This window comes from Pseudopipra pipra, chromosome 8 (assembly GCF_036250125.1).
Source record: "Pseudopipra pipra isolate bDixPip1 chromosome 8, bDixPip1.hap1, whole genome shotgun sequence".
Classification (NCBI taxonomy): domain Eukaryota; kingdom Metazoa; phylum Chordata; class Aves; order Passeriformes; family Pipridae; genus Pseudopipra; species Pseudopipra pipra.
In genome coordinates this window covers 34,566,759-34,637,174 of record NC_087556.1, presented here as the reverse complement: position 1 = coordinate 34,637,174, position 70,416 = coordinate 34,566,759, and the positions used below count along the sequence as shown (strand labels likewise).

At 44.6% G+C, this 70,416-nt stretch overlaps 3 protein-coding genes across 5 annotated transcripts; all 3 read left to right on the top strand.

Moving 5' to 3' along the window:
- Positions 1 to 11,079: 11,079 nt before the first annotated feature.
- On the top strand, positions 11,080 to 12,430 carry HMX3 (H6 family homeobox 3). The gene is made up of 2 exons (XM_064663591.1): positions 11,080 to 11,491; positions 11,700 to 12,430. Exons 1-2 carry the CDS (start codon positions 11,176 to 11,178, stop codon positions 12,305 to 12,307), a joined length of 924 nt encoding a protein of 307 aa, XP_064519661.1. The 5' UTR covers positions 11,080 to 11,175; the 3' UTR covers positions 12,308 to 12,430.
- Positions 12,431 to 15,771: 3,341 nt separating this feature from the next.
- Positions 15,772 to 22,664, top strand: HMX2 (H6 family homeobox 2). Of its 2 annotated transcripts, XM_064663590.1 has the most exons (3): positions 15,772 to 15,994; positions 20,845 to 21,122; positions 21,832 to 22,664. In XM_064663590.1, the coding sequence occupies exons 2-3, from the start codon at positions 20,846 to 20,848 to the stop codon at positions 22,377 to 22,379; spliced, it is 825 nt and encodes a 274-aa protein (XP_064519660.1). In that variant the 5' UTR covers positions 15,772 to 15,994; position 20,845; the 3' UTR covers positions 22,380 to 22,664. The 2 variants fall into 2 exon arrangements, with proteins under 2 accessions (XP_064519660.1, XP_064519659.1); XM_064663589.1 differs by lacking the exon at positions 15,772 to 15,994 and having other exon boundaries at positions 20,020 to 21,122.
- A 1,045-nt stretch (positions 22,665 to 23,709) lies between these two features.
- Positions 23,710 to 36,177, top strand: BUB3 (BUB3 mitotic checkpoint protein). Of its 2 annotated transcripts, XM_064663586.1 has the most exons (8): positions 23,719 to 24,007; positions 26,082 to 26,276; positions 27,314 to 27,383; positions 28,289 to 28,440; positions 31,103 to 31,261; positions 32,542 to 32,719; positions 33,174 to 33,390; positions 35,394 to 36,177. In XM_064663586.1, the coding sequence occupies exons 1-8, from the start codon at positions 23,999 to 24,001 to the stop codon at positions 35,401 to 35,403; spliced, it is 990 nt and encodes a 329-aa protein (XP_064519656.1). In that variant the 5' UTR covers positions 23,719 to 23,998; the 3' UTR covers positions 35,404 to 36,177. The 2 variants fall into 2 exon arrangements, with proteins under 2 accessions (XP_064519657.1, XP_064519656.1); XM_064663587.1 differs by lacking the exon at positions 35,394 to 36,177 and having other exon boundaries at positions 23,710 to 24,007; positions 33,174 to 33,394.
- The last annotated feature ends 34,239 nt before the right edge of the window (positions 36,178 to 70,416 follow it).

Below are 70,416 nucleotides of genomic sequence, written 5' to 3'. Positions count from 1 at the left end.
AGAAAGTGCTTCACCTTTGTTGCCAACCAGGAAGGCAGGTCTCTAGTATTCTCAGACTTAAATGCTGCCAGTATTTCACGTTAGGATAGTCATAAAGTTAAAGGTTAATAGGCTGTACAAATGACAGAGTTTGAAGGGAAAAAATGAAGATGGGAAGATTTCTAGCACTTAGGGAACATTTTAAAATTGAAGCTCCTCTGCCTAATTTAATTTTTCCTATATTCTTTCTCATGCTGTTGATCATTATTGAAAACATTTCTATTTGCATAAGTGATTTCTCCTTCACTGCCCACCTCCGTTTGCTTTTTGGATCATCATTACTTCCCACAGTATTTGATGACTCACAACCCTGTTGCCTGCCCTCAGAGTCTGCTGCTGTGGGAAGGGTGAAATTAAAGCCACAGCCTTGGAGGGAGGATGGGCAGGGAGACCTGGAGCATGAGAAAGGCTCTTATTTAATTACAGGTCATTAGAATTGGCAGGTTAAGGGGAAAGGCAAACACGTGGATTGCTGGAAGTGGGATTTGGTTGTGGTGTTTCAGATGAGCTCAACAGCTGTTGTGAGTGGCAGAAGTGTATTGCTGTGTCAGCCTTGCTGCCATGGGTGGTGTGCACTGTGTTCCTAGTGCTGGAGCTGGAGATTAGAGCTTGGTGGTGAGATTAACATGACTAAGATAAATGTTTTACACAGAGACTGCCAGTTATCACATCTGCTTTTTCACTGGTGAAGAAAAATTCTCCCTTGGTTTCTGTGCTGGCCTTCCAGAGCAACTGGGAAAGGCTGTGCTTTGAACATCACTTCTTGTGGCACTTCTGGGGCTGAAACTGCAGCAGAGCAAGGCTCTTTGAAATGTACTCTTTATTGGGTGGCCCAAATGCTCTTCCCTCCACCTGATCAACTCCTGCTGATCACAGGAAGATTTAGGGTGGAGGAATCTACTCAGAGTGGTCCTTTTTCATCTTGTCCCAAGTACAACTACTGCAGGCATCACTGGGATAAAATGCAATAAGTGAAAGTGTCTTGCAGTCATCGTTTACTCTTACTGCTTTCTTCACTCATGTAGGCACCTGACAGTCCATTCCAGGTACCTCTGAAGTCTGGGTGTGCAGAGGCTCTCCCTGGGTGCACTGCCTGGGAGGAAAATAAAAAATCAGGGCACTGCCTGGCTTTGACACCTGGTGCCACACAGACCTCCACCAGTGCCCCTGGCTTTTCTTCCTCTGTGTTCTTCACCTGGCTTCTACTTTTCTGAAGACTGTCCTTAAAAACTGTCTGGGCCTGAGAGATGCTAAAGAAGTCAGATACTCTTGATTTACTGTAGGCTGAGCAACAAATAGGTCTGGAATAAATATGGCTGCTGAGCAAAGCCTCCTCCACTGTGGAGCTGAAATGAAATAGAGAAAGGGCCATGCCTCAGTGTTCCCTCTGGTAATGAATTCTGTGCCTTTGCCAGACCTTTGTATCTGCATAGAAAGTTCCTGAAGTTGTAGGAGATGATCCATGCAGAGCTGCTTTTAAAACCAGGACATCAAGCTTCACATTCCTCGTGCACACAGATCAAGGGAAAATCCTGGGAGTCCCTATGGCAAATGCCTTAAGGATTATTTTTGCCCTCGGTGTCCTGCAGAAGTGACCCAAGGCTGCAGTGGAGCTGTTTCATTCTATGAAAAAAAAAAAAAGCATAGCACATTTTCACAAATTTTTAGGAGATTTCCAGAAATACTGAATGGTGAGATTGCACTTTCTTCCTTCTTTTTTCTCTCAATTTTCCACATTCCATTCCTCACTTTCTGCTATGCTAATATATCTTCCTAACATTATAAACTAATTTAGCAGAACACAATAGCATTCAAACTCCTGCTTAAAAGATGCACAAGGGCTGTATTTCTTTTGCATGTGACACTGCAGAGAGCACTTTTAAAATAGTTTTAAAAATGAAAGCAGAGGTAAACCCACCATAATCTACCAGGTAACTGGAGGTTACCCATCACGACCTACCTGCTTCTTCCTTCCTGCAGGGAGTAAAATGCTGGGTAAAAGAAATTAAATGACTGCAAGGAGTAAAATGACTGCAGTGCAAACAGTTTCCCCAAGAGTCTCTTTTAGAATCGCTCGACTGAAAAACTTTTTCAAGATCTCCAGTAATTAATTTGCAGAGTGTTTTCCTTGTCTGAAACTATCAGCCATGTGCTGCCTTTGGGATTGGTTGCAGCTCCTCTTTCCATGCTCAGGACCTCCTGCTCTGTGACTAACTTTTTGTATCCAAATAAGACCACTGAATACAAGAGGTATTTTTTATTCTGAGCCTTTGCCTCTGAGGCAGCTTTGCCTCAGAGTTGGCTCATGGAGCCCTTCATCCCTCTGTCTCAGCAGGTACTTACATAAGCAGGTCTGTGGAGTCTGTGGAATTGCTTGTGTGCAGAAGTGCTCACCTAAAAGCAAAGGGTCCTTTCTGTTTGGTCCTTTGTAATTTCTGGTTCTTCATACATTTTTACAGACAGGCAGAATGGTTATAATGGTCCAAAATAAAAGACAGTTCTCTTTTGAAAAAGTGGCCATGCCTGAAAGTTGAGTGTGGAAAATGCTGCCTGGAGCCTTTTATTAGCTTCATTCACTCTAATATATCTGCCTTGTATGCCAAGAAAAGTATAAACAAATGGCAGAGTATTGGTTTTTCAATAACAGGTTTTAAGCCAAGGGTATAAAAAGCATATCCTATTGGCCACTATTTATGAAACAATTAATATTGTCAATGTCTTTTCCATCTCCTCCGAGTTACACATACTGCATAAACTTTGATATATCCCTGAGAAGTACAAAAAATACCAACTGGAGAATAAACAGGGCAATGTGCCAACACTGTTGGAAAAGGGAAACGATTTCCACGTCTCCTTATAAAATGCTTTGATATTAAAATAGCCCGAGATGTGATTCTCTTGAATTTGCCTGTGAAGGTTCGGGACACTGCAGACAAAGGGTTCGGTTTAGCTTGTAATCTCAGGGTTTAGATGCAATTAATTATTTGGTTGTTCAGGAGCTGTTAGAACAGCTGTAAACCTCTAATTCTTCTTTTTTTTTCCGTGAGGTTACAGAGGTTGAGTCCACTCTTTCCCACGCACCCCCGCGAGCACAGAGGGGCTCCGGCTCTTCCACCTGCTCAGAGCAGCGTCATCCCGGGATGTGCGGAGCAGAGGGGAGGCAGGATGGGACCCACCGCCCCTAAACCTGCGGGAAGACGCCCCGCACACCGCCCGCCCCGCGGCTCCCGGCGCTGGCCGTGGTGCTGAAGTGAGGTCGGAGGAGCGGGGAAGCGAACAGTGGTACCCCTATTCATTGCTGGATTAGTATTTGTTAGCGTTGTTATAACAATGTTAGAAATTATTCTCCACGAATTCAGATCAAAATCTGTTCCCAGACAAAAGCGAGAACCTTTCGGTGGGCAATATCACACATAGCCCGAGTTTCCCAGCTGAATATCATCATCCCTGTTTTAATCGCCTCCCCCCGCCCTTGTTTGTCACCTGAAAATATCAGAGCTGCTTATCAATAACTCTCAGTGTGTCAAGCTGCTGCGGAGCATTCCAATCAATATATTATCATTTCAAAGCTTGATTATGAAGGTGAAGGGCATTTTCAAGGACGTCTGGAAATTCTGATCAGTGTTCTGCGATCTCTGATCAGCCTCAGTGCTTTACAAGAATAAAATCAGAAACTCTAACTAGAGAGACAGCGCCTTGTCCTCTCACTCAGAGCAGCCCTTGCTGCCAATAAACAAGCTAAAGAAAAGCAGAGGTGTCATTCACAGGTTTGCCCTCGAGTCTTTTAGCATTTCCTCTATTCTTCACTCCACTGCAGCTCTCAAGCACAGCAATACATAACAAACTTCTCATGGCAGCATGACGTGTGCTGTATATGATTTTCCTGACTGGAATATCGAAGTAACAGTGATCTGAAGAGATGGAAATATATTAGAAGGGTGGGGGGGGGTTGTCTGTTTTTGGTTTGGTTTGGTTTTGGTTTGGTGTGGGTTTTTTTTTTAATGACAGCATTACACAAGCAACTTAGATTTCATACTCTGGGAATGACAACACATGGCAAGAATACACATCAAGCTGCTGAGGAAAAACACCTAATGCTTGTTTACTATGCTAAAAGTGTTATTTTCTCAGTTCAATTGCTCTGTAGACACCAAACAGTATTTAAATGTGTTGCATTTCATGCATATGCCAAGTTGAAATTGTTCCACTTTCTGTCAAACATAGTAGTTTATTATTATTTGCCCTATCTGCCACCTTGAACCAGGTGTTCAATTGTACACAGTCCCTTATAATTTTTTTTCTGCTATTATTCATGGATCCTTAGTGACAAGACAAAAATCTGTTAATGTAAAATAAAGTGAAAAAGTCATCCTTGGTGGTGCCTTGTTAGTGCTTCATGATTGCTTCTCGTATCTCTATATGAGGAAGGAGTTTCATGCCAAAATTCTGGACTGCAAGAATGAACTGCTCAGATCCTTGTGGTCTAATGCCAAAGGGAATCTCCTGTTGTGCAGAAAACTGGTGTAGCTACAATGGTTGTGATGGTGAGGAAGGTGAGTATCAGAAGTTTTGCACAACAGTGCATTTAATCCTTCTACTGCTCTCCACAAGCATTGCTTTCATTGAGTTTATTACTGATGAATGCCTGGTATATGTTGCTAGCGTTTAACTAAAATATATTAAAAATATTTTCTTGCCCTTCTAACAGATCTCCAGTTTTTCAACCATGTAAAAAAAAAAGAGCAGCAATGTAAAAAAAACACCACCAAACCAAACAAACAAAAAACAACAAACAAACAAAAATATAAATGTAAAGCTGTGACTCAAAGAAGGATGATTTTGGAATTTCTCTTTGGAGGAAAGAATTTTTACCCAGTTGCAGTCATTTCTTGGCCTCTGATGCTTTGTTTTTATAACGTGGATTTGAGCACTTATATCGATATAGAGAGAGAAATAAGCAACTTTGTTGTCTAGGATAAGGTTTTCCCTGGAGTGTACAGAGATGTTATGTGGAAAAACAGCCAGAAATCTTCTTTTCTCTGTTCTGTTTCACAGAACTGGCAGAACAGGGTCTGTGCACCACATGAGTGATGTGAGGACCTGAGCTGTCTGCTTATCTGAAGACAAGCTGTCCTGAGGATGCCCCAGCCCAAAAAGATAGAATGAGATTCCCGAGGTGTGTGCATCACTTTGGCTTCTCAGGATTCCTGAAACACTGAGCTTCCCTGAGGAGCAGCCTTCCCTGGGGAGTGGCAGGCAAGACAGAGTCATTAATAAGTGCAAAGCACACTGAGGTTTTGACAAAGAAGCTCTTGTGGAAGCATCAAATGACTCAATCGTTCATTTATTTTGCAAAACCACAAGCTATTTTGGGGATCTGCTGGCTCAGAACAAGCTGGTTCAGACTGTCATGCCATTTACAGTAAACATTCTCAGGGAAATTTAGGTGATCTCAGGATCTTTCAATAAAATTCAAAGCACAGCTCCTGTTCAGTATGTATCTTCATCATAACTGTTGTGCAATTGCCGAGGATCTGTGATATGAACATAAGAGTCTTTATAAGCAGCTGATTTTTGAGTCAATGGGCTGTAACACTTTTGAAATCAATGATTATTTAAGAACTCTTAAAACTGCACATTATCTAGCTCCCCTGCACACAAACATTGGATCTACTCTGCTCTCTGTTGGCTCTCTGTAAATGGACAGTTTGGATCTGAGACGTGAAGGCTGAGTGTGGGTTGTAACACCTCTTTTCTAGCCAGGCCAGTAAAACATTCACCATACAGCTCTGCAGAAATTTTCTATTTCAGTAGGAGCTGGAAATACTCAGCACTTCTCAGGTGTGGTGCTAGGATTTTTTGTGGATTTTAATAAATGAGTTATTCATGGACACAAACAGATCTGCTTATTTCAAATTTCACCGGTCTCGATGTCTACATAGTTTTGGTTTTGATTTTGGGATGGTTTGTTTGGGTTTTTTTTACATGGTGCCTCAGAGTTTACAGCTTGGTATGTAAGCACCAGCCTTCAGATGTAGAAGCTGCAAAGCCACCACCTATCCATTGTTCTGTGGGTATTTCTGTCCTGACATATTTTCAAACAGGCAGGATGAGCTACAGTAAAGCTTACATTTGGATGAGATGCTGAAGAGCAGCACATGCTCTGCCTTCAAATCCTCCAATGGCACTTTCCATAAAGGATTTCCTCCAGTGTATTATCTGACCTCTATTCTGTGAGTTCACTTGTGGAAGTGATAAGTTGTACACACATGACTAATATCAAGATGATTAAACCGTCCAGAAATTAGACCAGTGGGCAAATCAAAATGACAAAAGCAAAGGATGTGTTGTATGAGTTTGTGATGGCATCAGAGCATCATATCACACTATATAGAGCACATGTGTAGTGCTGCATGAGATAAAGATTGTACTTAGATTACATTATCTGCCCGTCAGTTCTGCTCCCACGGATTTATTCCAAATTACACAGACTTTGCAGCAGCATTTGTTTCACAAAAATATCACAACCTAGGAATTTTTCCCCTTTCCGGTAAAAATAATATTTCTGTGAGTCAGACACAGGACTGTGATGAACCTCAGAAATAAAAGTTTCCTAAACTGAACAACCTGCTCTCTCGAAGTGCTATAAGATTCTAATATTTGTCAGAGAGGACTCTCAGCTTGCCAGGCAGCCACTGGAAAACAGAGACTAACAAAGCCTTCCATTTAAAGGTACAAAAATGCCATTGTAAGGCATAATAAGGGAACAACTTTAACTGTTCCAAAATACCTCTCAACCCACACACATCACATACACCCTGATACACTCAGCCTGGTGAAACCTGAGGCAGGCTGCAAAGCATAACTCCCTTGTAGTTTTTCCAGTCTTGAATAAAACATCCTTAGCAAATACATCCTGCAAGAGACATTCCTTACAATGGGAAAGTAGCATCCCTCTTCTGGGTAACCTCTGTTTCCAATCACGCATCTCAGAAGAAGCAATTGAAAGAATGACAGAGTAATGCCTTGTTTCTGAATAACTCAGGTTTTAGGAAGGCCCTGATAATCTGGAAAGATTTACAGTAGGAAGGGGAGAGCCATTGACTACGGCTCAAACTCTACAGCAGTTAATCTCTGGCATTCCCAAAATTGTGCTTGTCTGCCTTTAGAGCATAACTGCAGCTCTAAAATCCAGTGGGGGAAGAGTTTCATTCTGATTGCCTGGGAAAGGAGTGTTTCTGTGTGGGGCAAACTGCTAACTGTGTTCTCATCCCTTTTTTCCTCTCCTCCTCAACATCTAAAGCCTGATGCAAGGAAGTGTCTCAGCACTTCCCTGTGGAAGAATGTTTAAAGTCAGCCATGAAATCAAGCAGTGTCTTGGTGAATTACTGCTTCCCTACAACTGCTGTAAGGCCAAATGCTGCGAATATCCTTGGGAGAGCACAGGGCTGGTTTAGGGAGACTGGCTGGCCAGTGCCTTCTGCAAAAACACATCAGGCTCTGTGGGAGGAGGTCCTGCCACCACCAAAATCCTTCTGTGAGAGCAGAAGTGAGTAGAAACCTCACTGCTGCTTCCCTGCAAGTCCTGCCTGCAGTCCCCCACCACTGGGCTCCCACCTGGACAAACAAAGGAGCAAGGAAACTAAGCACTGCCCTTCCCTCAGGCTGGAAAAAAGGAAACTGAACCCAAAGTGACAGATGTTTGTCACCTGTGGTTGCAGCAGGGACACTCAGGGATGGCAGCTATAAAGGTGGCACAAGAATCTGGGTAAATACAGCCCGCAGTGGGTAATTCCTGCCAGGCAAACAGGGCTGTGAGCACAGTGCTCTGTGGGCAGGTAGCATCAGCAGGCTGCAAGGCAGGGCTTTTTGGAGATTTTTGGAGCTTTTTGGAGCTCATGTAAGTGTGGGAACCACAGAATCACATCACACAGTTTCGTGCTTCAGCCTAGCAAAAGTGTAGCTCTTTAGAAAAATAATGAAAAAGAAGAGGCAGTGCTGAGACAGGATAAATAAGGAGATAAATCACTTTGCAATACAATACAGCCAAAACCTGAAAATAAACAATTACTTTAAATCATATCAAGGACCTATCACAAACATCACATTTATACAATTGATCCGTGTGTAAATTAGCCAATTAATTCCGAATTGAAACTCTAATGAAATAATAATTATCTGTTTACAATGGAATGGTACGAGTGCAGGTCTAGAAACAGAAATAAAGAAAGACTGCAGCAAAATCCACTCAGCTCCATCACCAGTGGGCATGGGGGGGAATGGTCAATACCAGTCTTTAACATCCAGATATCACTGGGGAGGGGGAATAAATAAAATACGTAAGTATGTGAGAAATCTATGGACCTTAAATGACAGAGATATAGAAAGGCTCTTTTAAAGCACTGTGGGGTTTTTGAGGTTGGTTGGTTTGGTTTTTTGTAATAAAGAATTGCAAAGTGGGAATTTCTTTTAACATTTCCAGAGGCTGGTTTGATTTTTCATCCTTGCTTGGTTTTCTACCATGAGTTGTTTGCCCTGAGGGACTCCAAAGGGATTAAGACCTCATAATTACCAAAGCAGTGAAAGATGGATGGAAAAGGATGGGAGTTTCAGTACAGAATTATTTTGGTGACTTATATCTAAATAAAATCTTCACTGAGATGGAGAAATACACTGGGGTCTTCTATAAAAACTTTGCATCCTTAGTTTTTCATGTAGGAGCTGCAAACAGATAACACTTTAGCCCAGGAGCCCAAGTTAGGTATCTATGGACTGTTTTCTATATAAAAACTATTTTGTGTCTCTTTTTTTTTTTTTCTATACAAGTTACCCCAGAGTTGAGGAGTGTTCCCACAGAAATAGCATTTATTTAAAAAAATTCTGTTGATATTTACTTTGCCTGGTGCCTTTAAGTTGTTAACAAGAGCAGAAACAAGAAATAGTTCTTAATAAAACCAGAATATTTCTGTAAACTAATAATTGCTGAGACCCCATCCTCAGGATGTGTCAAAGGTACATGAAATACCAGGTCTATTGCAGCCAAAAATGTTACATTAGTCTGTATAAATTTTCCCTCTATTTGCAACCCCAAGTGTTCAGGGGAAGAACTACTCCTGGGGATACCTTACAAGCATTAACACTGAGAAGTTTGACTCAGAAAAAAAGATGTCTTGCTTCAAATTGCCAAGTGGGTGTATTAAAAAGGAATTGGCAAGAGAAATCACATTTGATTAGAGTATTAAAATGTTTAAATGTAGAGATTTTTGTGTGTATGTACATGCAAAAATAACTCAGTCCACAGCTCTGTATTTTTCCTTTCCTTTCCTTTCCTTTCCTTTCCTTTCCTTTCCTTTCCTTTCCTTTCCTTTCCTTTCCTTTCCTTTCCTTTCCTTTCCTTTCCTTTCCTTTCCTTTCCTTTCCTTTCCTTTCCTTTCCTTTCCTTTCCTTTCCTTTCCTTTCCTTTCCTTTCCTTTCCTTTCCTTTCCTTTCCTTTCCTTTCCTTTCCTTTCCTTTCCCCTTCTCCTTTCCCTTTCTCCTTTTCCTTTCTCCTTTTTTCCTTTCTCCTTTTTTCCTTTCTCCTTTCCTTTCTGCTTTCTCCTTTCCTATGCCCTGCCTTCCTTTTTCCCTTCCTTTTTCCTTTCCTTTTTCCCTTCCTTTTCCCTTACCTTTTCCCTTCCCTTCCCAACGGGGACCCCTTCCCTCCCTTCCCAGAGGGCCCGGGGGCAGAGCGGTACCCGCGGGCAGTTCGCGGCATCACCGCCGTACCGGGGGTCCCGTCGCGGCTCCCGGGGCCCAGAGCCGCCGCTTCCCGGTGTCCCGGGATGTGCCGTGCGGTGCGGGGAATGCTCCGGGACTGCCCGGCCCGGGACGCGGGGCGCTCCCAGGGCCGGTAGGGGGCGCCCTGTGCCCGGACCCCGGGAACGGGGATGGATCCCGGGAATGGACCCAGGAACGGCCGGGATGGATACTGGGAACGGCCGGGATGGATCCCGGGAATGGCCGGGATGGATCCCAGGAACGGCGGGGTGGATCTCGGGAATGGCCGGGATGGATCCCTGAAATGGGGATGGATCCCAGGAGCGGCGGGGATGGGCCCCCAGAGCACCCTATAACAGGACCCCGGGATTGCCCGGTGCCCGGACCCCGGGAGGGTCGGACCCGGCCCCCGGGAGCGGCGGGGCCGGGCCGTGTTCGCCGCCGCCGCGAGCTCGACGTGTCCCGCTGTCCGCTCTCGCTGCCGAGGACCGAGGGGCGCGGCGGGGATGCCCGCGGAGGGGAGGGCACCGTCGGGGGAGAGCCCTGCCGCCGCCCCGCAGCCACCGCCCCGCAGCCGTCCCTTAAGTCGTTCGTGCCCAGCGCAGGGGTGCCCCGGTATCCCGGTGCCCGGCATCCCGGTGCCCGGCATCCCGGCGGGGCCCGGCCGGTCCCGCCGCCCCCCCCTGCGGCGCGGGCGGCTTTTGTTGCCGTCGGTGCGGGGCGGGGGCGCGGGGGGCGGCGCGGCGGGGCGGGCGCGGTTTTGAGGCAGGAGCAGCTCGTCCCGAGCCATTCGCCTCCCGCCGCTCCCGCCGCGCTCCCTGCGCCGAGCCGGTCCCTTTGTGCCGCCGGCCCGGCCCCGCTCGCCGCCTCATTGGACTCTGTATCGCCGGGGACGGGCGGGCGGTCGCCGCCTCCGGGCACGGCGGCGCGTCGGGGCGGGGGGGGGGCCGGGGCCGCGGCGGCTGCGGGGCAGGGGCTGCGCGGAGCCCTCTCCTCCCGCCGCCTCCCGCCTGATCCCATTCGCCTTTGTGCGCGCCCAATCGCCGCGTGCTCCCCGCGCGGAGCGGGGATGACATTTTGATTTCATCATTAGCATCCGGCGCCAGGTTGACGCAGCAGCGGCGGCGGCGGGAGGCGGCGGCGGCGGCAGCGACGACCCCGGCTCTCCGCCTGCCCGCAGCAGCCCCCCGGTGCCGCGGGCTGCGCGGGTCCCCCCGGCCCCCCGTCCTGCCGCCCCCCCATGCGAGGGGCCCCCGGCCGGCCCCTCCGCCGCGCTCCCACGCCGCCCCTCCGCTCCTGTCCCCCGCGCCGCCGGGAGCCGCCACCTGCGCGCCGGGCTGCGGGGCCAGCGGCGGGCAGGAGCCGGGCGGGCACCGGAGGATGCCGGAGACCGGGCAGGAGCCACCCAGCGCCCCGCCGCCTCCCCCCAAGGAGTCCTTCTACATCAAGAACCTGCTCAACGGCGGCCCCCCCAAGGCGCCCCCCAAGCAGCCGCGGGCGCTGTTCGCCCCCTCGGGCAAGGCGGCGGTGGACGGCGCCGGCTTCGCCCTCTCGCAGGTGGGAGACCTCGCCTTCCCCCGCTTCGAGATCCCGGCGCCGCGCTTCGCCCTGAGCGCGCACTGCCTGGAGCGCGCCCAGACCTGGTGGTACCCGTACGCCCTGACGCCGGCCGGAGCTCACCTGCCCCGCACCGAAGGTACCGCTCCCCGCAACTCCCTTCCCTCCCTCCCCGGCGGGGCGGCCGCGGTGGGCACCGGGGGGGAAGCCGTCGGCGGGGCGACGCGGGGGTCCGGCCGGCTAGTCCCGTTTTTCCCCCGACGGGACGCGGGGGCCGGGTGGCGAAGGTGTCTCTTTGTGTCCCTTATCCCTCCCTCTTCATCCCCCGCTTCGTCCTTCCCCTCCAGCCGCAGAGAAATCCCTGCTGAGGGACTCGTCCCCCGCCTCGGGCACCGACCGGGACTCCCCGGAGCCGCTGCTGAAGGCGGAGGGGGAGCAGAAGGAGCTGGACTCCAAGAGCCCCGACGAGATCGTCCTAGAGGAGAGCGACTCCGAGGAGGCGAAGAAGGAGGGAGGCGCGGAGGACTGGAAGAAGCGGGAGGAGAGCCCGGAGAAGAAGCCGTGCCGCAAGAAGAAGACGCGCACGGTGTTCAGCCGCAGCCAGGTCTTCCAGCTGGAGTCCACCTTCGACATGAAGCGCTACCTGAGCAGCTCGGAGCGGGCCGGCCTGGCCGCCTCCCTCCACCTGACAGAGACCCAGGTGAAGATCTGGTTCCAGAACCGCCGCAACAAGTGGAAGCGGCAGCTGGCGGCCGAGCTGGAGGCGGCCAACCTCAGCCACGCGGCCGCGCAGCGCATCGTCCGCGTCCCCATCCTGTACCACGAGAACTCGGGCGCGGAGGGGGGCGCGGGGGGCGGCGGAGCCCCCGGCACCCAGCCCCTGCTCACCTTCCCTCACCCCGTCTACTATTCCCACCCCGTGGTCACCTCCGTGCCGCTCCTGCGGCCCGTCTGAGCCCGCCCGCCGCTGCGCGGAGGGGCGCGGAGAGGCGCGCAAGGCACCCGCCCGCTTGTAAGTACTCCAGCCCCTCGTGCGACCCACCCGGGCGGCGTCTGCGGAGCACGGGTTTTGGGTGGAGAGAGGTGCGGGGGTGGGGGGTACCCCTCGGCGTGTGGTGTTAGGAGGAAAGTCGCAAAAATCTAGGAAAAAAAAAAAAAAGAAAAAGGGGGGGGAGGGAAAGGAAAACGAGGAAAATGAAAGCGGGAACTTGTGGAGAACCCTGGAGCTGTCACACCTTTTGTAAACGTGGATGAAAACTGCGATGGTCTCTGTGGCTTTAGTTTTATTTTTGTAAAAAAAAAAAAAAGAAAAAAAAGGGAAAAAAAGAGAAAAAAAGTGGGAGAAAAAAAAAAAGAAAAAAATGGGGGAAAAGAAAGGATGATGTTAATAATAAAAAAAGAGGAATGATCCCAGGCCACTCCTCGAGATTTGCCAAACGCTAACGGGAAGCTGAATTTCTGTTCCTTTCGGACCTCTCCTTCTGCCTCCAAATAATTGTTCAGGCTCCTGATCCTGTCGAGACTCAAACTTCATCGACCACGGCTTTTCATTTAAGCAGACCTTTGCCTCTTTGCTTGCCCACCTTTTGTACCTTTCTTTTTTTGTCATGGGACTTTTACGAGCGAGAAATACAGCCTCAAAGTGAACAGTTAAATACACCCGCGCGCTTTGAGTGACCCCTATTTATTATCGTTTACTTAGACATTTTTAATTCTTGTTTATAATTCTTGTTTTCCTAGTTGTCGGGTTGTTTTGGGGTTTTTCTTCCTTGTAAAGTTATTTCGGTATTTTGGGGAGAAAAAAAATCTGTACCCTTTTGCTTTCTTTTGTAATACTAATTATTATTATTATTATTATTAATATTATTGTACTTTTGAACTGTGCAATATTGTACGATGATTCTTAAAGCACTGCTTTTATTTGAATGGTGAGGAAAGGGTTTTTAGCATTGTAAAGCTGCATTCGTTCATGTTGTACAAAATAAAATAAAAAAGAATTAAAAGCGAAGGGAAGTGAGAAGAGAGGAGCAAGGCATGGGAATTAACATCAGCCCGGCTTCATGTGAATAAATAAGGGAGATTCGGTGAGCTGGGCGCTTTAAGTGAAGGACAATCAACTTTAGGGTAATTTTAATTTATTTGGTATGATGTACAGTTTTCTTCTAAAGTCCATTGAGTATGTGGATTTTAATAGGCAGAAATCAAGTGAGGAGTGGACACCTCTAGTCTCTCTCTGTCTTAGTGTCTACTCACCTGTTGTCTGACAATTGTTTGCTGTCTTCCCAAGGGTTTGGGTTGGTTGGTTCCTTTTCTTTATTTTATTTTAAATTTTGTTTTCCCCTTTTCGGTTGTACTCTCTGCCCTCTCGCTTTCTGTTAGGGATCGGTCCTATTTTTAAAACAGCCTATATTGTTATAAACTTAATGTTGTGGTGGAAAAAAAAAAATCAATAAAACCCGTTCCTTATCATTTTTTAAGTGTGGTTTTGGATGAGAAAAAAAAAAGAGAGAGAGAGAGAGAAGATATAAGCAACGACAACAAATATAATAAAAAGAAATAAACAAAAAATAACTCAACGGTTTTCTGGGAGCGCTGCCGGCCCCACTCGGGGTGCGGGGGCCAGGGCGCGGAGCCGCCCCTGCCGGGAATCCTTCGAGCGGGTGTCCGGAGGCCTCTCCGATGGGAAACGGATCGGGGACGGGAGGGGGGGACCTTTCCCACCTCCGGCGACTCGGTAACCCCGAGCGAAGGGTCGCAGACTCCCAGGGAACCCCCCGGGACGGGGGTGGGCGAGGGGGGTCCCTTCCCACGGGAGGGCCTCCTCCCCTTCCCGGGGGCTTCCCCTGAACTTCTGGCCGCCCCTTCCTCTGCGCCCCCCCCCGGTACTGCCCTTCCCTTCTCCCCCCTCCTCCGGGGGCTGCCGCAGGGTGTCCAACCCCCCTGGGCTGCGCCCTCTGCCCACGGCCGGAGCCGTCACGCGTGTTAATACTCCCGGCAGGGTTATTTGGAGATAGGATCGCTCTCCGCTTCCCGCAGATTGGCCCGAATCGACGTGTTGATAGCGCCGAGGGCAGGATTTCGGGCCAAAGAAATCAAAATAAAACTCAGCGTTGCGAAAAGATAATCCTGCGTTTTCTTTTCGTTTGGGATAAAAACCCTGTCAATGGGTCATAAACGAAAAATAAACAGAGTTTCGGAGTCAAAATACGGTGCTGGCTGTGTCGCCTACAAACAGAGCGATGCCTTTGCTGTTTGCAGTACCAACTTTGGGACAAGTCGCTTGCAGCCCATTAAAAATATTGTTGTCATAGTAAATAGGTCTTTCCATTTTACAGCGCGGCAGCACGATGTTATCAAACGGCAAGGAAAAAAAGCTCATTTATTTCTGGTCAGTGCCCGGAAAACGATTCCGGACCCTCCCGGCCCTTCCCCAGCCGAGGAAGGAGCCGCTGGACACCAGCGCGGCCCCTGCCCCGCAGCGCGGCCTTTGCGCGGGTGTGGGCAGCAGCGGGCACCGGCCCGTCCTGCCCGTCCCGGGCCTGCCAGGGCCACTTCCCATGGGAATGATGATCTTGATGGGGTTGATGGAGTTCAGTAGAATTTTTTTTTTTTTTTTTAATTAAGAAAAAAAAAAAAGGAAGAAGAAAAAAAAATCTAACCAGATTCCTGCTTTCCTGCACTGCCCTCTCACACCGCGGCATCGACAGCTGACAGATGCTCTGAAACTGCTCGGTGAAGTTGGGCAGGGGGTCGAGGGCCTGTGAGCCCGGTTCTCTGCCCCCCGAGCCGCCCCTCTCCCGCAGCCGGGATTTCTCCCCACCCGGCCGGGAGGGATCCCTCGGAGGGGGATGCTCCTTTCTGTTCGCATCCGCACCAAGCCGAGCTTGGCGCTCAGGCTTTTCTCAAGCCTTCAGAAAGTCTCCCCAGACTCCATCCTATCCCTGAACACTTCAGCTAAACGGGAAGCGAGCTGTTTAATGTCTCTTTCCGAGGGAGATGCCCACCGAGCGAGGGCTCCGCCAGCCCCGGCTCTTTCCGCTGCGCCGCGCCGCTCCCGGCAGGGGAGTGCCGGCCTGGAGCCGGACAGGAGCAGGACAGGCTAACAAGGGACCCCCCCCTCCTCCCGCACCTTTGGCCCTGCCTGAAGTTTCTGGAGATCCCACATCGCTCTGGGACGGAGTGAAAGCAATCGCTTTGAGTGGTGGAAAAAGAAATCATCTCTACAGAAACAAAAATTGTTTGGCGGGGAGGTGGGTGCGATTCAAAGTTGCTTCGTTCCTCTCGGCTGTTGGCAACTCCGCGGCCACTTCTGTTTACTGCTGCAACCCCGCTCGGCAAATCTCTGCCTTTGTTTGCAATTCGAGAGATAACACGGTTCTTCTCGGCCACTGTTTTGAGCTTGGCTGAACAGAACTAGCTCGTCTGTTTGTGGTCGAAACACACATGTATTTCTTTTATTTGGTAGTAAATAGAGGTTCGCTGTGTATAGCAAACAGCGGGGGGGAAGATATAAACTTCCCAACCACCAGATTTGGGGATTCAGAAGAGTTTTGCCTCCCGGAGGGCTGAAGTAGGGACCGAGGGGCGCGGAGCCGTTCGGCCCCTCCAGCAGCCGCACGCTCCCGGCGAGCCACGTTGGGAGGTTGGTATTTTTTTATCCTAATTATTATTGATATTTTTAAATTTTTTTTTATCCGAATATTTGCAAATTTTATTTTATAGGTCGGTGGGAAATGTTTGATTCTGTTGTCAGTGCCTGCAACGCCCAGGACGGGCAGCAAAGGGTGGGGACACACGAAGCCGCTCTGTGGGAATGATCCCACTTTAAAACAGTGCTGGAAAACTGTGTGGTTTAGGGGTTCTTTTTTTTTCCTCCCCCAAATATGCTGCAAGTGTCTCTGTAATAATCACTTTACTCTATCGACTTGGCATAGTGTGCTAACGGAATGAGAAGACCATTAAGAGCATTAACAGATTGGTACAGCATAATGCTTCAGTTCATATTGATCGTAAAACGTCTGTAAAATATTGTTTCAAATGAATCTATTGTTCCTGCGCTCTTTCGGCGGTGTTGATGACCTTGGTTTGTTCTCGCACATCCAAATTATCTTCTCCGCCGCTCCCATATGATTGGGAACCGGGCGGTGGGACCTGTCGCCGCCGTCCCCGCGGACCTTCACCTGCCCTAAAGCGTGGTTTTAGGGTTCGGAACCACTTCAAAAACAAGAAATAAATAAAAAAGGGTGTGTGGGGAGGAATGGGCCCGTTGTGAGTGTGCCCTGCGTGCGCGGAGCGGCTCTTTCAAGCCTCTCTCCGCTCCGCACCTTGCGCGGCTGCCGAGAATAACCTCTCCCGTGATCACATCCCCGGGAAGCCGGCAGAGTTGCCCAACGAAGAGATCTAAACCTGTTTAGATCAATATCAAGTCGAAGGGGGTGCAGATCGTGCAGCCTTTTCCCAGGCAGCCCCCGCCCCACACCCCGTGGGGTTGGCCCGGGCCGGGGTGCGTGGGGACCCCGGGGAGAGGAGTCCGCGCCCGGGGCCCTTCGTGACTCTCCCGAGCTGGTCGTGCATATTTTACAGCCCAAATCAGCCAATCCCTCTCGATCAGCGCGATGTCAGGGATTTAAAACTCCCTCGCCCCACTCCCTGCCGCGCCAGAAGGTGCCGTGGGACGCCCGTCCCCCCGTGGGGACACGCGTGTCGCCCGGGCAGAGAGAGGAGCGGCCCCGCCGGTCGCTCCCGCGGGCGTGGGAAGCGGCAGCTCGACGGGAATGAAACCTCCATTTCTCTCAGGTTTGGTCACCTGGTCTAGGCTCTCCTGAGCTCCGATATTTTAAATAAATATAAAGAATCTCTTGCTCTCCTCAGCTCTATTCGCCTTCATGATGGAGTGGAACCATCAGATTTTCATCAAAGTTCTATTAAGTGAAACATAGGTTGCAGGGCACCCTCTGATTGAAACAGTTTAAATTTTAATTGTGTTTTTAATTTGACATATAGTTGCAGAAAGGAATGACACTACAACGCCAAGGGGCGGTCGATTTTCTTAATTTCTCCCAGAGGAATTGATGAGTCTATCAGGCCACTAGATTGGAAACACATTAAAGCTCTCTGGTTAGGTTGTTAATTGGAACTTGATGGATAGGGGGCCTTGGATAGGCTATGCTGATCCAATCTTCATGACTTTCTGTTTTCCAATAAATTACACGATTCATTTTCCAGCCACAGATTACATAAATTGTACACCTCTAGGGCTCTCTTTTTCAAATAGGGAGCCCTTTTCCCCAAAAGCCTATTGCGAGATGTCATTTGCACCAAAAAACGAGCAGCAGAGGCTCTTGAATGAAAATCGAAACATAATCAACGTTTATACTTAGAAAATTTATTGAGATCATTTTCTCTGGTATTTCCTTATTTTAAAGTTTGGACGCGCCATATATCATAATCCACACGTGTAAAGGGGACTGTGTTTAATATTTATCGAAGCTTGATTCCAAGATCAAACTTGTTTATGACTTCATCTGTCATTTCAGAGGGAACCTTCTCCCGATATTACGGCCGCTCAACAAGCCTATTTTCCGAGTGCTGCAAAAGCAGCGGAGATCAATTTTTATTAGGCTCCCTTTGAAAGCTTGCTCAGGGCCACTTTAATATCGAGCATTGTAATAATCTGGAGATCTAAACTTTAAGCGTTCGCTCTGTCTTTCAAAGTTTATCTTCGCCGCGGCGTTTGATCATCTGTGCCCCGACGGGACGGGCTATGGGGCGGGGGTGGAAGGAGCCAGCCGCGGGTTGTCCCCACGCAAAACCCTTCCCGTGGCCGGCAGCCCCTGCTCTGATGAATATTTGATCAGATGGTAATGAGTGCGTGGCTGGGCCGCTCCGACCCGCCGTTCCTCCCCTCCCGACAGCGGCGGCGAGCATCCCGCACAATCCGCCTTGGCTTCCCTCCCTCCCGAACGGAGAGGCCGTTTCCCAAGTTTCACCTGAAATACTCATTTCAGGGAAATCTGTTCGTTTTCTCGCTCTGGCCGAGTAGAGCTCACGCCGGGCAGCAGCGCTTGTGCATCCCGGTCCGCCCAGCGTCCATGTCCCAGAGCCCTGGAGTATTCCCTTGGCCCGACCGCAGGCACCCGGGCGGCTCCCACGGGCAGGACCTTCTCCTTGGGGAAGGAAGCTGGTGGGCTTCGACGGAAAGGAGCTGCTGTGGGCGGCAGCTGGAGGCCGGTGGTGCTGCGGTGTCACGTCGAGGGGCTGTTGGGGGAGCGGGGCTTCCTCTCGGTCGCCTTCCCTCCCTGCTCCGGGCCTGTCCCCACGAAGTATCCGAAGGTTGGCAGCCCTCGGGGGCTCTCCCCAGGCCGGGCAGGTCCCCTCGACGGCTTTTGCCCGGAGCCCCCTCGCCCCGCTCCCCGCCCGCGGGAGGGGCGCTGGGTCTGGGTGCGGGGCCAGCCGGGGCGGCAGAGCGGGATGAAGGACGATTTCTTAAATTGTATTTCAGTGCGGGGTCTTTCCGGGTTAATGAGCTGACATCATGATTAAAGCTGACCATTTGTAATGTGTCGCGACCCTGTTGAAAAGCACTGAAAAGGTTAATGTGGTAAAACAGGACAGCACCTGCCCCTCAGAGGGAGAGGAGGAGCTGGAACACTTTTCCTAATCAATTAGTCCATTAATGAGTCTATCAAGTAGTTAAGTAGTTAAAGATTATGCCGCTGGTCTGGGTAACAGTCGTCATCTCGCTATACCTAATTATATTATAAGTACTTTATTCAATATACCAGACATAATATGGTGACTCGGAGTTAATGAAAATGTCATTTTAAAACGTCTTGACATTTGTCTCTATTGATTTGTATATTTCCATCTCATTCTTTGCTTTTCCCGATTTGATTTTTTTTTTGGCGGGGGGAGGGTTTGCTTCTGGAGAGAGAGAACGACCGCACCGGGGAGGGGGAGGAATCAACAGCTGGGGCCGGCAGAGACCCCCGCCCCACACCGCTCGGGCAACCCGGGGTTAAAAACTCCGTGCCACGGCCCCTGCCAAGGCCAAGGATATTGCACCTGGACACAGATGCGATAAAAACCAGCCGGATTTCCGAGCCGGAGCAGCGCTTCCCACTCGCTCCCCTCCGTGGGGTTCCTCCCCGGCCGTACCGGCGGCTGCAACAGCCCGGACGGGGACGGCTGCGGGCTCGGGGACAGCCCCCACCCACGGACACGGGTGTCCACAGGGAAAGGAGGGCCCAGAGAGGGGGGTTATCTCTTTGGAGTCGCGGCAGCGGGGAAATGGAGGCGAGCGGGCGGGAGGCTCTGCCCGGGGGCAGGGGGAGTGTGGAGTCGGCATCGCGGGGCACCTGGTGGGTGACCGGGCTGGTGCCTTCCACACTGGCTCCATTACCGGGGCTCCTTTCTGCGGCTTCCCGGGGCGGGAAGCAGGCACCGATCTCATGCCGGGGACAGGGAGGCCCCAGCTCCCGCTTCCAGGCAGCCGTCGGGGCTCGGCCTCCACCTGACATCACTGGGGAAAGGGGCTTCCAGGTCCCCAAAACCGCGGGCCTGAGGAATCCCTCGGGCTTCCAGCCGCGGCTCCGTGCGTTCCAGGGAAGGTGGGGGACCCTGGAGGGGTCCCTGTCCTCGGCACCTTGCGGCTGCCACCCGCAGGTTTCCCCTTCCAAGGGCGGGAGTGGCGGGCGAAGAGCAGCGGTTGCTGTAATTTATCGCCCCTGAGGGGAAGAGCCCCTGACTCCTAGCAAAGTTTATTTGGAAATGCAGCGGGACTCCCCCTCCCTCCCTGCTCCCCACGGCTCCCAGACCGCGGGATGAAGACGCGGGAGGCATTTCGTGGGACACTTGTTCCCGGCTGCAGCGCAGCGCAAACCCCAGGCTCTGGAAGGTCTCCCAGCGCTGCCGAGCAGGAAACACACCGTGCCAGGTTTTTTTCCCTCCTCTAATGAGAAGAAGGGTAAAGATCCCCGGATATGCACAAGGTGTTTATCCCAACAACCCCCGCCCCCAGGGAGGCATAAGCCATTCAGCCCACGTCCCTCTCGCCCACTCGGGGTGGAGGGCAGAAGGGATGGCGGGCGCCCAGCAGCCCTCCCCCGGGGGCGCGGGGTCAGTGTAGCCCCCGGGGACCGCGGTGAGGGCCCCGCGGGGGTTCCCCTGGGCTTCGGTGCCTCCCCCAGGCCCCATCATTCCCGTACCCCGCGGGTTTCCAAACTTTCCGTGTCCGCCGCCGCCGTGATTGGCGCGGCGGAGGCCACCTCCATGCAAATGAAGCCCCGCCGCCCGGCGCCCGCAGATCAATAGGGACGCGGGGGAAGGAGCATGCATTCCGCCTGGGCCGGCGCGGGGACAGCCGCCCGCCGCACGCCCCGAGCGTCCCCCGAAACCAGCCCCCCGACGGCTCCCCGCGGGCTGCCGGGGCACCCCCACCCCGCGCCCCCACTAAAGCGAGAGCTTCCCTCCTCTGCTTTCTTATGAACCCAGGATGAGCAGCAAAGAAGACCCGAGCAAGTGCTGTCCGGCGGCTGCTCCCATCTCCAGTTTCACCATCCAGTCCATCCTGGGCAGCGGCAGCGCCGAGCCCCCCCGGGAAGGCGGCGGAAGGGCGCCCACCTGGCCCGCCCGCGCCAGGACCCTCTCCCTCTCCTCGGAGGACGAAGAGCCGGAGGAGAGCTGGAAGCACCGCGGCTGCTTCTGCCCCGAGGCTCAGGGCCCCGCCGAGGCGTGCCACAAGCACCAGCCCCTCAGCTTCACCTGTCTCGGTGAGTACCGGGACGGGACGGGATGGGACGGGGCGGACGGGACTCGCCGGGAAGGGCCGCGGAGTGCTCGGCCCTGGCCCGGCCCCCGCGGGAAGTGGGAGGGGGGCACATGTCTCATCCTCTCTGCTTTCGGGGCACAGAGGATTTGCGTCGTCCGTGGGTGATGCGGGGAGGAAGGAGCTCCAGGAAAAATAGGGTGGCCTTTTTTTTTTTCTTTCCCACCACACCCGGGGTTGATTTCCCCGAGGGTTTCAGTGCGATGGATAGCGCTCGTTTTCTTAGATTCTGGTTATTTACAGCACTCTGGCAAAGGGAAGAAGGATGTTTAATTTTTTTAGCATTAATTCTGAATAAACGGTGTGTGAAATGCGATGCTGTAAAGTAAAATCTGCCGGCTCGTGTCGGGTAGGAAGGCTGGTACTCAGCTGCTTTCACTGAGGCACGCACACCCACCTCTCCATCCACCCATTCATCCATCCACCCATCCATCCATCCATCCATCCATCCATGTATGTGATGGAGGGATAGAGATAGCCCAGAAGGGGATGGCTTCTCGCGGTGCCGGTGTTGTCTTCCACGAGGAACAGAGGCGGCGAGTGCCTGCCCACGGTCTCGCGTCGCTGCTCCCCCGCTCCGGGGCGGGGGGCTCTGCCGTCGGGGGTCCCGGTGCTGCCCACCGTGCGACCGCCGCGCTGTCGCTCTGTTGCAGGCAGCGCCAAGGGGAGCGGAGCGGCGGCGGCGGCCAGCGCGGAGCGGGGGCCCTTCCTGTCGCCCCCGCAGCAGGACTGTAAGGACGAGAAGGAGAAGCCGCTGGGACCCTCCTCGCCCTCCTGCGGGGACCGGCAGCGCGACGGCGGGGACCGGCAGGCCGGCGCCGCCAAGAAGAAGACGCGCACGGTGTTCAGCCGCAGCCAGGTCTACCAGCTGGAGTCCACCTTCGACATGAAGCGCTACCTGAGCAGCTCGGAGCGGGCTTGCCTGGCCTCCAGCCTGCAGCTTACCGAGACCCAGGTGAAGACTTGGTTCCAGAACCGCAGGAACAAGTGGAAACGGCAGCTCTCGGCCGAGCTGGAGGCGGCCAACATGGCCCACGCCTCGGCGCAGACTCTGGTGGGGATGCCGCTGGTGTTCAGGGACAATTCCCTCCTGCGAGTGCCGGTGCCCCGGTCCATCGCCTTCCCCGCCCCTCTCTACTACCCCGGCAGCAATCTCTCGGCCTTACCGCTCTACAACCTCTACAACAAGATCGACTATTGAGCCTCTGCCCCGCCCGCCCCGTCGGAACCGGCACCAGGACCAGGAGCAGGACTGGAGCCACCGCGGGGGCTCCGTGTGGGGTCTCGGGCCGCCCCCGCGGCGGGGACACAGGAACCGAACTGATGGGGAGGGACGGGCGAACCGAGAGCCCCCTCTTGCTATCCTGCCACTTGAAAAGAAAAAAAAAATAATTAAAAAAGCGTTATTTCAGATCTGTAAATATTTTTAAAGAAAGAAAGAAAGGAAACAACAACAACAAAAAAATTAAACCTCGTTTTAAGCCTCGTTTGTAAATTTTTTGCCACCTCGGTCGCGTGTCCCCCGTGAGGGGGGACCCCGGCACAGGGGTACACCCGCAGCCGGGACGGGATGGAAACACGGGGAAAGAGAAAACGACTTGAAACGCAGAGGGTTTTATTTTTATTTTTTCCTCTGCATTTTTTCCTCTTTATCTCGTTTTCTGCAGGGAATCCCAGGCCCGCCCCCTCTGCCCGTGGCCCCTCGATGCGCTGCTCTCGGCGGGGGGATGAAGGATATTCCCAGAAAAGTTTCGGTAACGGGGGCCGTGTTTGTGTTTCGTGGAGTGTTTTGGGCATCCACGACGGGTCCCCATGTCGGAGGGGACGACCGGTCACTCAAAACCCAGTAAATCTCGCAGCAAAGCGGCGATCAAACCGGGGCCACCGGCTCCGGTACCGGGCGCGGGGGGTGTCACAGCAGCAGCGACGAGGGCAGCGAAAAAAACCCAAGAAACCAAACCAAACCAACCAACAAACAAAATATAAATAAAATATCCCAAGGGGTAAATAACGCCGTTGTCAGCGCGGGGAAGGAGAACGCGGTGTTTTAGCTACAGACCCCTTTGCCTGGGGGTACCGGCAGACGGGTGGGGGGGAAGGAGGGACTCAATTTAGGAGACTGTTTTAGGGGCAATAACTCGTATTTCGGGTTTGCACGTTAACGCTGCTAAACCCTATCGCCAGCCACTCTTTCTTCGCAGCACCAACCCCATGGGATTCCCCCCGGGAACCTCCCGTTATCAGCCGGGATGGGACTGAGGACAAGGAACGCACCCCCCGCCCTCGAGCTCAGCCCCGCCGGACTACATCTCCCGGCATGCCCCGCGGCGGAAGCGCGCGGTGCACGCCGGGAACGTGGCGTCACGCGCGTTCTAAGCGGCCAATCGCGGGGGCGGGCGGCGGTGCGCGCGCGCGGGAGGCGGCGGTGGCGGTGGCGGAGGCGGAGGTGAGGCCGGGATCGGAACCGGGATCGGGATCGGGAATGGGAATCGGAGTCGGAATCCGGAATCTGGACGGGGATCAGGATCCAGACCGAGACTGAGATCTGGATCCGGAGCGGGACTGGGATCGGGATCCGGACGGGGAACTGGACCCTGGGGACGGCCTTGCCCCCTCGGTGCGGCCTCGTCCCTCCCGCGTTCCCAGGCCCTCTCCTCACTCTCTTCCCTCACTCTCTTCCCTTCCCGCCTGCAGCATCTCCCGCATCCCGACGTGCTTCTCGCCGGCCGGACCGTGAGAGCGACCGACGCCCCGGCGCTGCCGTGACTCCCAAACCTTTTTCCAGCCGCCGCGCGGAGCGGCGGGAGGAACTCGTCTGATATGAAAACGGTACTTTTAAATTTAATGATTTCGTAGTAAAAGCGCGGGCTTGGCGTCCCAGGGCTCTCACCGAGGCGCTCTGCTTTGTTCGGGCAGCTCCGTCCGGCTGAGGGACAGAGCTGTGCCAAGAGGGGCTGTAAAGGCACACATTTCTTACACATTTCGTTCACTAAAAACGAGTTGTGTGTTTTGGTTTTTGTTTCCCCCAAAACTGAATCCTGTGTCTAAGTCAGAATCGCAGTTTCAGGGTATAATGTCTTATTTCTTATGTGTCTCAACGTTTTACCAGCACTTTGTTGTTTGAGGTGGGCTTGGCTCTGTGGTTTGGAAATCCTGGTTGTGAAGCAGCTGTTTCTGTGCAAATGCAGAGCTCTTTTTGTGTTTTGTTTCTTTAGCATGTGTAAGAGGCAGGATATATTTAATTTCTGATACCATGTACATTGTTCTGGATTAAAAATACCTTTGGGAGATCCTTCCAGGTCTCTAATGTAACTAACTTTTCTTCCTGAACTGATTAATAACTTGTACCAGGCCTCAGATAATACAATAACTTGTACCTCAAATCCTCATGTTTGTTGTTTGAGTTTTCTGGCACAAGTAGAGAAGGCAATTACTATGTCCAGTCTAATTTTCCCTGTTCTGAATTCCTTTAGATTTTGTGTCTCTCTACATCCATCTAAAGCATTCACTGCTGCAGGTGCTGCTGAATTCCTTGTAGTATTTCAATGGAAAGATGTATGGCTAAATCTCCAGCCTCCCTTTTTCCAAGTATTCCCAAAGCAGAGCTGGAAGAAGGGGCTCAGAAAGAAGCTTTTCTCTTATTAAGAGTGGGCTTTTCCCCTCACTTCATGTTTAAATGGCAGAAATAGCACTTTATGTTGACACAGGGGGTGGGATTTTTGTTTTTTGAAGGATGTCCTGCAGAGCATCTGCCAAAGCTCCCACTCAGGAAGTCTCTCCAGTGTAAGAATGTGTGTTGCTCACTCAGTTACTGACAAGCACTGAACTGGAACCATTGTGCCCTAAATTTGAACCTTGCCCTCGTTCATCGGCTCATTCTCTCCTGATTTATTGTCAGAGGTGTAATCTTACCTCTGCACTTGCACATCCAGATTCAGGAGTGACAGTGTGACAGAAAATCTAAAACAATTTGCTTCTCTGCTCCTCTGGCACAAGGGAAATGAGCTATTAAGGTTTTGTGAAGCCTTAAAAAAAGTTTGGTTGCTTTGTTGGTGTACATGTCATGAACAATTTCTTTTAGAGTGTTTGTAAGGTTTGAACTGTTTTCCAGCTGGAATTTGCAGTTCATAGTCTCTGCTGTCCTTGGAATTTTTGTATATGCAACAAAACTCTGAAGTGGGTGCTGCAGTTGCCTTCAGAGTCATTGATCTGTCATTGAATTGTTGTTTTTTTTTTTTCCTACCAAAATCACATTTACAAAAGCATAACCTCCCTTTCTTACTTGCCCTTCTAAGTGAGGGGGAAAAAAATTCTTAAAGCTGTTCTGTTGCAAATATTTTGTAGCACTTATGGAAACCTAAAGAATGGGAAGTTGCAGAGAGCCCAGAACTATATAAAAGATGATACAGTTGTAATTCTTGGAAGTATATGGCAGTCATACCAAATGAGGAACAAATCAACACTTTTTGGAGTTTTCAAATGAGATTTCTTTCTGCTTATATGTGTTTTGTAAAGTAACTTCTTGATGCTCACAGTAACTTATAGATATTTAATGTAAAAAACACAGTCACACACACAAGTAGAGTAAGGGAAATACATTTATAAGTAACAATATGTAAGCTTATAGATGATAATAATGATGATAATGTATTTGTATTGTTTTTTGCATGTTATATTTGAAATTTAAAAGCTCTCTGTAGGGGAAGGAATTTATTGAGGTTTTAGGCAGGGATTGGCGTCTCGAGTTTGTCAGAAATGTGGATGTTCTGAACTTGTTGTGTGTCAAAGCCAGTAAACTTTTCAGGCCTCCTTTGGGCTGCCTTGCAGGTGTCTCAGTTTATCTTGCTGACTTGCTGTGTTCCTGTAATCACTCAAATTGTGTCTGTGCCTTTATTGTCTGCAGATGACGGGATCAAACGAGTTCAAACTGAACCAAACTCCAGATGATGGTATTTCATCGGTGAAGTTCAGTCCAAACACATCTCAGTTCCTGCTTGTTTCCTCCTGGGACGCAACTGTTCGGCTCTATGATGTGCCTGCCAACACCATGAGACTCAAATATCAGCATTCAGGAGCTGTCCTGGACTGTGCTTTTTATGTAAGTGTGGGAGGTTATTTTTAATTATTATTTTACAGACACATAGTGCCCAAGGTATGAGAAATTGCCACTCCCTGAAATTAAAGGGGAGGAAAATGCAACCTGAAATGTGGGCTAAAAAATATAGTTTACTTCTGCCAATTAACTCCTTATTTAATGAGCATCTTTCTAGTCCTAAATGCAGGGGTTGCCTGTGAAGGTGCAGGCACACAAGCAACTTGCTCCTGGTACAAGTGGGATGCAAAAGTAATTGAAGCTGATTTGAGCTGTTTCTGGAATGGTGTGGTGAACTGTGTGTGTGTTCCTCACAAAGAGTTGTGCTGGGAGGATACAGCCAGAAATCCTTACCCACAATAAATGCCCAGAGCCAATTAGTATTTTCTTTTTAACCTTCCCACACTGGGTTGTACTGAAAACATGGCATTGTTCCAAGTGAGACATTTATTAGGTCCTTGGTTTCTTTATTTTTTAATGCTCTGGGTTTGAAGTGTGCTTCAAAATGGTTTCAGTTTCTAGGTGCCACTTTTTTGTTTTGCCTTTTTTTGGTAAAACATATGAAGTGGAAGGTTTCAATTATCATTTTTTGGCATTGCATTCTGACATATCATTTGGTGATGTGATCTCAGTGTGTTACTGAATGTTTTAAATTTTGGACTCTACTTACGCTTTTTTTTACTGAACATTTTGCCACACTGTACTGAGGATAAACACTCAAATTCTCAATAAGAATAAATATTATGTGCTTTCCTCTTACAGAAGTGGAAATGATTTATTAGAGCCTCTAACTGCCTTTTTATTTTTTTTTGTTTTAGTTTTACTTTTAAACTTAAAAAAATTCATGTAGCTCAAAGCACTTAAACATTTTGCAAAGCTTCTGTTGTCTGCCTGTTTAAATCTGGGCCAGATCTTAACCCTTGTGTCTCAATTCCCATCTTCCCAAAACTCTTGAAAGCGAGTTCTTTGCCTAGGAAAGGAAATGTATGTAGCAGCTTGGAAAATTAATGCAGTGTCCTAAGGTGAAATTTTATGCTTTATAGGATCCTACCCATGCCTGGAGTGGAGGGCTGGATCAGCAACTGAAAATGCACGATTTAAACACAGACCAAGGTGAGCAGGCTGAGTTCTGAATGGTCTCAACAGCTGGGCTAAGCTTCAGATTTATATATTTACATGAGCAGAATAGGTTTAAAGTTCTTTAGATGGGGGATATTTAAGTATCTGGAGAGTAACTATTGGCCCTAATAAGTACCAGCTAAAAGCATGGAAGAATTTGGCACGTTGCCAGAAACTTTGGTAGGTGCTTGTTGTAGGGTGCCTTGAATTGGATTTCTGATGATAATCCTGCTCTGCCATAGGCTGCAGTGTCTCAGTTAGGGGGAATTAGCCAAGCTGAACTAAACCTGAGCATGTTATTTTTCAAAGGTTTGTGGTTTGGATATATTTAGAATAATGATCTTCCATGGCAGAGGGTATATAAAGCTTTTGCTTTGTCAAGCATGGCCTTGTACTACATTTTTTTCCTAACAAAACATTGCTTGAAAATAACAGTTTCGGTGCCTTGTTGGTGCAAAACATGGAACTAGTTTGTCTAACTTTTTTTTGTGTGTGTGTGTGGATATGTTAAAGAGAAAAGCAAATATACAAGCTTAAGTTTTTTTTCTATATTAGTGTTTCTGTTGTTTCTGTTGTTTCTGTATTAGTGCCAGAGGTGGTGATACCATTCGATACTGAACATCCCTGATACCTCTGAAGATCTCTCTGTGACTGCCTAAAGTCCTTAACTCCCTTTCATAATCTCAGGAGGCATAAGATAAATTTAACAATGCTGCTCTTTGCCAAAGTTGTGCTTCAAAAGGCTGAGCTATCCTTAAAGAGACTCCTGGCATAGAAACGTGCCCATGGAATGTCATAAAATGTTTGTACTGCAGTAGTGTCCCTTTTTATTCTTTATTTCACACATTGTGAGTGTTTGTAGGGCCAGTAAAGTTACAGTATCTTGTATTTTCTTACAGAAAACCTTGTTGGTGCCCATGATGCTCCCATCAGGTGTGTTGAGTATTGCCCAGAAGTGAATGTCATGGTGACTGGAAGCTGGGATCAAACAGTTAAACTGTGGGATCCCAGAACTCCTTGTAATGCAGGAACCTTCTCTCAACCTGAAAAGGTATGTGCTGGGTGCTGTATTCCTGGGGACATGTTAAATAATGCATCCTGTGACTATAAACATTATGCAGGACCCTGAAACTGAACTGAATTTGTGAAGTTATGTTTTATGGTTTTTAAGCTGTGAAACTTGCATATTAAGAGATTGGTGTTCAGAATATACTGTGATTTTTAGGGGAAGGCTTTGACCAGATTCTTCTAATTTAAAATGAGTTTGAAAGAAAACATTACAGCAGTTTGGCTTAATTGTAATATTCACAATTGATTTCCTTAAATATTAAGATTTTAGATATATCAGGCCCTGGCAGTCACAGGGTCTGATTGTTTGGGAATGTGCACAGAGATACAGGAGGAGGCCATTTACATTGCCTGAAGTACTAATTTGTTTTTTCACTTGTGTTAAAAAATCGAACAGAATTTCTTGTGATTTACCTGTGTTGTACTAATGCCTAGTAAATTCTGATATTGTTCCAATACCGAAATCCTCTGTGCTAATGGGAGACTTAGAGAAAAAAGGTAAAATGTTACACCTGCAGCTTTTTCTAATGGTGATATGGTGTGTTAATCTTTATTCTGCTTTCGGTGGTGTCACTGAAAGAATTAAACAACAGTAATTTCTGTTTTTTTCAGAGACTGCTAAACACAGGCTGGCTTGGATAATTTTACATATGAATATTTTTTTGCCTGTACCTTTTTAAAATTTCATTTAGCACTGTGACATCCTATTGTCAAGTCCTAATTATGAGCCATCATTACATTCCCTTTGCCCCTCAATAGCTCTTACTTTTGTTCCAGCATAGCTGAATCTACTTCTGGCGAGACCTTTGTTCAGAATAAAGTAATTGCATTATTTCTAGTTTTGATTTATAGATGTATGTAGCATGTAAAGAACTGTGATAAATTGCTGACAGAATATCATATAATGGACAGCCACAGTGAATCAAGCTGCTTATTGGTTCAGCAAGGTTCATTATGTCATTTTTTTAATGCTGCCTTTGATAAATGTGTACACCTACTCAACTGCACGACAACGGTTTCATTTGATTTATGGTTGTGTGGTGTTGAAAGAATACTTGCTATACAGGTATGACATCAGTTTGTGGAGAAGATTTAAGATATTTAATGTTTTTATGCCTTTGTGTCCCTATATGTATGCAAACACATTTTATATACTGTTTATTAATATTTTTGGATCAATTTTTACATTAATAATGAAGAGAGATTTGAAAAACTGTCTTGTTGAAGTGTGTAACTACCTTTGGCTCAAAGTTTTCTTACTCTTTTTAGGCATAATTGGGATCATCAGAAATTTTGGGCAACTCCTCTGTGAACATTTAAGACTTTTTTCATCCTAAGATCCCAGCCTTAAGAGGGAAGTTCAGCAATCACATTTTAGAGCAGGAATTCATGGTGAATCGATGAGGATTGATTAAAGGAAGCTTTTTTATATGTATGCATGCACATACACACCTGTCTGCTTAGTTTTTTTTTATTAGAAATGAGCTCTTTGAAAACACACCATCTGTAGTAATGAAGACCAAAGTTGTGTCTGATATTTCAGTGCAGTCTTACCAGAACCAACAGCTTTGCTGGGCTTTATCAGAGAACCAGCAAGTGAAACGAGATGCTGGAGTGAAATGATACAAGCACATGCCAGAAGTAAATTGATTCCTTCTGGCAGGATACCAGATCTCTTGCACTTTTGATTCTTGATCTGAGGAATATACAATGTCTGTTTCCTGTGTATTTATCTGCATTAGGTCACGTTGGAAAAAGCTCATTCCTATAGTTTGCTCTTGTGAGCAGCTCAGTGACAGCTGTAGGTACCTGGATTCCATCTTGCTTGTGTATCAACAACTTGGAATTCATTTGATAACACAGTGCTTTTGACTAAACCTTTTTCCTTTTTCTTTTTTTTTTAAACATATTTTCAGATTAACTACATCCCAAGTAATAGTTGGAAACGACAATTCATACACTGAATATTTTGATGAGAAATTTGATAAGCCAAAATTAGAACCTCTGGACCAATCTTTAGAGCTGAAATTCCAAGCCACAGTCCTTTTCAATGTGTCAAGCATATTGCTTTCTTATATTTCACATGATTTTATTAAAGTATACAAAACACTGGTTTTTTATTGATTTCTTGGCAGTTTATTTCACTTTATTAACATGAAGTTCCACCCGAAGTATTCAGTTTGAAAAGAAAAACACACGGTTACCAGATGGAGGAAAACAGAGAGGAAAATGTGTGCTGTGGTATTGTAGGACTAACCTGTAGGATCCTGAATTAGCAGGATACTGAATTAACAAATTCAGTAACTGAATTTGCAGTGGGATTGCAAACTGTGCGTACCAAGCAGAGATGAGTTCCAGTATCTGTGCTCTTCCCTATCTGCTCCTTTGGGTTGGTTTTCCTTTTGCCATTACATTCAGTGAATTTAATGCTTTAAGCAGTTTTTGAGCTCACAAACCAGCTGCACACCACTGCTGTTTATCCCAAATTCGAGCCCTGAATTGAAGCTGAAGGGAGTTCTCTGGCTAAAAACTTCATTGTAGCATCACCTGCTCTGTTCTTGCTTATTGCTGACGGTTTATTTTGTCCAAACAGCAGTGAGTATCCAGGTTAATAAGTGTTAAATACTGTGACTATTTTTTTGAAGGTGTACACGCTGTCTGTGTCTGGGGACAGGCTGATCGTGGGCACGGCGGGTCGGAGGGTGCTGGTGTGGGATTTACGGAACATGGGATACGTTCAGCAGCGCAGGGAATCCAGCCTCAAGTACCAGACCCGCTGCATCAGAGCATTTCCCAACAAACAGGTATGGCAGCCATGGCAGGGATTGGATTTCTGCTGAGTATTCTTTAGGGAAATGGTTCATTTTTCTGGTTTTCTACGTCTTTCATTTAAAAAAAAAAAAAAAATCCATGGATTTTCAAAGTGTTGTGATCGAACTGGGATAGGGGAGACTTCTTGTTGCAGGTTAATTCTTTTTCATAGCACAGCTTAGGAATATTTGCCACTGACTTACCAGTTTTGTCTCCATTTTAAAAAGTATATTTAATGCATCACAATGCTGTCATGTAATTAAAAACCAAACCACACACACAGACACCCCCCTCCAAGTTGAAGAGAGAAAACCCAAATTGGTGGGTCCTCAGCAGCCTTTTTCCTTTGTAGACCTGGTTCTTCAACAGGGGCAGGATTAAAACTGCACGAATGTCGTTTATATCTTTTTCTTTCATTTTTATCTCTGAGTCTGTGGCATGTACTCAAGAACCCCTGCTCCATTATCCAGGGGAATTGTACAATTTAGATGATCATACAGCTGTTCTGTGGAACTTAACGTGGTGTGTCTGTGGCATTTCTTTGTGAAGTAAAGCAAGAAGATTGGCTTTTTCTGCCAAACTAATTTGGAAGGGAATTTTCCCCGTGTACAAAGTGATAGTACAGGAATTGCAAGACCTAGTTGAACTGGCATGAATGCTTTGTCCATTTTCAGTTCTGGTTATAGTAAAACAAGCTGATCTTCCAGATTGTATTGTATTATGGATTTTAAAGAACCTTGCTGTAGCTAGGTATCATTGCAGTCCTATTTGTAAAAAGATCTATTATGGACTTAACTCAGAAGTGATAATAAAAGCATCTCAGGTTGCTCCAAGTCAGGACTGTAATTAACTGGATAAGTGAACACAACTTGTAATCAAATTTCACTGAAAATGCTATTTCAGCTTGAGTGTCTAGTTGTTAGTCTAAAGCTCTGAACTAATATTAATATAATTCTGAAACTAAAAAGTCCTATGAATATCTCCCCTATTTCAGATATTTAGGCCCTGGGGGTAGGTGACCAAATATGAGGGGTTCTTAACTCTTAACACTTTTTTCCTCAAGCACAAGCTTGTGTTTGGACCTGTAGAAGTAATTACAAGTCTCACTGTCAGCTTAAAACTGTGTTGCTTTGAGAATCTCTCTCTGGATGTTTTTTTCTGCCTTACCACTTTCTTAGAATTTAGAGGGGTGTGAGATAAAATTGTATTTCAGTCTTTTCTCCAGTTGAAAACTTCTAAAAGTGTATCTCCTTTTATTTTTTTTTTTTGATAGGGTTATGTTTTAAGTTCTATCGAAGGTCGTGTCGCCGTGGAATATTTGGATCCAAGTCCAGAAATCCAGAAGAAGAAATATGCCTTCAAATGTCACCGTTTGAAGGAAAACAACATTGAGCAGATTTACCCAGTTAATGCCATTTCTTTCCATAATGTCCACAACACCTTTGCTACAGGTAGAACAGATGCTCAATTTTCTGTAAAATCTTGCATCAATTCCTTTAGTCTTGATGTAAACAGATCAGCCTTTGCTTCATATGCCCTGACTTTTTAAGCATTTAAATTGTGTTTCTTGGTATCTTTTTGAGCCTTTAAATTATGTTTCTTGGTATCTTTTTGAGCCTTTAAATTGTGTTTCTTGGTATCTTTTTGAGCCTTTAAATGATGTTTCTTGGCATGAGCAGGTTTTTAAAATTATTTGACGCAGTGAGATTTAACTGCTTTAACAGGGATTTTGGGATATGCTCATTGTGCTCTTTATTGAATGAATCAACCCTGTGTTTTCACTGGCAAAGTAATTCTGAGTAGTTTTCCCTTTTCCTTCTTTTGTTTTTTGTGCTGTACCTCTTTTGAGTTTTTTTTCCCTCCCGGTTGTGATTTATATGCGTTTTTTTAAAAACTGGTTTTCAGGAGGTTCCGATGGCTTTGTGAATATTTGGGATCCTTTCAATAAGAAGAGGCTGTGCCAGTTCCATCGGTATCCCACCAGCATTGCATCCCTGGCCTTCAGCAATGATGGAACTACCCTGGCAATAGCTTCTTCCTACATGTACGAGATGGATGACATCGAGCACCCCGAAGATGGGATCTATATTCGCCAAGTGACAGACGCAGAAACAAAACCCAAGTGAGTGTGCTCCGCCTGGACTCAAGGCTTTCTGAGCATTCAGCCCAAGATTTATTAATTTTCTTAAATTCATGAATAGCATTATTGATGGCAGCAGATAGTGCAGCTTGACAGTAGGGCTGGGTTTGATTTTTATCTCGCTCGCCCAAGCTTTCAATATCCGTAGGTTGATAGACGTCTGATGGATAAAATTGTGCCTGGTTGTTTAGTAGGAGAAGGATGTCAAACCCTTATCCTCTTTCAATAGGGGCTATTATATGAAGCTGTGGAGTTATTGCAAGCTCATTGCTTCAAGAATTAAGTGAAGAATTCAAGAATAATTTATTTGAGTAAACGTTGCTGTGTTTGGATGTTTAAAACTTGGGATTAATGAAATCTTTCACGCTGAGCATGCACCCGGCTGTCACAGCAAGCAGGGAATTCAGACACTGCTCTAGGAAGGTTGTGTAAAATCAAGGGAAAGCTCTCTCAGTTCCTGTGTATTGGAGTTTGCTGCAGCCCTCTGATAACACACTTCTCTGTCATTGTTGCTGTCAAAACGGGGCAAACTGATTGATGGAGGTAAAGGATTCCTGTTAAACCTGCTTTGGCATGAATGTTACATAGAAAAATTGCCATCACAGGGCAGAATTGTGCTGCTCTTAATGATGCCAGCACAGAAGCAGTTGGCTTTATTTTCAAATTCCTGTGGTTTATCACTGCTACTTTTTTTTTCTCTTGTGGTACTCAAACTGTCTTACACCTTATCAGGTTGTCTCCAGTATTTAAAGTAGCTGTGTAAACAGACACACATAAATTATCAAAGTTCTTGAGTTTAAAACCTCAAGACCTTTCCCCTCACTCCCTCAAGTGACTTGTCTATTGCTTAGGAGCAGCCATTTTATACCTGTGGAGATGATGTATTTAATAATCTGTAACTTGCACATCTCTCACTTGGAGATATTTGTTTTAGAATAATTTGGATACTCATGGAAAAATAAAGCCAGAACTATTTTGGAATTTATTTCCCCAAGTGAAAAAAAATCCAAATATGATAATTCAAATTTATTTTTAAAATCAGGTTGTACTTGTTACATACTTTTTTTTTTTTTTTTAATGTAGTAAAAGAATACTTGCTGCTGCTGGTTTTGTAAGAGTAAGAGCTGCTTTCAGTTATTTTTGTACAGTGCTAGTAGTGGTTGCTAATTCTGTAGATGCTTCATTCTGCCTTATGAGGAGGTTAATCTACAATTAAACAATATTTCCTCTTGGCCCTCCATTATTTTCTGAAACAGATGGTTCATCATTTCCTGGGCTGTTAAACACAGCAAGGTTAAGGTTAGACTCTTGGGAATCAGCTAGTTTTGAATCTTATTAGACTGTAGAAGGAAAACTAATAAGAATACTCCTTAATATCATTTTGTGACTGTAAACAATTATTTATTAGCAAACAATTGATCCCAGAAGGGCAAATTGTTTGAGTCAGTAATGAGCTGAGAAAAGACAGAGCATATCTGTGTATTTGGAAAATAATTGTAACGTAATTGCAATGCATTTAGACAGGCATCTTTTTGGACCTGTTTCTATCTTTAAATGAATTTCTGAAAACATTAACGAGGTTTATATGCTTTTCTGACATTTACAAGTTGCTTGTGCCAACCTTAGGGCACTAAGAAGGATGGGTATAGTTTAGTGTTACAGTAGAGTGAGTCATCAGTGGTTCATTATAAAAATAAGTTATTTAGGACAGAAGACTGATAGCTGTTTCATAGTGATCTTTTTGCATATTAATTTAAGTCACTTTGCATTTCTGCACAATGCATTCTTAAATGCATCAAGATGGTGCCCTATTACAGAAAGACTTGGCAAGAGCAGCTTTTTGATCATTAAATTATTATATATTTATCTGGATACAAGTGAAAGCTGTATTTCTGCAAGTTTCTGCTTTTAAAGGATGTTGAATATTCTACCTGCTTATGATTTCTCTAAATATTGCTTCCTAAAATAGAGTTTATTTATTTCAGGTCTACTTAGACTCCTGGTGATACTTCTCCTCAGAGATGCCCACCTGCTCCTAACAAGGCTAAACTAAAGCAGCAGAAGTGAGAAGAACCATCTTTGTACTCATGTTGTTTTCTAACTAAGAAATATTTGTTTGTTACTGTAGTTTGTTATAATCTGTCATTACTTGCCTGCTTATAATGTTAGTGAAACTGTTTTCTTTATCTGCTGTCTGGAGCTGAATTAGTTCAGTCCTGTAGGCAACCTTTGTAAAAACTTACCACTTTTTGTAGTATCTGATTCTGAAAACTTTCACTGCTTTAATATTTGTTCAATAAATATCCACAAGTACTTTGTGTAACAGCCTTTACTGATTGTGAAACAAATATTGACACCAAAACCTTAAATTGTAGGAGTTCTTGACTGAAAATTTTCAGAAAATTTCTGAACCTTTTGTCTTTTCCAATGAAGTGAACTGGGAATTTCTTCATTCCCTGGGGACCTAGGTAATATTTTCACAGGGTTCTAAGAACCTAAAACTGTATTAAGTGGACTTGTTTATGTCAGCTGGATTCTTGATACTGGAAAATCCTTAACTGTTTTTTTTTTCCCACATCCTGCATAAAAGCCTAAAGTTAATGATATTTAGGAAGGCCTGGAGATGGAAGGGAGCAAATGTAGTTTCTGAGTGGTCTGTTCCAAGTTTTTAGACTGACCTGGTAGCCTGGGGTTTATGGAGTAACACGAGTGGAAATGTCATTCTGGCTACACAATGCCATGAAAATAAAAATATGCTGTTTCTCTGCATGTCTTGTTTACATTATTGCTAAGAAGTCTAATCTGTAATCAAATTTTATATCAGCCTCTTGAGGATGTTGGAGTAGGGGATGGGGGTGAGAAGATGCTTGAACTTGGACAAATTAAAAATTTCTTAGGAAAGGAACATCAGGAAAACAACACAGACACTGTGTGTTGTGTTTTTTTCTGGACAGGAATGTGGATCTGATCAAGAGACTAAACCTGCAAGTATGATAAATATATTCAGTGTTGCACATTCCTTACTGGTAATTCTTTCTGATTAGTGTCACCACTTCTTCCCTTCTATCAGTGCCTGTGTAGGCAGTGGGAGTACTTTATTACCTCTAAGAAAACAAACTTGCTGACAACAGGAATAGCAACCAATCGTTCCAGAGAAGGTGGTGATGGAGAGGAAGCAGCTCTGTGTGTGCAGAAATCCAACAAACTCGAGCTGTTACCTGGCAGACCTGGTAAATGAGTTGTATATGGAATACTTTGTAGTTTGTCATGAGCTAGATGTGGTTTCTTTGATAATATAAACTGGGTTTGGTAAGTTTGGAAAAAATAAAGAGCTTCCTGAGTTAAATATGACTGATGCCCTCACCAGTGCCATCCAGCCTCTGTTCTGGTGGTTTTCCACCATCCCTATTCCTTGCACATTTAATTGGGTTTTTTTGCATTGAGGGTACGTGGCTGATATCGGGCAGAGGTTGAATTTTAGGTCAGCTTAGGAAGTGATGACACTTTGGTGTTTGGGTTTTTTATTGTATTTTGAGGACTGCATTGATAAAGAGGATCTGGGGCCTAACCATGGGAGCTAAAGGTTTCTGTGAGAATGACTAGCAAGGCAATAATAAGCTAAATCCCTGGTTTGGGGATAACTGTAGGCTGAAACAGCAGATTTTGTTTAAAAACACTGTCAACTGTTCCAGGATCCCATAGCACAATGTGTGTGTGTGTGTGTGCAGGTGTAGATGCATTTATATCTTGTTTCTCCATCTCTGCTTAAAGTGTGTAATAAAAAAATATGGGATTGAGCCCATAAATAAATTGTTGTTACCTGAAAGCACAACATGATGTTGCTTGTGGAAAAAACAGACCTGAAGTGAGGATGTGTCCAAATAAAAAATGTGTGAAGTCAGAATTAGGCTGGGACTAATGAAAAGGTGGCTTAGTGATGATGTGGAGAAGGGAATGTGAAATGGGGAAAGGATAGAGTGGGGAGTTACAGGTGTGGGGAACGAAGTGAAATAAGAGCTAGAGAACACAGAGGGAAACAAACAGAGAATTAGAGGAATTAACCAAATAGTTTGGTTAATAAAGTAAACATAGAATATAACCTGGAAATGACGCCATCTGTGCAACTTCCACTGGTAAGTGTTGGGAGAAAAACCTGTTAATGCTTGATGTGCTGAGATCTGCATGTTTCAGTGGATGAAGATATGTGGAGGGAATGGATTGGATTAAATGGTTCTTTTTTGGCTCAAAAATATAGGAAAATTCCTTGAGGTGTGTCGGTGTTTTATGTAAATGCTTGAAGCAACAAGAGTGTTGAAAACAGTGAGACAACCAGACAAGGAAAATGAATGTTGGTCAGGCCTTTGTCCATGTGTTGGGCACGAATATCACAATGTGCACTTGAAATACAGATATTTCTTTTACAAGATTAGTCTTCCTTTTATTAGCACTCTTCTAGAAATGCAGGTCAAGGCAGAGGTTCATAAGCTGCAGAAATCACGAAACAAGCCTTTTCTGACCTGTATAACAAGCAGCTGAACAAAGGATGTACTGACTCTTGATAGAGGAATTGAGATCTGAAAAAGCTCCTTAAGTCCCTGCTTTTTGGCTGGTGTTGAGGGCTGTGGAGAAAACATGGAGCCCCAGCCATCACTGTAATGGAGTCATCAATCACCACTGACTGCTTGCAGGGACGAATATCACGGGTTGTCTCTCACAAGGGCCTCATAACACTGTGGATTTGAAGCCAAGTGGCATCTGTGCCCTGAGTGTCACAAAAGCAGGCTGGTAAGTACTTCTTTCTGTTGGCCAGTACTTCAGGATAATCAGTGTGTGGGTACTACATGCAGCTCTGGAGCTCTGCTGCATCTCAGGTGTGATGTTTTGTGCTGCTGCTGCTACTGCAATTATGATGAATATATATATATTAAAAAAAGGTGTTCTCTAGGTGGGTGTTTTCCCAAGCAAAACCAGACTCTGCTCTGAGCTCAAGGCTCTGAGCCCCCAACAAAGTGATGCTGTTGAGAGTGGCTTTACAAAGCTGTGTGGGGATTGCCAGCTCCATCCTCCTTAACTGGCTCACACTTTTCTAAGTGTCCAGTGGTTTTTCCTGTCTGGAAGGATTTTCTGTAGTTGGAGTCACACAGTCTCTAAGTTCAGCAGTAATTCCACTGGTGTGTGTTAAGATGGGTGCCCAAAAGCTGGGTGTCTCTGCTGTTGGATACTCTTGCAAATTCGGCCTAATTGGCACGTCCCCCATCGGGGAGTGGTGTCAGTGGTCTGGAGCAGAATCCATTTCTTTGGAATAGCAAACATCCATTCTGGCAGTTACACCATTAGTACAACCATGACCACAACACTGGTCAGTTTTTAGTCAATATTCAACCGGTACAACTTCTGCTCCCCCAGCAATGTGACGTTTGCTCTGATAAGTGTCCTAAAATTAATTTAGACATGTAGAATTTAGCAATGAAAAGTCAAACGTGGGACTTGCCCAGATATTCTTGTAACTGCTGTGCTAAAGGCAGACTCCCTGTGACATGCCTTTTCTCCTAAGGCTGTATGTGCAGGGGTTTTACACTGTATCAGACTATCCCATGGCGTGTACAGCCCATGTGAATGTGCTAACACACGAGAGCAACATGGGGGAGGTAATAGGTCTTCAGAGTCTCCTGTGATTACCTGCAAAGTGGAAGGGAATAAACTGTTCTCCATGTCCACTGGGACCAGGCATAATGAGCTGAAATTGCAGCAAGAGATTAGTGTAGACATTAGGAAAAACTTTGTAAGTGTAAGGATGGTTAAGCCCAGGAATAAATGGCCTGAGGAAGCTGCAGCCTCTCCAGCTGTGGAATTTCTCAAGCACAGGTTAGACCAGCGTTTGCCAGGAATGGTGGGGATTTAACTGGTTCCATCTTTGGGCAGGAACTGATTGTACTTGTGGTTGTTACACTGCTAAATTGGGCTCTGATAATTTGTTCACCTGGCATTACTCCTGTTACAGCAAACTAATAGTGTTAACCAAGGCAGGGATTCCTGTTTATTTAAAAAGTTAAATTCTTAGGCTTTTAATTTCCCCCATGGCCCACACCACCATTAACACAAACTTGTTTCAGCCCATGATTTCCAGCTTCTCGTGTCAACATGACCTGGCCCAGCAGAGCTGGCAGCAGGGGAGCAGCACCTGGGAGACAGCTCTGCAGACCCTATGGCACCTTCCAGTACCTAAAAGGGGCTTGCAGGAAGGTTGGAGAAGGACTTTGGACAAGGGCATGGAGTGACAGGACGAGGGGGAATGGGTAGGGTTAGATAGGATATTGGGAAGGAATTTTTCCCAGAGAAGCTGTGGCTGCCCCATCCCTGGAAGTGTCCAAGGCCAGGTTGGACGGGGCTTGGAGCAACCTGGGATAGTGGAAGGTGTCCCTGCCCATGGCAGAGGGTGAAACAAGAGGATCTTCAATGTCCCTTCCAACTCAAACCATTCTGTGATTCTCTGATCATACTTCTTAATGTATGTATTAATTTTGTAGGCATTTCTGAATTTAGGTTAATGCTGAATTAGGGTTAATTTCTGAATGACGGTTAACCAGGAGTACCTGACTTTTATTTGCTATATAAATACTTTGTTTACATCAGTCTTACAATAACTGTAGTTTAAACTTGCATCCAGCTTCACCATCAGCAGCACTAAACAACTCATACCAGCACAGCAGTAGTTTTATGTTTTAATCCATTCCCACTTGCAGAAACCCACTATATTCTCCTTTGGGAAAAACAGAGCAAGGTAGCATCAAGTAAAAACAAAGCAACAATATATTGACTTATGCCAAAGATTTCCTGATAATTAAACTGAGGAAGGGTTGCTTCTCCCTGCTCGTGTTTGCTGCAAACCACCACAGCTCTGCAGCCACAGCAATGCAACAGAGGCACCAATTGCTTCATTCCCAGCACTGCACAGATGCATTGTCAGAAGTGATTCTGGCTGGAGAATTTGCTCCCTAAGTAGACAAGACAAAGGTTGAGAGAGAAGAAATATTCTCATTCCACAGATGTCAACAAAGGCACAGAATGAGGAAGTGAATGTCCTTGTCACAGAGCAAAGGCAGGACTTGAACAGATGTCTTGATTCCTAGTGCACATAATTGGTTTAATTTTTTGCCTCTGCTGTGGACTTGCTGTGGGGAGTTATTTCAGTTAATCTTCTTGATTCCTGTGATGTAATTTTTTGGTCAATTGAACAGACAGTGCTTCCCTGTAAAGGTAAGTGAGACCAAATAGGTAAAGAAGAGTTAAGTGTATTCTTAAATGCAAATTTTTCTTATACAGTGATACAGTATATTGTGTTGATATTTAGTACTGCTACCTGGCAAGAGAGATTCCCATAGAACACATTTAGTTCCTGCTTTAGGGAGGGATAGAGGTGACAGGAAGAAAGCAGAAAGTACAAGCATTTTTAGAGGCTGTGCTTTTAAAAGTAATAATAAAATGTGCCCATTGAGTTTCTACACAGTGTTATCTAGGCAGAAAAAAATTATACTTCGGGCCCTGCAAATCAAAGTCGATCAAGAGGAATTAAGTAGAGAATTTGTAATCTGAAGAAAGAATTGGCACAGCTGTAGCCTGTGCAGCAGACAAAAGAGTGGAGACATCAGGGAAAAAAAATAAAAATAAATCTGTTATTTCCCATGTTGCACACCCTCTCCTTCTGGTGTCTCCTGTTGCTGATTCAGTTTTCCTGTCCCACACAGGCATTCCATGTTCTGCTGGGCAGCCCATGGCTGCAGTTGCTGCAGTGCTGTGTGTGCAGATATGTGGGTTGTAGGATGCTCATCCCTTGCTGCAGAGCTGCGGGAATGTTTTCCCTGGAAGCAAACAGGGAATTTGTAAATGGGAAAGGCCTCCCTGTTCCCAGTCCCAGTTTGCTTAAATATATCATCACTGTTTTTAATGGTGATACTTCTCTACCATCCTCTGCATCGTTTAAAGACATCAACTGGTGACACAGACTGTGATAAAACAGTATAAATATCCCTTGAATTTGTAAATTCCATGTTTTGAGAACATGACTTTGGCCATTTTTCTCTTCCCCTATATTTTTAATGTTGAGATTTTTTGATTCTCCACAAGGGCTCTGGGAGGTGATGCTGCCTGAGCAGTGAGAAAAGTGCTCTGTTTCAATCAGAGAGCATTAATTTCTGCTAATCAGATTTTGGAAGGGGACATTTTTAAAAAAGTACTTGTAGATAAACTTTGCAGATAAAACATCTGGCCTGTTGTGCAAAACCCTCAGTCCTATACCATAAATTAAATGTGGTGGGAATATATCTGGGGAAACATATCTCTCTGTTCCTCCTTAAAATCTTTGGGTTCTGGATCACAGTGCTTGCTGTGAAAAATAAAAGTGCTTAAATCCTTGATTTTTTTTTTCCCCTCGGTTATAATGGAGTCACTGTTCTTTCCTTGTCATCTGCAATCCTCAGATGCTTTTAATCAAATCATCAGGATTTAAATTATTAACCGTCTTTTTGGGATTACATTTTTTATTCCTAATTACTCGCAAAAGATATATATCATGAAATATGCAGCGAGTAATTGTGGTTAAAGCGTACGAAAGATGGGCCCAACAGTTTTACACATCCCAAATTTAATTAGCCAGATAATGGGGTTAGAAGCGAGATTTGTAAGGATGCGGTGGAGACAGAAATATTTGGAATTATATATATTTTTTGATGGAAATGGAAATCAATACAAAGGCTGCAAATTCTATTAAAAGTCATATTTCTCTCCTGATCTCCATGTGTGTTGTCCTTCTTCTTGTATTATTCTTGAGATTGCCCATGGAAAACTGAATTTATCTGCATAAGGAACAAGTAATTTAATGAGTTGCAGAATTTTCTACGTAGTTGGATCTTTTGGTTGTTGTTTCTTGAGAAATCAAGTTTTGACTTAAACTCTTCCACCATCAGGAGGAAATTTTCCCAGGTAGATTTCCTGGACACGTTATTAAAGGCTGTCTCCTCTGCTTGGCTGCCTGCAGGAATTTGATAGCTTTGAGACCTCCTTCCTCTGTCAAACTCAGTTGTAATTGGTCTCTCAGTTCCCAAGTTATTAGTGGGATGAGAGGAGAAGGGGATGGGCAGACAGGCACAGACAATTTCAGTGCACGAGTCTCATTTCCGTAGGGAACTGGAATAAAAAAAATCAATTAAGGTGAAAGACCCTCCAGTACCCTTCTTCAATTACTTGAGAAGAACAATCCTTTGGCTGATGAGTCCATGATATACAATATCCTGACCAGTCTGGTGTGGGATTAAACCTATTTGAGCATTTGTTTGTGAGTGTCCAAACACGGGGTAAGCCCCTGGCTGTCCCATCAACCAGGTGAGTTTGTGGAGCCTTTGGCACTGCCAGGATTCCCCTGCTGCAGGTTGCAGGGATGCTGGCTCACACATCTCATCGTGTTCCTCTTCCAGCATCTGGAGTTTCCTACAAGCTGCACTTCACATGTTCTCACTCCTGCTTTTGTTTTGGTGCAAAATGACCTCACGTGCTGCTTATGAACAAATTTCTCCTCTCCTCTTGCGACGGGTTGTCTTATTTTTTTTTAAGTTCTGGAAAGTTCAGTTTTCCAAGCAATTCTGTTTACCCACCCTCCCTGCTTAACTGGTGGTTTTTTGTTTAAATATTTAACATTTCATTACAATCAGAAATAATTCAAATATGACTCATAAGTGGCAGATGTGTTGAGACACTGAATTAACCCATCACCTTTTTTTACAAGCCGTTTCCTGGACTGTCTTCCAAATCACCATCAAAATCCCAAACTAAACAAAAAAAACCCCCAAGCAAACAGGTTTTTTTTTTCTCAGTTCTGATTGCAAACCAAGCCTGTGTGAGCAGCCTGAAATGTTTATGATCTCAAAAGCAGCAAAAATCATCAATTTTCTGCCATCCTGCTTTACCCGGCGGAGATGGCCAGATTCAGCACTTTGGGGCTAGAGTGCCCTTTTCTTCCTCTTATTTCAGTATTTGTTGTACTAACAAATACTATAGCTTGCTCTTCTGTGGAACTGTTTATTGTGAAGTAAAAAACAACCCTTGTTTGCCTACAATCTCTGTGGTGAGGGATTTTGTTCGTGTGGAGAGAAGGAAATGAAGGATGAAAATGTTAATGGAGGAAGTGCACGTGTTTCAGGTGATGGATTTGTGGATCCCCTCGTTCCTTGTTTTACTTCTCTGCATTTTTCATTTCTCTGAGGATGTTTTATTAAAAAAAAAAAAAATTAAGGTGGTGCTTCTCCCGTGCATCAACTTGAAGACATTTTGGTGGGACTTTGTTATAATGTCACTTCAGTTATTTAGTTCCTCGTGGAACCAGGATTCGAACCCTGACCAAAACCTTTTCAGCTCCAGGGAGTTGAATTTAATTTCAATTTAGTGCCTTGCTATAAGGCTGAGAGACAATTCCTCTGGCTGAAATCAGTGAGGAAAACCTTGTTTCTCTTGGCACAGGATCAACCTCTGCATCAAAATGGTGGTAAATAGGGCTTTCCAGAGTTTATTTGTTACTACAGAATCAGCTTTACAGACAGAGAAATATTTATTTTAAATTTTAAACACCTAAAATAGAGGCCATGGTTTTATGTTGTTTGCATGTGATTCATTATCATGGCCATTATTAATTCCCCCAGTAACTCTTTACCATCAGAAAAAAAATTGCATTGCAGGACAGTAAGTATCTACCAGCAGGAACAGTTATTTTTTTTTTTCCCAGCTTCTAAGGCAGCAGCCTTTCATCCCTTTATGTAAGATTTACCTTTAACCCAGAATCTTTCACCCGTTATCCACAATGCATAATTATAAATACATTGTAGTCTTGAGTAAGTACAATTAAAAAGGGTAATTCGTTTCCCTACCTCTCTCCCATCCTCCCACCCAAGTCCTCAGGTTTAATTTTCGTGATTATGTTAGATTATGAGTCATTTTAAATCATGGTATCCAGTAGAGACTACTCCTACTCTGCAGCTCTTTTCAACAGTTGTTTATGGTAGTTTCAGCCTCTTTCTGCCTCTCTGAGGCTCTTTATTTTTAAAGCAAGGCAGACAAGGCCTAAAATTATTCCATTAAAGAGGTGCAATTTTTGTAATGGGACTTAGAGTGCTCTGCAGAAGTGCAGGCAAGTTTCTTCAATATCCTGAGCATTATTCGCTCATTTAGTTAAATGATGTTTCTAATTCCCTGGTAATTACATGTAATGAGGCACTCTTTCTCTTCTTGATGAGACTTTAGCTTAATATGAGATGTCGTATTTTTTCTTTCTTTTTTTTTTTTCTTTTTTTTTTTTTTAGGGATAATTACCCTTCCCAGGAAAAGCAGGGGGTTTGTTGTGCAGAATATATAGCAAATTATTTTATTTCCTGCCATCTTGACTGCCAGTAAATTATAAAATTAAGTTTCAGTGGAGCATTAGCACCATTTTGGAAAGGCTTGAGATTTTTTTTTTCCTTATTCATGTATTGATGTCCTTTGGGACTGTTGAGCTATTATTCATAGAATAGATGTTTTTCTGCCAATTCCTAGTATTAGATGGTATTGAAGCAGCAACATAGGTTTAATTTTTTTTTCCTGGATAATATCCAGCACAGAATGGTCTTGTTAGTTGCTTTTTATATCAGATAATTATCTTTAAAGTTTTAGTAACACTTCTCCCCCTCTCTTGGTGACTAATTAAATTTAGTTTTATGTATGTTGTAATATTAAATGCTGGGGGAGGCTTTTTGTTTTCAGCTCTGGATGACTGTTCTTTCTTAAATTTCTTACATCTGAATAGCATTTAGAGCATTGGAATGAATGAAAAGATGTAGGATGCAGCATTTAACTTCAGTAAAAATGGAATCAACAGCAATTTGAATTACTCTTATTTCCTATACTTTGTCAGTGTAATTTTCTTCCTGTTATTCTGATGAGGTGATTCTTGTCTGCTTTTTTTTTGTTTGTTTGTTTGCTTTTAAATTCAAAATACTGTAAAAATTATGAATGGAATACCATCTGAGAATCACACTGTATAAGGGCAATCTCTGCATTAGGAGTTGAACTGCCATTTTGAAAGCCATTTAGTTGTCTAATTCTTATAGAAAATCCAGGGATGGATTTACCTCACCTGCCTTTAGCTCTCTAAAAGCAAGGCTTTTAGTCTAAATTAGGAATGCACAGGGTTCCCCTATTTCCAATTTTTGGAGTACTGTTAAATAACCCCTGTTTGTGCAAGACACATCTGCTCTGTGCCCTCACCTTACAGGAGGAAGTAAAATCAAACCAAAATCCAGTTGTATGGGGGAAAGCCTTATTGTCCAGCAGGGATGGCTGGAGAGGGAACAGGAGAAAAGAAGGTGAAGTTTATTATCAAGGTCTTGTGGGACTTCTCACTTTCTCTCTCTCTCTCTCTCTGTGGAAGAGACATTTTGGAATCAGTTGGGAAGACTTGCCCTGCTCATCCTGGCCATGGCATGAAGAGGAGGCTAAGGAAGAACCTTTATTGAGATGAAGGTATGCATTTCAATAAGTGAGTGTATGGCACTTATACCCTTTGAAGGCAACAAGACAGCCTACATGCTTCAAAATACGTTTAAAATATGTTACTTTGAGGGTTTTGTATCCATAGTGATCAAAGGAGGAAGTCTTGAGACTGGTGGGCTCCTGTGGCAGCAGTGCACTTTTTCTGTCTAAGAAACCACGGTGCTGCAAAGTCCTAAATATAGAGGCACATCTTCATGATAAAACCAAGATTTTGAGAGGCTAAAGTGCAATCAGCGGTAGAAAATAAATGTCATAAATAACTTTTTGATCCCAAATACTGTGACCCCAATTCTGTAGAAAGAAGCTGGAAAAATATGACTGCATCTCACTCTTTACTTCATCTTAAGCAATTTGACATCAATCAAATGACTATAGAGGCAAAGGCATGAACGTTTATTTCCCAGCCCACAGGATTGCTGTCAAATTGCAATTTTCAAAATTGAAAGAGTTGTTAAGCTAGATTTTCTCCATTTTCTTCCTAGTTCTACCCCTCAAACTTTCAGAAATATGCCTCTCAATTTTGCAGGGTACTATCCTCCAGTGTGCAGGGAAATTAAAGGAGCTCCTGAAAAAAATTCTTTGCCACGCAGTGGTAAAAATCTCCTTTTCCTGTCTGTGAGTCAGTGTATGAACCTAGAGGAAGAGCACATCAAAGAACAGGGAATGGACAAAATTTGAGCATCAAGATCTTGCCCTGGTGAGGTTGACAGCTAGAAGGAACAAGCCTGGTACCTTCATGTCACATCATTTAAAGCTCTCTGGTTACCTCCAGTGTGCTCCAACTCAAAGCAAATACCCAGACCTGCTAAGAAGGGGAACCTGCAGCTTCATGGGTGCCTACCTGGAGTAGTAAAATCTTCTCCTCAATACCATAGGAAGTCAGGACATGCATTCATTAAATGCTTTTGCAACAACAGAATTTGGGAAGTCTCGGTGGAAATCTGTGCTCTGTTATCAAGAAACCCACTGAGACAGCACCCAGCCAGAAGAATTCACACTCAGACCAGATGATGCTAGTGATGGGAATGGTTCTCATTTTTGCCAGCCAGTCTCAGAAGGAATGGTCTTAGAAAGTGCCTTCTCTTTTACTAATGCACTTGTGCTAAGTGGTATTTATGAGGAATGTAACCACCCCCTCAACTGCTGCAATAACTGGGGAGATATCTAAATATGATCAGGGCTTTACTATAGCCTAAAGTTTCCCTAAGTTTATGAAATCCAGAGCTCCTGAATAGCCCTGAGCAGGTCAACACATCCCTCATCTTTAAAATCAGCTATAATGTTCTGCTCATGTCTTCCAGGTCCACTCTTGTAGCAACTTCAAAGCCTGCCTAATATATGCAATTTTCTCTTAAAACAACAGCAACAAAAAGCTTCTAGAGGAGAGAGTGCCTGTCTGGGCTGTGCTGACCCACGTTTAGCTGTGAACTCTGCCAAAGGAATTCCAGCTTCTTTCTAAGATGCTGCCCCAGCTGTTGGGGTGCAGAGCTGTCCTCAGACACCAGGTATGAAGCAGGAGATAACGACCAGCACCAGGACTGGTTCACTTCCAGATTTAAAGAAGTAAAAATTATAAAGCTTTTCTGCTACCATTTCACCCCCCAAATCTACCAGCACTCCCTGTGTTACCTGAAGTGCTTTGACCTGTTGGTCCCAGAGCAGGGTTTGCCAGCTTTTCCCAGGCTCCACAAGATCTCCTGAGCATGTCACCAGATCGTTCTTAGGTGGCCATAATCCACTCTGATGTTCTTGGACTGTCACTGACAAAGGACCCAAAAGAGCTAAGCCAGGCACATCCCTGTGCCACAAGAGATGGGTCTGGAGTCCTGGGCATTTGGGATGCACCTGGGGAGCAGAAAAGGACTAAAGGTAAGTTAGACCGATACAGGGCTCATCAGCACCTGATTTGCTATTTTTCAAATACTTTTTTTCCTGAGATACAGTGTTTGGATTTTCCATTTTCATCTCCATCTTATTCTTCCTTTTTATTTTGCCCTAGGAACTTTTGTATCTGATGAAGGAAAAATGTAAAAGAGGGTGGGAGAGGAGAATAGGAAACCCAGTTCTATTCCAATTGCTCCTATTGTACATTTTACACCATAATAAGAAAATACCATGTTGGGAGGCTTCAATATGAAAACCTGAAAAATTATGATAGTTTGTGGTTTGTTCCAGGGCTTAAATGTTGGAAGATATCACCAAATTAAACTTGTGTCCCTTGCTATAGGCATTCAGATATGTAGGTCAGGCAGTTTTGGACAGCACAGTGCTGGAGAATTATTCACTGCTCTGGAGTGTTCTCTTTGTGCTGCCAGATGTGAGCAGCTGTTTGAGAAGGGTCCACCCTGCAGGGCAGCAGGAGGAAGCAGCAGCACTGCTCCAGGGTGAGCCTGGGCTTGGTAAAATCCTGCTGGTTGTCTGTGAGGCAGCAGAAAGGTGGACTTGGCTGGTGTTTGCTCTTCTGTGGTACATGGTCCAACAGCCTGAGATGCTGCCGGTGGTGGGAGCGTAATGGAAACCTGTCCATCAGAACTGGACTAACTCCAACACTCCTTTCACGAGGACTAATTAGGAGCCATCAGATTAAATTCTCTGTGACTTTATTAGAGTATCTCTGAGCCAATGGCCTGTAGGCAAAAGCCCTGTTAGTGAACCAAGAAGTAGCCATTTGTTGATGTCTCTGTCTCTTAGCCCCAGACATTGTCCACGTCCTGATGGTGATGTGGCTCTGTCATATGCACTTACACCACTGCAGATTAGGATACTCAGTTCAGATTGTTACAAATGCCTTTATCCATTCCCATTGACATTTTAAACAAACGGTGATATATTTAGTACAATAATTACAGTTATTTGATTACCTTTCTTTTAGCCTGAAGTAGAAGGCAACTGACAGATGTGAATACCTCTGAGACCAATACTCTGTAATAAACTAACATTATTTATTACAGGATGAATTTTATTAATAGGAATTGGCAGTAATTAATTCACTAAAGTTGATGTTACTAATAATTACATGTAATTCATGAAATATTTATGAAAGAAAACTGTGTATAAAAATGATGCAAAGGTCATTTAGCTAATTAGTTAATAAATGCCACCAACATTTAGAGAGTCTCTCTAATTCTGAATAGTTTCAGTTTTTTCTTAGTGGAGTAATTTTTGAAACATTTTTGTCTTCATGAGTGACATCCTGACATGGAAGCCAACATTTCTGGTTATTGTTTCGAGCCAATGTATGTACTGTTTCCTTTGCTAATCCACTTTGTCCTCTTTCCTTGTTCATAGTGAAAGATCCTAATTAGAGATAGCACTAGCTCAATCTAATTTGGGCTATCAGTGAGTTGTGGTGTCTCCCAGTTTAAGGATATATGAATATATCTCTGTCTTTTTAACTTGATTCCACTGACTTTCCATGGAATCAAATAACCATCATCCAAATTAATAGCTGACATCTGAACTGGAAAAATCTTAATGTCATTCCTGCTTGGATTGAATTCGATGGCAAAAGAGCCCATTGACCTTGTGAGCTGCAGGATCAGCCCCTGGGCTGCTCCATGGCCATACCTGGGACAGGGATATTGCACTGGTTTGTGCCATGGGAAATGCTGGTGATATTTGTAGAGGAAGATGCAGAATGAGGTTCTTTGGTCAATTAGGGCACCCTGTGTAACACAGGCCATGAAGAGCTTCACCCTCCTTTGAATTAAATGACTTGTGTTTGGTTGGTGCCAGTTTTTCAGACACACCTGGACATAGTTTGAAACACTGAGAGCCAGAGAATCCACCACATCTTTTTGTCACATGCTCCAGCAGCCAGGCAGGCTCACCCTTCAAACCTGGATGGATCTGGCCTCAGTTTCTGGCTGCAAGTCTTTGTCAAACACAAATTATTAGGCTCAGTGAAGAGTTTTCCGTATAAAATTCCATGTTGACTTCTGAAGAAAGGCAGACTTGGTGATCTAATAATGTTCTTGTCCACGAGCCTGTGAGAGCCACCTTTGCACTTCCCTCATTCTGGCATTGCTCTCTGCTCAGTCATAAAACAACCTTCAGCACTCTGCCTTTTGGCAGGGAAGGGAATTGCTTAAGGACTTCAGGGATGAGGAGGTGAAGCGAGTGCCGTGCTCGCTGCCTTAAATCCAGGAGTGAGGACTGGTGACAAAGGGCTGATGTCACTTCAACACTCTGGGTGGGTTAAGTGGCTCTGGAGCAGCTCTGGGCCGGGAGATGGATGCAGGGCTGCCCTAAATAAGGGAGGGGCTGGCCCATGGTCATGCTCTTTCTTGAATAGCTGTTCCCTGCTTCAGTGTTGCTCAACTGACCAGAAACTCAGACAACTCTCACTACGAGGTCCTTAAAAGCAAAGCTGTGTGTGGAACCGCAGTTCCTCTTGTTTTGTGACCAGGAGGCTGCTGACCAGCGAGAAAACTTTGGTCCTGAGAGCTTGTTTCTCAAGTTTGCCATTCACAGCAACAAAATATGCCTTGGATCACCCCTTATTAAGAACCTGTCCATGTGGGATAGTGTGTATGATAATGTCTGTCATGGTTGTCTATCCACTGGTATTCCAAACATACGTAGATCAAACTCATAACTGATGCCTATGACCTACACACAGAGTTATAGGTCTGTAACTGGTCTGAATCTATCTCATGCCTTATTCAGTTTTTGGTGAGCTAACTTTAAAAAGTAAATCTTTAAAAACCAATTCTACTGGATGGTAAGATCTTATATAGGAATTTTTATTACATTAGACAATAAAATGTATCTGGGTAGGCTGTGTAGTCTTGAATGGTGAATGAACATTAGTAGAAATTACTCTGGTTGATAAACATTTTTCTTTTACTTAATAGCTGTTATCCTTCTTAAGCACAAACTGTGCCCCATTAAATTTGAAGATGTTCAGCCTCAGCTGAACAGGCCAGCACAGATCTTTGCATTTTCTGCCAGTGGGGTTGTCTGGTGTTTAACGGGATGTGTTCTGTGCAAGTCATTAATTTCTCTGCAAATACATTTCTATTTTTCATGAGGCAGCAGAGATGGGATCATACCTGGCTATCTATGTTTATGTGGATCAAACTGGCCTGCAAGGGTTTCCCTTGACCTGGTTAACTTTGAGGAAGTTTTAAAAGCTGGTGCACGAGAGAATTTTTTGTACCTTTCTGTGGGTCTGTGTGGGAACACCCATGATGGCAGCAGGGAAAGGATCTGCTGGCAGAATCCAGCCTCTCTGGGTGCCCAGACAGGGACATGGGTGAGGAAACCACAGTGGTGCTCACAGGAGGTCCTGTTTTATTCTTCACTGTTCAGCCTCGAGCAAAGGGACCCAGGTCAAACACCTGCTGCCTGTGTTACCCTGGTACCTTGTCAGTTCATGTTCCCTTTAAGGCACAGATGCAAAACTGGTCTTGGGAGAAATGAATCTCTATCCAGTCCCTGCTGAGCAGAGATGTGTTTCTTCAGATGGTGAAGGGGGGGGGGCAAAATGGTGCTGGTGATTTGGGGTCTGGATGTTGCTGTGTGCTTAGAACTTGATGGAGGAACTCAGATGAAAGACCTGAAAATTACATCTGCAAGTATCAGAAATTAATTACTTTGGGTTTGCTCTTCCCAACTCTACTTTTGAGAACATACTGAATTCTTTTTTTTTTTTTTTTTTTGAGCCCCCAAAATCTTCTAGGTGATGTCCCTCTGAAAAGATAATGGAGAGAGAAAACAATAACAGAAAATAAACAGGCAAGAAAAGATGGAGAGTGCAAAGCCATTCCTGACTTTTGGCTTGACCACTTTAGCTTGGCCAGTTCCTAGTGAGGAATAGAGCCCCTCAAGCTCTGCTGGCTGGGGTTATTGGCAGCTCTCCTTCAGCTGTTGAGATGAACCCCAGAGAGTTATAAACCTGGACTGGCCAGGCTCAGGCACTTTCAAATGCCATCACTTTGTATGCTAATATACAGAATTATACATTGCTTATCTTGGGTTTACTTTCTTTAACATGAACGAGCATGAATGGGTAAATAATATATTAAAAAAATGTATAAATAACATCAAAACAATAAAATGACCACCATAATTCAGGCATTAGAAAAGAATGATTGTATTTGACAATGAGAGAGGTGTTCTTAACCCTGTGGTCCCTATTGAGGTTCCCTTGTACTTGGCTGGTGGCAGTTCCTCTGGAAAATACATCCTCTGTGTGGTGTTGAAGAGGATGAGCTAGAGCCATATCAATCTCTTGGTCTTCCCCTAGTAAATCCATCTCAGCTCATTAGTTAATGACAAGATTTGGTCCTGCGTTATTATATAGCCTAACTGAATAGGGAAACAATTTTCTGAGATTATTTGAATTGCCTGCCTTGGGAAAATAAAAATGGAAAAGCTCCTGTTATTTTCAACTAATAAACAGACTCTCAGGAAGAAAAAGCTTCAGCAGCAAGCAGACGGAAGAGCAAAACAAGGTAAGGGTAATATGCACAGGAGGGTCTGTTGTACAGAATATGTACAAACCCACAGCACCTCTTCCTGCTCTGTAAATATTTTAGCCTTTCCTTCAGCTCCAAACAGTCCTGCTGGGAATTGCCTTGGGAAAAGGCGGAACAATTCTGAATTGCCTCGAATAAGCCTCCTAACAGGCAACTGGTCCTGATAGAACAATTTGAAACTCTCTGTCTCCTTATCTTCTGTCGACATCATTTTTCAGAAGGGGCAACAGGACCAAATTAAATCGTTGTGCTGCAGACAGTCTGTCTGATTGCCTCGAGACTGTTGCCCATTTTGAAGATTTTCTCCAGCAGTTCAAAGCTAAGACAAGAGGGAAGTTCGTGTGTGCCCATGCACACAGATGTGCACAACCTGTGCCTTCCCTCTCTTACTCAATTCTGAGATATATTTGCAGCATAAGAAAGAAATTCAGAGTCCAGTTCTTCTATCCCTTGGTCAGCTCCGGATGATTGAAAATATCAGAAGTTCCCCCTTCCCTGCTTTTTTTTTCTCCAAATTCCCCCTCCTCCCCCTTTTGTTTTTTTTCCAAATCCTGAGGAAGAACTTAAAGAAAGAAAATAATGAGAAAATGTATATGTCAGTTTAATCCAAATATTACTTGTGGACAGAAGCATAGGGAAGTGTGACAGGCTGCACTTGGATATGATTTGTTGTGTTCACTTCAGGCAGGAGCAAAAGCCTTGGTTGTCTTTTGTCTTTGGTATTTTTTATGTCTTCTTCTCAGCTCTGAAGCCTCAGTTGTCTGCAAAAGGTTTGATTTTTGACTGAGATGCAGCTGCTAGGGCTGAACAGGCACAGTGAGCAGGGTGGAAGGGGAAGAAGCTGGGAAATGAGATGCACTGCAGCCAGCAAATGGATTTGCAGAACCTGATTGCTGTATAGCAAAAGAAGCCTCTGGGATATATTTTACTTACTGATGGGCAGGAGAGAGCTGTGTTCTTGGGACGTGTTTCTAAGGTCTGCAATGCACAATCATGGCCTTTGGATTGTGTCCAAGTACTGCTTGCTCAGAATCCCGATGGCTCTCGGGCGGCATTAAATCAGGACGGATGTCAGTGCACATCTCATTGCCAATGCACTACCTGGAGCAGGGGTTGCATGGAGCATTCCTTTTCCAGCAGAGATTCCTGCCTCGGGGGAGCTTTGATCTAGTTAGGAAGAAAGGAGGAAAACCTTTTCTCGTGCCTCAGTCTGCTGGTCACTGGGTGTATCACCGGCTGTGATTCACCAAACCCTGTTCCCCGAGAGCTTCGTGTTACATTCGGGGGATCTGAGTCAACTCCCTCTCTGCTGAGGGCATGGGCATGGAAAGGGATGAGCTGTGTCTTCAGGCTGGAGTTATTCCCTGTGCTAGGACAGTTTTAGGAAGATTTTATTGTGTGTTGGCTCCTGCTCCAGACCCTCAACCTCTGTATTTGCTCCTCCACTGACTACAGGGAGATGCTCTCTCTGTGTTCCTGCTCAAGGCTTGCTTCTTAATGTCTTATAAAGTCATAAACCATCAGGTTAAATCCTTCCAATTAACTCTACAGGGACAACATAAATACCTGAGGGAGGGAATATTACATGATTTCTGTGTTGGGAGCTAACTTCTTAGTTGACCTAGTATTTATTCTTGTATTTATAGAAACCTCAGGTGTCCTCAGCAAAGAAGCAAACATGAAAGACTAACAATTGTGTCTTCAGCAGCAAATTAATATATACAGAATGCAATATTTGCATTTTATTAGATATGCAGATAAGCAAAATATTTATATATTTTTGTAAATGTAATATATAAATATATGTAAATATAAATACATTTTTATAAATATATTTAAAAAAATAATTAATGGTTTGTGAAAGGAAGGACAACACACTGTTAAGGGAGGGTCTTCACTACCTACTCCCCTGTGCAGAAAGATATCTTAACCTTAACCAAGACAGCTTCAAACAGAAGTGGAAACCTTATCAAGCCTACTCTGGAAGTAAACACGGGGCAAAAGACAGGTGGAGGTGTATAACAGCAGGAGTTTCAGTTGTCAGGTGCCCACACAGGTGATAATTTCCAGGAAGATGCTGTGTATCAATGATTTTCGCACTGAGTAAGCAAAACATAAAGGTTGACACCCATTCCTAGTTTTGGGTTTGTATCAGATCATGCAATAATTTAATTTAAAAGAGGCATCAAGAGACTACGTGGTCGAGACCTTGCTGAAAGCAGAGACATCCTCAGGTGGGCTGTGCTCTCACTGAAATGCTCTGGGCTCTACTGGGTCAGCACGAAGCCACTTTTACAGAGCCAGGCACTTAGTCTGAGAAAATACTGGGACATTTTCCCATTTGGAAAATGAAAATGATGTTATTACAGATAGGAATTTAAGGGAAACTATGGTAATGCACACGTTTTTGGGTCTGAATTCTGGCTAAGTTTACTTTTGTCACCAAGTAAAAGAAGTGTGCTCTGACACCACAGCCTGTCTCTGTGCCCACGTTTGTGGCATGTGAAAGCAGTGTCTTGAATTAGGTGGCTTTTCAATAGGATGAAAGCCTGTTGATGTTGAATTAGTGGATGTTGATCATCACAATGTGGATTTAAGGAGAACAGCTGCAGTCCCAGCACAGGCACCGTCTGGTGGAAGGTGTCCCTGCCCGTGGCAGGGGGTTGGAATGAGATGGTGTTTAAGGTCCCTTCCAACCCAAACCATCCTGTGATTCTGTGATAGACACACTCAACGTGTTGTAAGCTGCTTTTCCTTGGCCAGGGCTCTGGGCCATCCCAGACACAAATTTGCTCTCCATGAGGATCCAGCCCCTGTTTCTGTGGATGTGTATTGTTATATCCTGTCTGCCCAGCCGTGCTCCCAACACTGAGTATTTACAAAGAAGACACAATGAAATTTAAAAAAAGACTGAAGGAAATAGACAGTCAGGAAAACAAACCCATGCTTTTCTCTGGGAGCACTTGGTGGAAACCCTAGAAGGTGTCAAATTGATTTAATCCTTGCCTTGTTTTATTTGGCCACTGCTTGGAAAATGCTGCTGTTGGTTTTGGCATAAGGAATGAGTTCTGTAATTTTAGCCAGTGATTCTAAATATAGTCTCAAACAGGGACGTTTTTAGAGTTGATTTTAAAAAAAGCTGCTTGAAAAAGGCAAAAGCTCTCCTGTACAGTAGAATAGAAGCTTTTCTAAAGCCCTTTCCCCCACTCTTTCTTCTGGAAAACACATTTGTAACTATTAGTCGGGTGTCATGTTTCATGATGGAGGGATTTTCTTCCTTTGCATCCCCTTGTAGGGGGCTGAGGGCTGAGGGAGGAAGGCTCCTGCCTCTCCAGCCCTGCTGATCATGAATCATGACAGTCCAAAGGGGAACCCAAGGGCTCCAGGCTTTGCAACTCCCTTTCTGCTGCAATTTTTTTTGGGAAGGGTTTTCAGTCTAATGAGGCATCTTTTCATTAATAACACCACTGAATTAGAAACTAATTAAAAGTACTTAAAACTAGAGATCCTCTGCTGTGTTTTACTCAAAAAGCAATTTATCTTGTCCCTGTTCAAATGCCATAATATAATAAGGAATAGCCCAAAACTTGTTGAAAAAGCAGAAGTTCAAACAATCCAAGCTGCTGTAGCAGAGTAGATATTTTCTGTTAATATATCCTGCCAATACAAGTTCAATAAAAGTTATGGAACTGGAAACTTTATTAATTCCCTTCTAAATCGGTAAATTCCTTGTATACTAAGCTTGTTATTTAAGGATGCTTAATGAAAACTGATTAAAATTTGAAGTAAACAAAAATATTTTTCCCGGAGAACAATTACCTGTTGGAGTCACTAACTTTGATAGTGAAGCACTCAATCTCAGAGAACCCTATAAATAAAAGCTGGAAAACATTTAGGAAGATATTAGAAGAAACCACAAGATCAGAAAGGCAACAAGTTGTGGGTATTGTCTTTTCTGTCATAGCAGTCTGATAGTTTATGGAGATTTTCCTTTTTAAATTCCCATTTCCTTTCTGTGAGCCTGATTCTGGACAGAGCTGTGTGCTTGTGTGTGCCCAAAGTGGTGCCATGTGTGCTAAAGCTATTTAAGAATAGATATTTAAGAATAAGACCAGATGGCATTGATATCTGCATTTCTATCTGACCATTTTTTGCTGCCATTTCGCTTCCAGAGTTAGAGTAAAAATAAGATTTCCTATGAAAATATGGCATACCACATGTTATTTGGTCTGTTTTCAGAGCACTCAGTTCCTCCCTGTTTCTAACCAGTAAGGTAAATGCTTATATTTTCCATACTGCTTGTTTAAATATTTAATCACCATTATTATGTAGCCTAACTGAATAGGAAAACACTTTTCTGAGATTATTTGGGTTGACTGCCTTGGCATCTCCACGTTAAAAAAAAAATAAAAAAATGCTAAACACAAGTTTGGCTTAACCAAAGCTTGTAGTTCTTAAAGATTTTGTTGCTAAGTTATTTGATGATAGTTTTTTGGGTAAAGTCATCCTTCATTTTGATCAGTCAGGATGGGCATTCATTGTGTTATATCTGTACTTCCCCAAATGTACCTGCACTACTGTTTATTGTGGATTGAATTTTTTAAAGCAGGCAATTCAGTATAAGGTGTGTGTTTGCAGACAATTCTGTGTGTGAAGTCTAATGGCTCTTCCCATGCCTTGCATTTGTCAATATTGGCTGTCACTGCTGTTGTGTGGTCAATTTATCTACTCACTGGGTTTCTCTGAGATTTCTCTGAACTTGATCAGTGCAAATTGCTTTCTAATCCATGGCAATAATTTGCTTCTCACCTCTCACTGTCTTTTATAACAACCTCTTAGGGGTTTTGAGAAAAGTTTGTCAGAAGTCATAAGCTGGGCTTCTGTCTTGCTTCCTTCAAGCTCTTAATACGAAATAGAAATAGCAATAATAAGCAGCTTCCCTAAAGGAACATTTTGTTCAGTGCTCTGTGATAGTTTTTAGTTCCTTTTTGGTGTGAGAAGAAGATTTTACACTGATAGTTCATCACTACTGGACAGCAATACAGTCCATGTTTGGGTTTTCATAGAATCATAGAATAGGTTGGAAGGACCTTTAAGATCATCAAGTCCAACCATTCCCCCAGCACTGTCAAGTCCAGCACTAACTCATGTCCCCAGGTGCCACATCCACAAGTTTTTTTGAACACTTCCAAGGATGGTGACTCCACCACTGCCCTGGGAAGCCTGTTCCAGTGCTTGGCAACCCTTTCTGTGAAGAAATTTCCCCTAATCTCCAAACTAAACCTCCCCTGGCACAACTTGAGGCCGTTTCCTCTCCTCCTGTCCCTCATTCCCTGGGAGCAGAGCCCGACCCCCTCGGATCCCCCCACCTGTCAGGGAGTTGTAGAGAGCAATAAGGTCCCCCCTGAGCCTCCTTTTCTCCAGGCTGAGCCCTCCTCAGCTCCCTCAGCAGCTCTTCATCCAACTTATGCTCCAGACCCTTCCCCAGCTCTGTTGCCCTGTCTTTTTTATCCTGTGTGTGTGTATGTCCCAAAAAAAGAAGCATCTTACCTGTTTGGATGAAGTCAAATTCCACTTGGGTGGATAGAAACTGGGGAGAACGGGGTATTTTAACTTGTTCTCTGACCAGTCCTACAAACCACCACTCAGAATGGCACACATCTCTCAAAGACATTTTGGGTAGTGCAGTAGGGCTCCAGGATGTCTGTGTGTGTTACCAAATGAAGGCAACTTCCTTTCAGATGCAAATCTTCTTGCTCGTGTAAAACTGCAAGGATTTGCAAAGTTACACTTCTAAAGCAAAGAAAATCTCACTAAATTCTGAAATGAAAAATCTTTCTCTTTATCCAGATTAATCTGTATTAATTATTAAGATGAGGAAAGACACAGTAGGGTAGCTTGTAATGAAACCAGACTTCAGAATTCCTCATGGCACCCCCATGCTAGAGATTTTTTTAGGGAAATTGCTGTGGCTTTTTGTACAGTATATGATTTCCATATTGTTTGACATGTTTTCACTTGACACCAGATTAGCCAACAGGTTAAATATTGTGGTTTCAAAGTGCTAATTTAGCACGTTTGCAGATTAGAATTTTAACATATTTGGAATTTTGATGAGACTAAAAGGCAGATTGTAATGTTTGAAGCAGATGATTTTAGGTGCAGTTCAGCAATTAAGTTAATTTCTAGCTTTCTGATGCTGAGAAGGCCACTCAGTGCCAATAATAGCTTATTTTCTCGGGCACAGATTGAGGAGCTGACTACAAACTTTCAAACGAACACGTGTGCTTGATTTGTCTATTTGTATTCAAGTTTACCTTTTCTGGTTGTCTGTAACACTACCCCACCTGCCCTATACAGCCTGTAGTGCTCAAACCTATTTGGAAAATCATGTGAATAGGGATTTGCATCATTACAATTTCCTTTCCATTTAGGAAGCATCTGCTATATCTTTAAAAGTAACAGGTTTGAAGAGGCCACAGGCTGTGAAACAGACTCAACCATTATTAAAATGAAACAAAAACTTAAAAAAAAAAAAAAGCAAGCTAGCTGGACCTAATTCAACAGCAGTTTCAGCATTTTTTTTTTTTTACTCTTTTTACCTTGAAAAGGTTAAAAGCATTTGGGTCCTTGTGGGAAATGTAATTGCATTTCAGCCTTGTTTATGTGTGAACCTAAAGAATACTGATAATCTGCCACGTGAAAAAGTTCTGTTCTTCTGCTAACAGGCAATCCTTCTTGTTTCTAACAGGTCTTTCTATTAAGTAAACAGTTAAGGCCTAATTGGAGCTTTTATCTGTACCATGTCACACTAACTGATCAACCATTGCTGGCAGTCATATAAATGTTATTTTAAGTACCTCAATTGTACAGATCCAAGTACTACAAGGAACAAGGAAAAACCTCAGCTGCAATTTTTCTTCATAACAAATCAAAAGCAAAGTTCTCTGAAGATGTGTTTGAGCAGGTTAAGTTGACAATATTATCCCTCTAACCTTCGTGCATATCATTTCCACGGGCAGCTGGGGGTTTTGTCAGGGGAATCAACTTATCCCAGGATGTTTCTTTCCCTAATTAGGTTTTCCCTTCTTTTGAAGGTGGGCAGTGCCATCATGATGTTTCTTCTTTGCTGTTTATCTCAGGGGAAAGCTCTAACACAAGATATTTCTGCCAGACTTGGTCTGTTAATCCACCTACACAATCATCAACAGCCCTACACAGCAAAAACATCTGACTTCCATGATTTTCCTGGAGTGGGATACACACTCCCCTCTCCAACTTCTCCCATCCTCTCTGTCTCTCTGCCCAAATACCAGCTTTGCAGGAAAAGAAAACAACCTCCCTTTTAGAATTGTTTTAGACAAGCAGGATATTTTGTTTGGTTATGTGTTTGTTTGCTTCACTTCCTGGTCATTGCTTGGAATTATGACTTTGTCTTCTCCAGAGTCCTGTTGGACACATCCCAAAAGGAAAGAAAAAATATAATGGCTTTCCAAAAGCACTCAGCACTGGGTTGTTCTTGCTTTCAGTGGGAGCAGAGTTTAGCTGGGGCACAGGGAATCCCATCCCAATGTATGTCACAAAACAAGGCCCAGAGAAAACTTGTGCTGCTTTTGAAAAATTAATTACAGGCTGGATTTCCAGGCAAAGGTCCTTTGATTATTTTTACTTCTCTCTACACATCCCCTGATCCAGAAATAGGAGCTTCCTTTATCCATGATAGTATTGCTGTTCTGTATTGGTTGGCAGGCACCACAGAGTTGTTAGGTTATAACCTCCCACAGTGGGGTTATTATTAAACTCATTAGAAAACTGTGTTCCAGGTGTTTCAAATGTGATTTCGAGACCTGCAGTTTTGAACACTGAACTTGGGAGAAGAATCTGACTTTGAAACAGTGATTGCAACTCTCTCTTTGAACCTCAGGCCTTTTAAAATCTTCTCCCACCTGGCACTTTCAAATTAACGGAGCTCTAGAAAACAGGGCATTGAACTCATTCCTTGGCTCAAGGCAGAACTAAGTGTATTCCAGTCTTTTGGAAGAAGGGAAGATGAATGCTGTCTTCCTGGTGTCCACCTCCCTAGGTCACTATCCCCAGGGTCAGCAGCAGCTTGTAGTGTGCAGGGTACACAAAGTGCAAGGACACAGCCATACCCCTGCCATGGATACTCTTCCACCCCCTCACAGTTCAGAGATTTTGTGATCCAGAGGTGTTTTCCTGAAGTTTGAAAGCTGACTCCTCTTCCTCCCCTCACCCCAACCTCAGAACCTGGACTACCTGTGTTACCTCAGAGTTTGGATTTTCCATCTGTCCTGCCCTGCCTACACCAAGTCTGCAGAGCAGGCAGGATTCCGTGGGGTAACTTCTATTGACTTCAAGGAGTTTAATGCAGCTGCCAACCAGGATCATCTTGCAAGCTGAAAGGGAGAGTGTTTTCAGGTGAAAACTCCAAGCAAAGGACACCCACCCCTGCCTTGGATGCAGAAAGCCTCTTGAAAATGCACTTGGAGGTCAGGTACCAAACACAGGTGTTCCACCTGATGTTGTGGGGAGGGCATAAACCAGACCAGCTTTGCCTTGTGTTGCTCTTTAAGGCAAACCTGTGGTGAACCAAGCAAACAGGAGCTGGTGGCCACCCCTGTAGTTCACTGCATCACTTGTCCTCTTTGCTGTGCTGCAAGCTGAGAGAACAGTTTTAGCTCTCTGACTCCCCATTTTTTCTAGGTTTGCTCCGCCCCTGGCTCACATGTTTGTCGCAGATCTTCATCTTCTGGAGAATTTTATATTGACCTCCTCTTTCCACCTCTGTTGGGATGTCACACCATCTCCCACAGCTGGGACTCAGGTAAAGTGTTTCAGTTCAGATCCTGCTTACAGGTGACCATTCCCAGAAGGGCTCCCAGAATTTACCCTGGAGAAGGGATCTCCAGAGCGTCCAAAGACATGCACCTCTTTCCTTTTGACCAAGATGAGAACAAGCTATCTGGAGAAAGGCTGACCTTAGGCTAGGTGAAGTTAAGAGATCACCTGGTAGTCCAGGTGTGGACATCTCTGGGCCAGAGGAGCAGGCAGGACCATGGGAGGGTTCAGTGCAGATCTTGTACCCGCAGATCTGGTCCTATTTATGAAATATTGGGCTGATGGAACATGTGGGTGACAGGGTTGCAGCTTCGGTGCTTTTTCAGCCTGGTGGTGGTACTTCAGTCATGTTTTGTTGGCAGTAATGCTGACCTGTGACTCAGGGTCCTTCAGGCACACTGAGATTTGGACTCTGCTGCTGTGGCCAAAGCTCTGTTTCAGTGCCAGCATTGCCCCGTGGTGGGGAAAGACCCACATACAACCTTCCCAACGAAGAAGAAATCGGTGAGACATGGCAAAGGGACTGCTGAGCTCTTGATGAACCAGGAGGAATAGCTGGAGTGGTTCACCCCTCACATCAGCAAGGAACCTGGATGCTTAGCTAGAAAGGGGCTGACTGTGTGCAGTCAAACAGACTAATAGAAGTGTTGTCTGCAATGTGGGAATACAGAGATACATGGAAAAGTACAGATACACACATGAAAGTCCTCATTGCTCATCCTTCTTTCCCAAGGCTACTCTGAAAAGGGGATTTCTTTTTCTTCTCCGGATTATTTCGAGGTCTGGGAGGTGTCCCCTTTCAGGGAGGCTGTCTGGCACTCAGACCATCACCCTGCTCCATTGTTTGCAGCAGCACGATGAAACTTTTGTGCCCTTGGTTGAGCTCATGCCCTCGGGCCCCCGCGCAGATCGTTCTTCCTGCAATTAGTATTCATGGTCAGCTAAGCAGAACTTCTACAACGCATCTTCCCTGCTTTGAAGGTTAAGTTACATGTTTTCAAAGTGGCCAGTGGAAAGATTCCTATATGAAGAAGATATCTGGGAATACCCGTTGTCTTCTTTTTGTATTTAATGCTTGTATTTCGGGTAGGATTTCCTTGCTATTTATCCAGTGCTTTCTAATTTAAAATAAAGTGGGACAATAAAGTGGGACAGCCAGTTAAGAACAGTAAGAGTGGTTTTAAATTTTCCACTGATTTTTTTTTTTTCTAGGTTTCCAATCTCTTTCTTGGCTTTGGGAGAAGAGGTGGTATTTTTACTTCTTCAGAAAATTTGCACGTGTTATTCTTAGAGTTTTTGCATTTTTGCAAATACAGCAAACATTTTATTCTCTGATACTCTAGGTACAGAGACCTCCATATATTTGATCATGAGATCAAACCATAGAATGGTTTGGGCTGGAAAGGACCTTAAAAAATATTCTGAAAGATGATGACACGGTCAACGTATTGTATAAATGCCTCCTTTGCTAAAATATCTCCAAGTCAAAGCTTCTGCTTCTGTCTCCTATGAAACCTGAGAGAAAAGAAGGCTCCAGGGAGACCTTGAAGCCCCTTCCAGTACCTAAAGGGGCTCCAAGAGAGTGAAGAGGGACTTTAGACAAGGGCATGGAGGGACAGGACAAGGGGAATGACTTCCCACTGCCAGAGGGCAGGGTTAGGTGGGATATTGGGAAGGAATTCTTGGCTGTGAGAATGGTGAGAGACTGACAGAAGTTGTCCAGGGAATCTGTGGCATCCTTGGAACCATCCCTGGAAGTGTTCAAGACCAGGGGTGATGGGGCTTGGAGGGACTTGGTCTAGTGGAAAGTGTCCCTGCCCATGTCAGGGGATTGGAACGAGATGGTCTTTAAGGTCCCTTCCAAACCAAACCATTCTGTGATTCTAGATATTGGTTTTCCCTTATTAGTCCAAGTTTTATTTGGAACAATTTATTCACCAACTTGGGATGACCTCCAGCTCCTGCAGGCAGCAGAGCACTCACTCTCTGCTTTGGGCCCTCAGCTCAGCAGCTTCCTGGGAGATTTTCCTGTACACAGGTGTAGAATTTTTTTCTCTACACAAGTAGCTTGTGGATTACCCAGTGAACACTGTTTGATGTGATGTACATCCACGCTGCTGTACACAAATATTAGGCAAATGGTACCAAATGCTTCAATCTTGGGCAGAGAGGCTGGAACCAGGAGATCCTCTGCCAACTAAAATTTTGCCATGATACCATGAGCCAAATTCTCTGTCCTTGCTGGTTTTCACTCTGTTATTCACTGGTTGCTCTTACACACTGTTCCAGAAATAACTGTTTTTCAAGAACATCACTTTTATTGTACCATTTGATCCTGGACTTCTTGTCCAAGCAATGGTTGAAATAAACACTTATGGATTTGTCCTAAGAAATGCTTAATGATTTGGGTGTTTTTTGGTCTGAAAAGAGCAATACCATTGCTGGCAACACGTCCTCTTGATTACAGTCACTAGGTTTGGGAAAGGATCTCTGACTGTAAACCAATTTTTTATTGCTATGTTTGAAATCAACTCTGAAACAAATTGTTTTAATGGATCAAATTATCGGTATGCTTAATTTTGGCTGGGGCTTGTCAGTGCGTAAATAGCCCTCAAGAAAAGTTTGTTCTCTTAACAGATAAACTTTAAAAAAGGGATTGTTCTATTGGCCTGTGTGGTAAAGGCAAAAGGATGATTTACCTGGCAGGTTTTGAATGGGGAGTTATGGAGTTCACTGTGACCAAAATATCAGTGGAAGTGTATCACAGGTGATCACTTTTTCTAATGTAAATCATTTAACATCAGTAATTTTCCTCTGTTGCCAATGCCATTAGTTATTTTAGAGGTAAAAAAAAAAAAAGGATGTTTTACTTGCCTTTTTTTTTAAATTTTGCTGGCTACCCATAGCTTAACTTAATGATTTGTATAAGTGATAGTAATTGCTGAAACTACAGTTGAGTATTATTAGCTATAAAATGAACATGGTTATATGTCCAACACAACTAGCAAGGAACAGAAATGCAGTTGTATCCAAGAGAAAATAATTACAGCAATAATCAGTGTAATTCATGATAATGGCTGAATTGAATTTCACACCATAGCTCCAAGCACTTACATTTAATGAATGTAGTTTGTGCTTGTTTACTAAAAAGGTTTTTAGCAGAAAATCGATAATGTAACTTCAGTGTTTCTAATTGCAAATGCAATTTTTTTAAAAAAGTAGTGGTTCAATAAGGATTTTGTAGGGAAAATTAAGGTATGTGAGTGCAGCAAATGCTGTTGCTTTAATTAGGCTACCTGTACATTAGTGGTCTAGTCCCTTAATATTTATTTATTACTACATATTGATTAAAATTGGTTTGCATTCCATTTTTAAGACCAGCTAATGTAATGAACATTGAAACTTTTTGGTAAGCGCTGGCTGTGACTAAGCATATCACTTTATAATGGCACTGTCCTCACAAAGAGCTGTTTTTACCTTAAAAGCAACATAATACAGGCAAGGAAATACAGGCTGGTTTACAGAGGTGCTTTCTGCATGGTGAATACAAAGGAGTCGCTGGTCCTTCACGTGGAATAGCAGAATGAATAAAGTGATTGGCACTTGGGGGTATAATTATAATTGCTTAATTGGCCCAAGTGTATTCTTGGCCTCGTTTGTGGTGAGGAAAACTGCCGGTTTTTAACATGACCAGGAAGCTGAGGAATGTGATGCCAAATGAAGTTTTCAGTTCCTCAGCCTTGTGATCTGGGCTGTGGTCTCCTGGAGCTTCAGAGTGAGCGGGTTGGAGGTGGTATGTAGAGGTTATTAAGATACACAACTCTAACAAGAATAACCATAAATAATCCTGGACACAGGTTTATAACAATAAACCCCACAGTCCTACTTTTACTATAGTTAGGAGTAACCTTCAAATCTCTCAACTGGCAGAGCAGAATGACACGTCTGAGGGTGGGGGGGGGAAAGGAGGTAGGAGTGAAGGCAGAGAACTTTGGAAACAAAAGGGAGAAGGAGCTCTCAGAGGTGGGTTTTCTGGAGCTCAGCAACATGCAAACACAAGTTGCTTTTACCTGTGGGCTCTTTTTTTTTGCCCTGGGAGACACAGGCCCAAGTACTGCATTTATGAGGATGTGGGGAAGAACTGTGGATCCCTCCTGAACTTTCTCATACAAGTAATTGAAACACCTTTATAGACTGCAGGGGTGGTCTCCCACGTGTTAGAAATCATGGCTAGTAGAGAGGTTTTGTCTTAAAAACAGTCACAGAATGGTTTGGATTCAAGGGGACCTTTAAAAGTCATCTGGTCCAATCTCCCTGATGTGAGCAGGGACATCTTCACATTGACGAGAAGAAAAGCCATCAAGTCTTCCAAAGCCAAGGTGATATTCCAGCTGGAGGGATGTCAATGCCCGACCAACAGCAATAATATTGTAACTGGACTTAAACTGTGGCAGCAAATTAAGTGCAGTTCACCAGGAAAATATTAAGCGTGAGGGTTTAAAAAAAAAATAAACCCGGCTCACTGAAGATTTGTGCCCTGATTATTTTCTGCAGCTTCCTGCCCCCGGCGCTAGAACCGGCGTTGCATTTTCTGCTGGGTTCAGGAAGGCATTTTACTCTACAAAAACAACTAGCTCCTTTCCAACCAATGATTACTTGTAATTATGCTTTCCCCTGCTATTATTCTAATAGACTGTCATGCTGCACAGAGGAGGCGTTTGGAGGCTGCTTTTATGGATGGACTGTTGGAACACTTAATATAGCTCTATTTTTGAATTATCAGGTTCTATCCTTTTGAAGTCTGTGTTAGTGGAACTCCTATTTATGAAATGTGCTGTGCTTAAAGGTTTGCTATTGATGAAGAGGTCCAACAGAGGCCTTTATCGTAAGTACCGTAGCATTCTCCCTGAGAAATAAATAGCCTTGCTAAAAGGTATGTTGTGTACCAAGGTTGCAAATTATCAGCCAAGCACCTTATAACTGTATACTTCAAAAATACCTTTCTGCTTTCTGTTTGTTCTCCTTTTCCACAACATGAGCAGTGGTTTTAAAAACGTATAAGGAAAAAGAGAACCCCAGAAGCCCAATGCCTCAGCTCTTTAATTGGACAGCATGTGCTCAGTGGAACTCTTTAATATGCATATATATCTTGGCAGAAGGTGCTGTTTAGAGGTGTGTCATTCTCTGCATACTGTGAGTTTTGAGGGAGTTTTCAGCTCCCACTCATTCCAATCACTGATTTATTGCAGAATTCCATCACTGTGGCAGCCACACCAATGCTTCCAAAGCTTTGGGCTGAGCATTACTGCCCAATTATTTAGCAAATGGTGATGAGAACCATGTCATACATACAGAAAAAAAAGACAAAAAAATCGGATCTTTTCACTCTCTAAATGTTTACAGTCAAAGTCCAGGTAGGAGGGATCTTTGCACCTTCATTTTCCTTTTGGTTTGAAATTACTGGGAGCTCAGTCATGCACGGTACTGTCTGTTCTTCCTCCCTTTTGAAATTGGTTCCTAAACCCTCTTTTTAATTCTGTTATTTGCCATTGTTTCACACCTTCACCTCTTTGGACCTACAGCCAAAGTGTGCTGATGGTTTGATATGATATAGATTGATTTCTCTATCTGCTGCAGTTGGATCCTGGTTTAAGACCAGAATAAACAAGAAGAATGCTGTGTCAATAGAATTTATTTCAAAAATTAAAAGGAAATATTATTTTTTCACTATTTACTTTTCCATTATCAAAACACGCTGACTTCTGTGGAAGCTACTACATTGAGAGAGACCTTTCCTCTCCTTGGGAGCTCATTTTCAGGCTGTCTTTGCAGACCTGGAGTGTCAGGACTGGAGACCAGAGTTCCCAGTGTGCTCCTGGACATGGGGCTGGCAAGACACCCAGAATGCTGGGATGTGTCCCACTGAGTGGGCAAAGTGCAGGGGACAAGGCAAGCAGGTGGTGAAGAGTCTGGAGCACAAGTGGCTGAGGGAGCTGGGGGGGCTCAGCCTGGAGAAAAGGAGGCTCAGGGAGGACCTGCTCACTCTCTGCAACTCCCTGAAAGGTTGAAGCTGGGTGGGAATTGGTCTCTTCTCCAAAGTAACAAGTGTTAGGACAAGAAGCAACGGCCTCAAGTTCCACCAGGAGAGGTTTAGATTAGATGTTAGGGAAAAATTCTTCACAGAAAGTGTATCAAGCACCAGAACAGGCTGCCCAGGGCAGTGGTGGAGTCACCATCCCTGGAGAGATTTAAAAGTCATGTAGATGTGGCACTTGGGGACATACCTGGGTCAGTGGTGGGCTTGGCTGTGCTGGGTTAATGGTTGCACTCGATGACCTTGGAGGGCTTTTACGACCTAAACCATCCTGTAATTCTATGATTTTATGACAAGAGCAACATGGAGGAAAGGAGAGAGGGTGTGAAAACCCAGACCCAGTGGATGGTGACTCATGGAGGGGGTTTACATTTAACACAACAAATAAGGCAAGTCTTGCTCTAAAGTGTTTATCTGGAGTTTCTCGTTTGGAACCGCAATGTGTCAGAACCCTGACTTTGCACTCCCACATTCATCTTTGCTTATGTATTTCACTATTCCCAATAGCTTTCCCCTTAAGCCTGTCTATTTGCCCGTAGATTTGACAGATGACAGCTACTCTTTGGGATGTTAGATGGCGTTTGTAGGGCTATGATGCCAGGAGCGTTCTGAGCGCTGGTGTTGCATATTTATTGATCTCCATATTCCCAATAATCTGATGCACGTCACATTTGACAACATTATGTGGAGAGGTCAGCTGTATGGGGCTAATGAAACTGTTTCAAAGATGGATGTTGTTTTCCACAACATTAACCTTGCAAATAGCTGTCACTAGTGCATTTCACTATGGGGCTTGGCGTTTGAGAACCTCCCTTTTTTTATTGTTGATGTTAACATTAAACAAAACCTGGAGCCATTAAATCTCAGTATTTATATACAATAGAAAACATGGACGACATGGCATCACTCCAAATGAAAATCTTATTAACAGCACACGGTGCTTGTGGCAAAGTCCCCAACAATCTGAAAATTGGTTTGGCTGTCTGAAATGTTTGACAGATTAGCTAAGGATGATGTAAAAGGACTGAACAGGGAACAGCTGAATTCTAAGGATTAAAGTGGCAAATAGAAACCCCTGATGTAATCAAAAAGCACATTGCACTTTCATATTTTACTGCAATATTACTCTGCTCACCAGGAGATTAATACATCCAGGGCAATATAAAATTTAGATTACTTTTTTATTTTAAAATTATTTCACTAGCCCGTGTAACGTTATGAGGAAGCACTCAGTTTCTAAAGAGGTCTCTTGAAGTTCTTTTTCCCTTGAAAAACACTGTTACCATGATTTAAATATTTAATTGTAAGTTTTCTGCTGCCATGCTGAGGCACTTCAAAACAGGAGTCCTAAGGGCGATAAAAATAATCCTTGGAGGCCCCTTTTCCACATTACAGTGTTTGAGAACAGTTGTAGTAACTCTTTTTCGATGTCACACTGCATCTTTTGTAATGTCAAATTTGCACATACTTACAAAGCACAATTCCAAATATGATTTTGATAGGCAAGCAGTTCAGAAATGCTTGTGTTGGCCATCTGAGCTGTGAAGTACCAAATATATTTACAGAGTCTTCTGGGACTTCAGTGCCTTTTAAGTGAGAAGGAAAAAAACCTCAACCTTCGTCCTGCTCTGGAAAGCCATGATTGCATTTTAATATTTTAAAGTGTAGTGGGCAAATGCTGATATAAAGCCCATTCACAAAGGTTGAGATTCTGACCCAAGCACAGAGGTGACTAAAGCTCAGATGACCATGATAAGACCAGCTGAACGTGCCCTCACGAGGTTGTTAAGGTGATGTGAGCTGGAGCTGTTGCACTGCCTCTGTGGAAGGCTGCCCTGCAGTGTGCCCTGCTCACCAGCTGTTGGTGCAGTCCTCAAACATCAGGCAATAAGTTTTGGTATTTCAACTTGCTTTAATAAAGTCATGAACATTCATCCAGGCTCTCCTTGTAGGGGAGACCTGCCCCTGTGAAAGGTGGTGGTGGATGTTCAGATCATGAGATGATAAAGGCACCAGAAGGGCATCTCCCAGCTGAGCCTCGTGAGCTTCAGATCATGCCCTTGAATCAGAGAATCACAGCCTGGTCTGGGTTGGAAGGGACATTAAAACTCATCTCCTTCCACCCCCTGCCATGGGCAGGGACACCTTCCACTAGCCCAGGTTGTATCCAACCTTCCAGGGATGGGGCAGCCACAGCTTCTCTGGGCAACCTGTGCCAGGGCCCCACAACCCTCACAGAGAAGAATTCCTTCCCTATATCCCATCTAACCCTGCCCTCTGGCATGGGGAAGCCATTCCCCCTTGTGCTGTCATTCCATCCCTTGTCCATAGTTCCTCTCCAGCTCTCTTGGGGCCCCTTTAGGCACTGGAAGGGGCTCTCAGGTCTCCAATGAACTCTCCCAAATTCAAGGGTAAAAATGGTCAGCTGAGAAGGAAAAGACCTAAGCAACATTTTAAAAAGTGCTGTCTAGAATGAACTTATAAGTTCATTTAACTTATTGCAACTGTCCAGAAGCTAAATAGTGACTCTAACCTTGCATCCAGAGTGTCTGAGCACTTGGAGGGGGGACAGGAAGCTTTGGAGGGCAGCAAATGGGCCAGGCTGAGAGCTGCTGCTGTCTGGAGGTGTCTTGTGACTATAAATCTAGAATGGCTAAGGTGGATTTTGAAACCAAAAAGTCAATGAAGTGGCAATTACTCCAGTAAACTACAGGACTATTTCTCTCCATAGAAACTTCCAGATAACATGTTTTTCAGGCTCATTTTGAGAAATTGTTCAAGATATGGTCAGAAAGGAAGAGGAATGTCCTTTTAATTTCATTTTTGTTTTACAGCACATGTTCTAATACGGAATTTCCTTCCTAGAAATTTGTTAAGAATGCAAATATTCACAAGTCATAAAAAGAAGGTCTCTTCCCTCAGTTTCTGGCAGTTTCTTTGGTGTCTGCATTATTTATTTAGTGACTTAGTATAAGGTCATGGAGAGTTTCTCCAGAAGTA

Bases quoted from the DNA above. Each gene is read 5' to 3' on its own strand.
- HMX3 (XM_064663591.1), top strand. From the start codon at position 11,176: ATGCCGGAGACCGGGCAGGAGCCACCCAGCGCCCCGCCGCCTCCCCCC. The intron at 11,492-11,699 runs GTACCGCTCCCC...CTTCCCCTCCAG, and splicing joins TCACCTGCCCCGCACCGAAG to CCGCAGAGAAATCCCTGCTG.
- HMX2 (XM_064663590.1), top strand. From the start codon at position 20,846: ATGAGCAGCAAAGAAGACCCGAGCAAGTGCTGTCCGGCGGCTGCTCCC. The intron at 21,123-21,831 runs GTGAGTACCGGG...GCTCTGTTGCAG, and splicing joins CCTCAGCTTCACCTGTCTCG to GCAGCGCCAAGGGGAGCGGA.
- BUB3 (XM_064663586.1), top strand. The intron at 26,277-27,313 runs GTAAGTGTGGGA...TATGCTTTATAG, and splicing joins TCCTGGACTGTGCTTTTTAT to GATCCTACCCATGCCTGGAG. The intron at 27,384-28,288 runs GTGAGCAGGCTG...ATTTTCTTACAG, and splicing joins CGATTTAAACACAGACCAAG to AAAACCTTGTTGGTGCCCAT.